Here is a 72,089-nt window from a genome sequence, read left to right on the forward strand (position 1 = left end):
TGACTGATAGTGATGGTAGATACAAAAAGCCGATAGCCAACAAGAACTCTCAATTGTTCCTTGGCTTTGTCATTCGTGGAGAGAGGGGGGCAGCTTTCGATGAAAATATAAGTTCCTTCTTTGCTTCAAAAATGATACGCTCCCCCTTCAACTCTTTCTCCAAGAGAAGTGGATCTGACACTTTAGCAAGGTCACCTAATGTAGCAAACACACACATTGCTCCACCATGGGTTTGGTTAAACAAGTAAAGAAGCTTTGACCTCTTGATGTAGCACCACCTTCTCCAAGCTAGATGTCACAGGTATCGCTCGAAAAGGTCCAAACTTGGTCAAAGCTCAAATTTTCATGATTATTTCTTGCCCTCCTGGTGAGAACTTCTTATGAAGACCACCTAATGTAGCAAGCACACACATTGCTCCACCATGGGTTTGGTCAAACAAGTAAAGAAGCTTTGACCGCTTGATTAGCACCACCTTCTCCAAGCTAGATGTCACAGGTATCACTCGAAAAGGTTCAAACGTGGTCAAAGCTTGATTTTTCATGATTATTTCTTGCCCTCCTGGTGAGTACTTCTTATGGAAGACTACCAAGTCTACAACAAGGTTGCCACTATGTACTCCTTCAGAGCTGAATCCTTCCATTGATTCGTATGTCGATCTCCTCCTTGCCTTGATGTAAACTTATCTATATACATATAGTAAGTACTGAATGACAAATTCAAATCAAACAATATATTTAGCAACTAACCTAGAGTTATCAGAAAGCAACGAAACTTGATGGTAGGGTGCATCGGGTCCCCCGGAGTCCACCAGTGAAATCTTGACAAAAAATGATGCCTGCAGGTTGCCTTGTCCAAAGTCTGGCATATAGGATGCTCTAAATGCCAGATGCCAGACTTTGGACAAGACAACTGCATGCATCATTTTTTACCAAGATTTCACTGGTGGACTCTGGGGGACCTAAGGCACCTTACCATCAAGTTTCTTTCCATAAAAATATATGGTACATAGAAATCTCACCTTCTCTAGATCATCTTGTATCTTCATTTCTTCATATGTCAGCGAGGCACCTCTTTGGGCAGAGGGATCTACAAACTCCTTGGTAGGAAGCTAGGGCCTTGTGGTCTGAACTGATCATGTTGTAGTGCTTCAAATTCAGCATCCGAAACAAGGTAATCTTCTTCAACTGAGGTAATATGCTCCTATGCTGCTATGATGGCACTCATTGTATCTAGCCTTGTGCCATCATATCTTCCAATCTCTACCATCATGGATGCATATCCATGTAATCATAATCGATCAACTCTTCCATCAAATCCTTGATTAGGATGGAAAACAACTCTTCTTCCTTCATTTCCAAGTATTGTAGCACATCTGACAGAAGCAAGTATTGTACACTATCTATTTCAATGGGCATCAAGGAGCCAAGGTTGGGTTTGTCAACTTATGGCTATTGTGAAGAAGATGGCACCATGAGAGCCAACCCTTGCTCTACCACCATCCCTGATGTTCCTCTTCAATACTTATGAGCTCTTCAATCGGTTCTTCTCCCATGTATGTGATAGCAACAACCTATGGAGTTGTATCTTCATCGCTCTCCTCCTCTAGGGGTGTATCCAATGCAAGGAGGTAAATTGCCAATGCGTAATCACACTCAATGAGATCCAAAGGTATTGTACTTGGTGCACTACCCATGGGAACAATGCATACTTTGTGCAAAGGATCCACATGCACCAAACAACTATTCATCACTTTTTAGTGATTCTTCCCTGCCTAAAAATACCATGAGCTATTCCAGACGCACCCAAGTCATGTTGGATCCCTCAATGGAGTATGTGCAGGTAGCAATGGTACTCATAAAGTCTTCCAAAACCTGAAGAGGGGGATCCAGCAATGAGAGTACACTTTCAAGGTTGAAGTTCTTAGAGAAAACTTGAAATATCTCATCACGCTGGTTGACAAACATAGTCTCATGGATCCACTCATCAAAGTGTGCACGATCATCCATTGTAGCAAGTAGGAGGAATGTGGTGGATATAAAGAGATGAAGAGAGAAAGTGTGAAATGAAACAATGAAACAAGAACTAAACTAGTTCTACCTTAAAAACCTTAAGGTTTAAACCATTAAGGATTGTTCGCATACGATATTTAGTTATGGCTTTACTTATGTCTTTGTAAAGTTTACATGCATGTGTAAATGTATTGATGTGGAAAGTCTACAAGTATATGATTTTACATAAATACCATAATTTTTAAATATTACAAGTTTACAAGCAAAAATATTATATTGGCAAAAAAAATCCAAAAATTTATAGGTGTTGGATATTACAACTTGTGGTATTGGGATTTTTAGGGAGACTCTACAATTTCCAAAATATGTGGAGCCACACACTTTCCGCTGGTAACAGTATCCTTAGCTCAGCTTCGAATTTTCCTACCATCTAGTTTAAAATAGAAGCTAATAGATGGATTCTACATTAACATTGTAATTTCCTAGCATATTATACTTAAGGACCAATCATCCTCCATTTGCAACACTTGGGGCTCGTGGTCCTCACAAATGATAGTAAAATCCATAGCTACACTTTGACGCATGTCTTGGTCAAGGCACAATCAGTTACCCTTGAGCATCCTCCATCTACGATCCTTGAACACTAGGCATAAAGTCTACCGTGTGACAAAGTACCTGCAATTGGAAAGGAAAGTTAGCCGATTCATCCCAAAGTAAGATATTCCTTGAACATGTGTGAAAAAATTACAATCGGTATAAGCCAGCTTAGATGCACATTCTTTGAGTTGGTGCTTGGCTTCATAGAATTCAATATGTCTGTTGAATTTTTTGTGCTATACATGTGCAAAATGTCGCTACTACACAATGTCCATTCTATGCTATTGAGATTCGATATGTGCATAGACTCAAGGGTTCCATATTCTCAACCCCCCTTGGGCAATATGTACTTGAAGTCATAGAAAAAAACAAGGACCTTTGTGAGTTGCTTAGCTGTATGCCCCTCAAAGAGCAATCTACTGATTTCGAGGTGGTAACACTTAAAAGAACTTGTGAAACTCTCAACATTTTACCACTCACAGCAATCCAAAGGATATACTTTTGTAAATACGAGACAAGTTCTTACATAATTATTATGAAATTTCTCATTCTCAATGAGTTGCAAATACTTACTGTTTGCAATGTTTCATTGAAAGGGAACAATGGGGGTAATATATATTTGTTTTTGCATGAATACATGTTGTACAAACACCTCTATTACAAGGTGAGAATCAACATTCCTTTGTCTAAGAGCTAAAATTTTACCCTTCCAGTGCTTTGATACATATGCAGTTGTAGATGCTTTCACCCCAAAAGCTCCCTTCATACTTGGACGCACATGTACCCAAGGCGAGCAATGATACATATCAGTTATCCAATTCCCTTTTTCATCTTTTCTGTTATGTACTTCTATTGAGAGAATGCTTGTTCTTCTCTCAAGCATTATAACCTATGCATTAGATGTAAATAAGTATGTATTAACCCCTAAATAATAAGCATTTTAAGTATGTCTAGTAATCAGCAATATGCCATATAAATCAACATGGCATTAAGAGATGTTTATGCTTTTGTAAATAGACATAAACATCAATATCGAAATGCATGTGGATATGTACATTGACACAAAGTATAGATTCAGTTTCAAGGCATCACTTTAATTGTACCATTTACATGAAATATAATAAAAAGAATAGCACAAGAATACTCATAGAATTTTGCCAAAATAAAATTTATTATAATGAATAGGAGTTTGATTTGACTCAATACATTGTATGAAATGTGGATATTATAGAGTAGTTGTTACAAGGATAGTAGCCACATGGCATGCAAATCTTAATAGGTACATTGAATTGACACTTGAGATATTCTAAGACTCAACACATTGTGTGTTATATGGATGATATGATACAAGAGTTTCATGGATCATTGCCAATTGGCATGGAGATCTGAATGGATACATATGACCAATAAAGCAAAGGATTTTTTAACCTTCGACTTCCAGCATATCCATATCATCTAGCACAAAGGAATACCATATCAAAATAGTCGATCAAGAATTATGTGCTTCATCTAAACCTTGTACAATACTTGCATGTATAAAAAAAATACATGCATGAATCCCTTTTAATAAAAATACTTGCATGAATCTCTTTTAGCAAAAAATATCTAGATAACTGCATGAATAGAAGCAATACAAAACACGGCCAATTTACATATAAGCTGATCTGTTGAAGATAGGATTGAATCATTCCTGTCAAAACCCATTGCAAATGATGGAAATAAGAAAACATTAATCCCATCAAACATAAAAGTCACTAATTAAATGAATAAATTTTGGCACCACAAAATATGGCATATTTACATGTAAATTGAGCTACAGAATCTTTGCTCTACCTTGTATTAAGTGCTGCAACAACAATTGATCCTTAAGTTAGAACTAGCATAAAACCCTATTGTAATTATAGTAGAAAAGGGAAAATGCAGAGAGGAAGAAAGAGAGTGTGTACGCGGGAGAGAGAAAGAAATGAGCACCTATCCAATCTTTCCCAAATTGATCTATGCAAAAGACAATAGCAAGAGTTAGTATTTACATGAAGGTATACTGAACAAACAATAGAAAAGAGGAAACATAGAGAGAGAGAGAGAGAGAGAGAGAGAGAGAGAGAGAGAGAGAGAGAGAGAGAGAGAGAGAGAGAGAGAGAGAGAGAGAGAGAGAGAGAGAGAGAGAGAGAGAGATGAGCACTTATTCAATGTTACCCAAAATGATCTCTGCAAATAAAACAACAACAAGGGTTAGAACTAAAATTATGTTGTATTGAAAAGATATCAACAAAAAAAAAAACAGAGAGAGAGAATAACACCTTTGCCTCTTGCTCCAAATAAACTCTGCAAGAAAACAACAATTAAAACCAACATCAAATTCTATTGAAAACACAACATAAAAGAGAAACACCACATAGAGAGAGAGAGAGAGAGAGAGAGAGAGAGAGAGAGAGAGAGAGAGAGAGAGATGAGCACCTCTGTCTCCTGTCCCAAACAACCTCTGCAATAAAACAACAGTAACAATAAGAAATGACATCAAACCCTATTGAAAAAATAGAAAACAAGAGAAAGTGCAAAGAGAGATGGCACCTGTGTTTTGCCCAAAATCTAGAGTTGCATGGAGAAGAAAGTACAGACGTAAGCACAATGCTTAAAACCCTAATTGCTCTCAGTAGGGAGCTTCGATGGAGATGAAAATTCACGAGTATAGAGAAGAGAGGGAAAGTGGTCTGTTGCTCAACTTTTGGGTCAAACTAATTTCATGAGAGTGGCAAAAACTGAAATTGAAAATTCTCCAAAAAAGGGGAGGTGGAAAATACGAGGTGAGAGAAACTCAAATTTTGTGTACTATTCATTCTCCCTTTTTTAAAAATCCCCCACTACCCTCCTTTTAAATAGAAAACCTAAGATGTGGAGAGAGAAGATTCACCCTCCATGGATGTCAACATCTAGCCTTCCTATTAGACAATCCAAAAGGCCCACATCTTAAACTATATTATTTTTAAGGGCCCATTTGTGAGCTCATTTTTTTCCTAATGATACATCATGAAGGGTAGGGCCAACACTTAACATATGCATAAAATTGTAACTTTAGAAGTAGTATTTTGTGTGATAGCTCTATGAAAATTTGACTACAATGGGACATCATATACACTTTTGTCAAAGTAAGCTTAAAGAATAGATGTCAGGAGATTTACTTTTGCAAAACCATTATATAGAATGAAGGGTAGGGCTAGCCCTAAATGAACTTGCAACATATCTATATTTATGCCAAAAATCATAACATTAAGAGCAATATTGTGTGTGATTGAAAATTGCAACTCTATAACAATAAGAAAATGACAGTCTGGCAATGTTGGAACATCATATATAGTTTAGGCAAAGTAAATACATGTAGAAAGGAGGCTGGAGCTCACAACATACTACTGATAGGAAATTATTAGAAATCTCAACAATTATGGACATTAAATATAGATCATCCATGGAGTGGATATAAGATCCCATGCAATTACCTAATGTTAGACACATGGGATTATACCTTGTATGGGCATCATTACATGGCTACAAATATGCATGGACCCAACCAACTTTAGATTCATAAGAGAGGGGATTTCAACTGATATAATAATAACCCTACCACAATAGTCCATCATTCAAGAGTAATTCATGATGGTATTGGAGATATTAAAAAAGGGGACATTCAAGATGATGGCTTATCAAACATACCTCTTTATGTTAGAGAAGCTATGGAGTAGAGTACTAGTAACTGTGTTGAAGGTGCCAACTAGTAGCGACCTACATACTTGTGGGTATTGCATAGAGACCAGTGGGTGTAGGGAAAAAAGGCCAAGGTAGGAGAGAGATATAAAAATAGTTACTTTTTTGCAGTTTCACAAATTCAGCCACAGTGGCATCCAAGTGTAGACTAGATGAACATGGGTCAAATGAGATGCAATTGGGCCACAAAAAGTACAAGGAGGGTAGCAAAAATCATCTAACCGTGGATTGCATGAAGAAGTACCATTCTAGGTGAGCAACATCATAGAATGAGTGGGCCTGGGAAGGTTACAACATCCGTCATAACGGTTTGCACAAGAAAACTAGCCCCAAAAGGGTTTCTAAGAGAGTAGGGGGGTTAGCATAAAAGGATAGATCAAGCTAGGGTTAGGGTGGTTTGGAATATTAGGGGTTAGAGGGTAAGGGTCAAAGGTTTCCAAGGGCTAAATCCATTTACTTGGGTCTAATTCTAAGTGAGAGAGGACATACAAATCATGTCGTAAGGAATTTATTGTGTTCTTTCCTTCATCATAAGCTCGAGTGTGTGAGTGAGGGTTTTATAATGTTTGTTTCTAAGGAGTCATATGAAGAAGGAAAACCATTTTAATACATAACTACTCTTGGGAAAGGAAGCTAATGGGCATACAGCAAGATGGTGTAGTGATAAATATCACCTGGCTTAACTAGAAGAGTAGTGTCGGCTATTATTTGTGACCCATACCATTTGGGCTATGAATGGGCACTGATGCACCAAGGGACCACTGCCCCTCATACGGTCGGTCCCAAAGTACACACCATGTTTTGTCTACAATAGTTCTCGTAACTATGATAGCTCCAATTTCAACAATGAAAGATTAGCATTCAAAAATCCAAAGACCAGGGGTGCCAGAGTTCTACCTTTTCAAAACCATTATAAGCAAATCTTTGTATAAGTTATCTGATTTGCATAAGAGCTTTGGAGGTAGAATTGTTGGAGTAGTTAATGGGGCCAACCTGGGAGATAGTTACCTTGTGTGACCAATCAAATGGTCAAGACTGCTCTTATGGATGTGTCATATATATTTGAAGGAAAGCTTGTCCTTTTTGTCATATGTTTCAATGGAAAGAACATTAGACAAGCAGCTAATTCTCATGTTCAAAAAGTGGGTAGAAAGTGAGATGAAGTGTCCACTTTCAAAGAAATAGAATGAGTTTTTTAAAATATCAAATTCTAGCAAACACTAGAATAAATAAAAAAGATGGATTTATTTATTTTTGTTTAAGAAAGATGTGGGATTTGGGATGTTACTCAAAAATACCTCATCATAGAATCTAATGGCATATCAAAAGTTCCTCAAAATATCAAATTTATTTCTTGTGGTGAACTTTTTGCAAAAATTCTATTAAAAAAAGCAAAGATAGAGATTGCACCACATTGGGGGGCAACTAAAGCCCATGGGTATTTTGTGACATCTTCTATTGGTAAACCCTAAAATTTGGATAAATGTATTATCAACAATCCAAGTATTCAGGTTGAGAGCTTCCTTTAAGGGAAAGAGAAGATGGCTTTTTCTTTCTACTTTATTGGTCCAACAACCATTTTTCCTAGCTATGTCAATAGGCAAAAAGTTGGCTTTTCTATGTTCAAAAGCTAAAGAAATTATTCTTTTCAAGGATTTCAGAGAGACCATATTCCCCATGATGCAAGATATTCTCATAGCATTTCATAATATATGTTGCACAACAATTGAATATTGAGTGCGCAAGATTGATAAAGGTTTCTTGTGCTAAGATAACAAGCCAAAATGGTTGTATGTGGTATCCAAAAACTAGATATACATGTTTATTAAGTAAGCCAACAAGTTCCACCATGACAGCTTTGCAAGCTTTCAAGATAATTATCAAATTAGTGCAATCTAAATAGATGGAGTTAATGGCATTTGTAAGCCATCAAATTTCATTCTTATGGGCTGTAAATGTGCCCATAAGGAAGGGTAGGTCAACTAAGGCATTTTTGGCATCTTCAATCTTAGCAACCAATTCTATGTCATGTAGAAAGGTACTCATATCCATTTCTACATGAGTGAAGTCTCCATCATTGACAACAAGAAGTAACACAAGTTTCTTGCAAAAAAATGGTGGGTTTTGTTTAAGTCATGCAAGTGATTGTGAATGTCATAGATACATTGCTCCATTATAAGTAGGTTATCAAGCTTCTTTTCAATGAAGCTATCAAACTTAGCCAAATAAATGTGTTCATCCAATCCAAGGAGCACATATGTGAGAGCATGTCTAAGGTACAACTTGGAGCTTCCTAGTATATGGGCCTTTGTGTATCTAAAGGAGAGAACTTCTACAAGGGTTTGTGAGAAAGATATACAATAAAGAATAAGTTAGTAGTAGCAAGAAATACATTCTCAACTTTGTAGCAGCAGCAAACAACATCAGTGTGGTAGCAGCAGTAGTAGTGTGTGAATGCATGCATATATATGTTTCTTAGGGAGAGACGGTGTGTGTGTATAGGAAAATAAAGCACTATCACAGTAGACCAATGTGTGCGTGTGTCCAAATCATATATACAAGAATATATAAGCCATTGCCTCATTCCTTGAGTGTAACGTGCCCGCCTATCGACTGTCCAAGCATGTTTTAGCAGTCCATCGAGAAAGGAATCTAAGCGTCACCGCACGGCACTCCCATGGAATGTTTCTGAGTTTGTTACCTAGGGTTTCCCAAGTCTGCCTCGCAATGAAATGTTTGTGGCCGAACCCACTAGGATCGACTTGAATTTTGGGTTCCTAAGGTCAAGGTCTCCTGACAGCATTCTAACGTTGGGTTTTGGAAATCCTAATTTACGCAAAGATACCCAATTCGAAGTAGATCCATACTACACTTGGTTCAAAGAGAATGGGAAATGAGAGGGATACACTACTCAACCTCTCTTCCTGTAGGGCATAGTCCCATTCCGGTCCCCTAAAACGGCATGAATAGGGTTCTAACATATCAATACTTAAAGGTCAAATGACGGTAAAACCTTGTGTGAAGCCTCCCAATTCTCTAGGACCACCCTACCGTAGGACGGACCCATCGGGGGTTCCACCCACCCGCTTCCCTTAATAGCTTTAGTTTTCTAATTAGGTCTTATTACATTTATATGTGACATTTAAAATCAGCTTCCTTAATTAGGCCTTTTAGGGAACAAGGTTCGTTTGCGTAACTTATGGCACTAACACAAAAACAGAGCAATCAATCCTTTGATAAACAAGTTCAAAAAAATTCCTTAACTTATCTTCACGTTAATCTTTGTCTCCTGCCCATGCAGGAGAAATTATGTATCCCTTTGTCCAATAGAAGTACAGGGTCCAAATCACATGGCACCATAATTTCCATCCTTTATCTAGAATAGGATCTTCCAATGCCCTAGACGTCAGGCTCACGGAAGTCTACAACTCTGTTTTGGACTAAGCAAGGGGTGTCTAGAGCTCCACCTGACCTCGAGCAACCTAGGAGTGGGACACAACTTCCCTGGTTGGCCTTTTCACCAATGGACCTTCCGCCTTTGAATCGAGCAGTGCCCTCTTGGGTTGAAGTGCGGTGTGACCTTGGAGATGATCCACCCATGCAAAATATCATTCATTAATCAATCCAATTAAGAATCAAGCACAATCAAGGCAATCAGCCTAATATCATCTTCCAAGAAAACATTCCTTTATTTCCCATAGCAATTTGCCATCACAGACACTCGCCATGAATTTACCATCAATCACAAGCACTTAGAGTAATCATCCAAACCACAATCCAACAATCAGTTGAATGTAAAGGCATTTACGGAGTTGTTCGATCAACCAACAAAAACCAATTGTATTTTTCCCAAACAATATAACAATAGATGTGATAACAATTCCATCGCATATTCGCTCTCCTCCTTGGGATCAAAGAGTGATTCTATGCAAAATTTACTTAACACTTGTATGCACAATTTTTAAAGTCATCATTTTTATGATTCTCCCATTCCTAACTTGTGACCGATTCTTCCTTGTAATTGCTCTATCAACGAATAAGCCATATGTATCTAAGTGCAATAAACTTCCCTTGATACATGCACTTCGCAAACTCCATCTTTTAACTATTTGCGATGAATTTATATTTTTTAATAACCCATTCTCGTGCAGCATAGTATGGGACCTAATGTATCTCATGTGGGAATCAAAGCAAGAATCTAACAATTTGGAAATGCGTTACTTATATTTGGTACCATAGTTATATTGGTGGTGATACCCTTGCCTGAAGCTTTATTGCTGGTTGTGGAATTGCCATCTGCACACGACATTTTTCGCTTGGGGACCATCGTCCACAAATAGATTCAAGAGATAAGAATGAGGAATGGGTTTTGAGATGGAAGAGCGTAAGAGAAGGTGGCTCAGTCGAAGACCAAGATAGGAGGAATTGAACTAACTCTCTCCCTTGCAGCCTCTCGAGGTCTCCTTGTGCTCTCTCTCTCTCTCTCTCTCTCTCTCTCTCTCTCTCTCTCTCTCTCTCTCTCTCTCTCTCTCTCTCTCTCTCTCTCTCTCTCTCTCTCTCTCTCTCTCTCTCTCTCTCTCTCTCTCTCTCTCGCTCCTTCTCGCAATCTCTTGGAGGGGTATTCTTCTACCTCTCTCTTGCATCCCCTTAGGGTCTCCTTGTGCTTCCTTGTGACTCCCCATGCCTCATATTTATAGTGGATTAAAGAAGAGAGACTGTGGCTGAGAAAAAGAGCTCTTTGTGGAGGGGATCTTGGAAAAATCAGTTATTTGATGCTCAAATCATAAATCTGATGGTTCCATTGGCTCTGAAAGGGGGTAAAACCCCAAGACACTCGTTTAGAAATCTTTTAGATCACTCCTTCTCCCTCTTCAAAGTGATGTTTATTGCTTGTAATCTTTTAGATTACTCCTTCTCCCTCTTCGAAGTGTTGTTTATTGCTTGTAAACTATGATCGGGACGTGCGCAATTTTGCCAATCTCTCTTTTTTTCTTTTTTTATATAAAATATGACATCTAGTTCTAGAAATCACCATATATTTTTAGGATAATATCTAAAATATCTAATATATGCTAGTTTTACCCAAAAATTAATATTTTTAGACCATCCATGCTATACATTAACACTGGTGATTAATATGGCTTATAATTCTCGTTCACGTTGTAACTTCTGTGAAGGGTAGCTACGGTCCTTTTCAATCCAAGAAAAATATCGAATTATGACTCTTTTTTTAAATATATATTTTTAATTAAATAAAAATTGTTAGTTATTAACATTAGTTAGTTTTTACTTTAGTTAGTAATCTTACTAACTTATTAATTGACTAACTAACTTTTAAACTAACCAACTAACTTTTAATTATGTGGAAATACTACATCCTCCTCCCCTTAGAGAAATTGAGATGTCCTCATCTTGAGAGAAACTGGGGGTTTCATTCTGGAACCTGTGGGGTAAGACCCATCATGCATTTGTTGTGACACTTTGACCACTCATAAGCATGTGGTATTCTAGAATAACAACTTATTGTATTTGATTTATTCGAGTCTAGATTACAAGAGAAGAGTTTATTGTAGTTACATCTCATGGATATCTTCTAGGTTGTTCCTAAGTATCGGATAATTTTTTGGTAGGTTCTAGATCACTAAATCTTGTACAACTTCATTTCTTGTAAGCTCAAGTTTCCTTTTGAGTCTTGTTGGGACAATTGACATGGATATGTCCAATGTTGTGGTACTCGAAGCATCGGTGTTTAGGGTGCTTTGGAAATTCCCTTTTGAAATGACCTAGCTCCTTGCAAAAGAAACAACGCAAAGCTTTATCACTTGGAGTCAAAATATTCTTGGTCGTCCTTGGTAGGATTTTCTTCTTTAGACCAAATTGTCCTAGGATCTTTTCAGTAGACTGAAGTGGTCATTTATCGCAGAAACTTTGTTTTCAAATTGTCCTCTTTTTAGATTTGGACTGAGGTCCATGGTCAATCGACTTTGCTTGTAATATTAAAGAATACTCCCAAACTTCGACGTTTTGGCAAGACCCAATCTATATTAGTCGAGAAGAACACTTAAGGAAAATTCATTGCAAGTTATAATTGTCATTTCTTGCTAGAGTATCTCTAATCATTTTCAAGTCCTAGGCCCAAAATTGATGTAACTTATATTACTCGTGTTAACTGTAGTTACAAGAGTAAAGTTTATACCAATACAAGTTGTATTTCATGTCGATAAATTTTCTAGGATTTCTAATCATCCTGAAGAGGTGTAGTGAGTTCTAAGTCTTCATCTTCATCAGATTCCTCTATGTATCCATAGACTACGCCTATGTAGCTTTGTTTCCTTGGAGGCTCGGATCTGCTTGGATATGCCCTAGCTCATTGTAGTGGAAGCATTGACGATAGTGATGCCATGAGGCATATTCCACGGTGGATTCCGTGAGGTTTTACGGTGGATTCCGTAAACTTAGATGACCGGGGCTCATACGCAAAGAGGATTCTTTGTGCGAGAAGTTGATGGGGACGCCTGTCCTTTTCGGGCGTTTCATTAATTTAGTGTGTACATGGGTGATTCCATAGCGGGTGATTCCGCAAAATGCATATTAAATTAATAAACGTTTATGAGTTTAGAGTGCGCACTCGTAATAAATTAAGGTTAGGATTTATTTCTAACCAGTTGATTTATTTATGTAGCTGAAGACTGCTAGGTATTCACTTTTGTCGGTTTAATTGTGTTATTTTACTAACGATTGTGAATGCTTCAGTTGATGTGTAGAGATAGCAGCAGTGCGGAGGAAAGCATTGGAGTCTAGCGGGTTTTCGACTCTTGGACTATATTTTGATAGGCGCCACGCCTATATTTTGTTATGTCTATAGAGACATCGATTATTTATTATTATTTTGTATGCGCTTATGCGCCTGGATATGTTATTTCTATTTGGACATTGAGATTGGGCGTGCCAGACACTATGGGCACCGTCCATTAGCTTTATTTTCCTATTTTTGGTAGAAAGCAAACTCAAAAGCTAAAAGCTTGTCATATTTTTGTAATTGGGCTATTTTTGAGCATAAAGATTGGAAATATACATTAAATACATGCTTTGTGAAGCGCTCACACAAGGCATGGGGGAGATTGAACCCAATTTGTCTCTTGTCTCATGTCGTGCTTGCTTTTACATGGGTTTTTGTGCTAAAAAGTAGAGTACTTTGTTCTTGGGGACCTTCCAGGATTCACCACGTGAGCTATCTGCGTCCGATCTGCGCACCAGATAGGGACATCTCCTACGGATATGCCCTATCTCTCTACATGTGTGGCATCTCTTGCCTTGATCTCGGGGATCCTCTTTGTCACAATTGCCCTGTTTAAGTTCTTGGACGATTGGCTTTGCTCGAATTAATGCATCTTGCAAGTCCGTTGGATGATTGCTTCAAGACGGTGGTTCAAAGGAGTGTTCAAGCCATGGCAAAACTTGGATACTTACTGCGCAATATCCATAAGTGGTGCGTATTTTAGTAGGGTTACAAACTTTGAGTAGTAAGCTTCCAAAGTTAATTCCAGTTGCTTGAGCTTGAAGAATTCATTCATCTTCAAAGTCTAGTAGGTTGGCGGAAGGTATCATCTGCGTACAGCATCTTTCAGCTGAGCCACAGCAGCTTGAGAAAGACCTTGATCTTTGCACCATTGCTTCCACCATATTCGAGCTTGGCCAACTAGCTTAAGCTTGGCTATCATTGCTTGATTGCCAGTAGTAGTCCCCAAAGTAGAGAAATAATCATTCATTGACTCAATCTATATCTCAGCCTTTGTTGCGACATCTATTCCTTCTCCATCAAACTCAGGTGCCTTAATTTGCTTGAGAATGAATTTTTTCTCTTGCATGTTAGCATTCATGGGTGCAGAAGATGCTTGACAGTCAAGCCATACCACTTAGGTTATTCTGTTTAGGATATGTCTATGAACCATACATAAATCAATCATGTATCATTATGAAGTTTGGCTCTGATACCAATTGTAACGTGCCCGTCTATCGGCTATCCAAGCACGTCTTAGCGATCCATCGAGAAACGAATCTAATTGTCACCGCCTAGCACTCCCATGGAATGTTCCAGGGTTTCTCGCCTAGGGTTTTTTGAGTCCGCCTCGAAACGGAAAGTTTGCGGCCAAACCCACTAGGATTGACCTGAAATCTAGGTTCCTAGGGTCAAGGTCTCCTGACAGTATTCTAGCATCAGTTTTGGACATTCTACTTTATGCACAAATACCCAATCTGAAGGAGATCCCGCATTTGGTTCAAAGAGAATGGGAAACGAGAGGGATGGATTGCTCAACCTCTCTACTCATAAGGCATAGTCCCATTCGGGTCCCCTAAAATGGCATGAATCAGGTTCTAACCTATCAATACTTAAAAGTCGAACGACGATAAAACCTTGTAAGAAGCCTCCCAGTTCTCTAGGATCACCTTGCCACCGTAGAACGAACCCATTAGGGCCCACCCGCTTCCCTTGATAGCTTTAGTTTTCTAATTAGGTCCTATCACATTTATGTGTGACATTTAAAATCAACTTCCTTAATTAGGCCTTTTAGGGAATAGGGTTCATTCGCGTAACTTATGGCACTGACACAAAACAGAGCAATCAATCCTTTGACAAACAAGTTCAAACAAATTTCTTAACTTATCTTCACGTTAATCTTTGTCTCCTACCCATACAGGAGGAATTATGTATCCCTTCCGTCCAACAGAATACCCAGTCTAAATCACATGGCACCATAATTTCCATTCTTTACCTAGAATAAGATCTTCCAACGCCCTAGACAATTGGGCTCATGGAAGTCTACAACTCTGTTTTGGACTAGGCAAGGGGTGTCCAGAGCTCCACCTGACTCCAAGCAACCCAAGAGTGAGACACAACTTCCGTGGTTAGCCTTTTCACCACTCGACCTTCGGCCCATGAATCAAGCAGTGCCCTCTCGGGTTGAAACGCGGTGTGACCTTGGAGATGATCCACCTACGCAAAATATCCCTACTTAATTAATCCAATTAAGAATAAAGCACAATCAATACAATCAACCTAATATCATCTTTCAAGAAAACATTACTTTATTCCCCATGGCAATTTGTCATCACGGATCCCACCATGAATTTACCATCAATCACAAGCACTTGGAGTAATCATCCAAACCACAATCCAACAATCAGTTGAACGTACAAGCATTTAGGGAGTTGTTCGATCAACCAACAAAAACCAAGTGTATTTTTCCCAAACAATACAAGAATAGACGCGATAACAATTCCATCGCATATTCACTCTTCCCCTTAGGATTAAAGAGTAATTCTATGCAAAATTTACTTAACACTTCTATGCACGATTTTTAATGTCATTCTTTTTACAATTATGCCATTCATAACCCCTGATCGATTCTTCCTTGGAATTGCTCTATCAACAAATAAGCCATATGCATCTAGGTGCAATTAACTTCCCTTGATACATGCACTTCGCAAACTCCATCTTTCGAGTATTTGCAATGAATTTATCTTTTTTAATAACCCATTCTCATGCAGCATAGTATGGGATCTAATATATCTCATGTGGGAATCAAAGCAAGCATCTAACAATTTGGAAATGTATTACTTATTTTCGGTACCATAGTTGTTTTGGCAGTGATACCCTCACCCGAAGCTTTGTTGCTGGTTGTGGGATTGCCATCCGCACGTGATATTATTTGCTTGGCAGCCATTGTCCACAAATAGATTCGAGAGATAAGAATTAGGAATGTGTTTTGAGATGGAAGAGCATAAGAGAAGGTGGCTCATATGAAGACCAAGATAGGGAGAATTAAGCTAACTCTCTCTCTTGCAGCCTCTCTAGGTAACCTCTCTCTCTCTCTCTCAAGCTCCTTCTCGCAATATCTTGGAGGGATATCCTTCTACCTCTCTCTCGCAGCCTCTCAGGGTCTCCTTGTGCTTCCTTGTGCCTTCCCATGCCTCATATTTATAGTGAATTAGAGAAGAGGGGATGTGGCTGAGAAAAAGAGCTCTTTGTGGAGGGGATCTTGGAAAAATCGGTGATTTGATGCTCAAATCATAAGTCTGATGGTTCCATTGGCTACGAAAAGGGGGTAAAACTCCAAGACACTTGTTTAGAAATCTTTCAGATCACTCATTCTTCTCCCTATTCGAAGTAGTTTACTACCTGTAAACTGCGATCGCAATGCGAGCGATTTCACCAATCTCTCTCTCTTTTTAAATATAACATCCATTTCTAGAGATCTCCATATCTTTTTAGGATAATATCTAAAATATCTAAAATATGATATTTTTACCCAAAATCTAATATTTTTGGACCTTCCACACTATACATTAACACTAGTGATTAATATGGCTCATAACTCTCGTTCACGTTGTAACTTCTGTAGGGTGGCTACGATTCTTGTCAATCTGATAAAAACATCGGATTATGACTCTCAATTTTTTTAAAATAATAATTAAATAAAATCGTTAGTTATTAATATTTGTTAGTTTTTACTTTAGTTAGTCTTTAGTTAGTAATATTACTAACTTATTACTTGACTAACTTTTAATTGCATGGAAATATTACATTGAGGGATTTTATATAAGCACACAATGGCATGTGTCTAAACTTATGCATAAAAAGTAGGACTATTGTTGTAAGACTACATTCAAACTAAGGGATACTTATCCACTTAGCTAAGGTATACTTCTTCCTAATGTTTGAAGGTAACATATAATTATAAGTTGAGATACATAAAGTCTTGTATTACCATAAGTTACCTTTCAAAGCTAATCAATTAAGGTAATTATAAGTGACTCATAGGGTAAAATATGCTTGACAAGGGACAGGAGGATGATGAGAGAAAAAGAGATCAAGAGGGCAAGAGGGACAAAGAATGTGTATGTGTGTTTTTATATCTATAGCAATGCTAACTAGTAAGTTGTCAAGGGCATGTTTGCACCTATAGAATAAGTGCAATGTGGAGATATTGTGTGAATTGATACAATGATGTGTGCGGATGTGCATGCATATATATATGTGCAAATAAAAGTGGAGATAGGTAGCTAAGTAAATCACTTAAGTGTTTACCTCATAAGGTCAAGGAGTAAAAAGGATGTGTGTGTGTGTGTGTGTGTGTGTGTGTGTGTGTGTGTGTGTGTGTGTGTGTGTGTGTGTGTGTGTGTGTGTGTGTGTGTGTGTGTGTGTGTGTGTGTGTGTGTGTGTGTGTGTGTGTGTGTGTGTGTGTGTGTGTGTGTGTGTGTGTGTGTGTGTGTGTGTGTGTGTGTGTGTGTGTGTGTGTGTGTGTGTGTGTGTGTGTGTGTGTGTGTGTGTGTGTGTGTGTGTGTGTGTGTGCGCGTGCGCGCGCACATGCTTGCGTATTCCATCCCATTCCCAAGAGTAGGGCCATAATGTGGGGAGTAGGGTCTACCAACAAGTGTCCCTACTTCCCACCAAACGTAAATGTACTATCATGTTTCAATTAATCTAAGAAAGAAAATCAATAGTATATCAAGAGGATCATAAGTAGACCAATATGTGTATCCTTGTGTTTGAAGTATCAATGTGTTTTATGATATAGAAACATATATCCAATATTAAGTTGAAAATTTCATAAGATTAAAAAAATTTACCTCCTTACCAAAGACTCTAACTATGAATACCTCTGTAATATACCTATAAATTATGAGATAGAGGTGAGCACTGCTAGATTAAATCAATTACCCAGAGAAAAATTTGATAAATAGTAATAAACCTTCAAAGATATTAGGATCCAGAGGACCCATAGCACCCACAAGAATCACTTGGTTATTGTGGAGCTAGAATTTAGGGGTATGGATGTAAATCTCACAGTAACACTCCCAGTACCACGATCCAAGGGTCATAGCTTTTATGAAATTGGTTGGTTAGTGTAAAGCTAGATTGAGAGATATTCATGTGCATAATTAAATTTTAATAATCCTATATGATACCACCCCAACCAAGGGTTAGCAAGGACAAAGGGACCTTGTGTGTTTAGTATAAAAATCCACTAAAAAATATGAATCCTAGAAGGTTATTGACAATGCAATAAAGAAATTCAAACACATATAATGTGATATAATGACTTTAGACATTAAAATCCAACAAAGTTCATTTAGATTTGGAAAATATATGATTTGTGGAAATATTTAAATGAATTTTTAATTGAGAAGAATATAGATAAAAAAATGTTGATTACTGTTGATAATAGCTTATGGGAGTAGTCTTTCCAAGCCTTAGTGGGGTGAAGGGTTTAGTTGTTAGCTACATTAATGCAGAAGCTGGAGATAAGAACCTTAGCATACCTAATGTGTATTGTAGGTGTCATCACACGACCTAGTTTTTATCCCGGTTGCACCCACAAGGAAACTAGACAAAACTAACCCTAAGGAATTGTGTCAAAATTTTTCATGACAAAACAATCCGCTACATAATCAAGACTACAAATAATCACAAAAGATTGTTAAATTCCTTTACATAAGGACTAAGATATGGAATACCCTTGGCACATATTGTATTTAAAACTTCATGACATCTAGATTCAAAAAGCATCATCCAATTATGAATTAATTGTAAGTTACTGCCATAAGTTACCACCACACCTTTCCATAATCTTTAAATCAAAGGTAGAAGGTATATGTAAGTAAATGTTAGTGTCATTACAAACCAAAAGTCCTACTTCAAGGCATGTGTTTAAACATGTACCAGTGCTAAGAAGCAATACCTAAAAAGTTATACAAAATCATCCTATAAAATCAATTTTCCTTTTAAAGGGAATGAGTATATATGTAGCCTAAACCATGGAAAATCTATGTACATCACAAAGTATTGATTTGATAAGTAACGATTTGATAAAATCAATTTTCCTTACAAAAGAAACCAATTTTATCAATAGCATGCACCTTAGAGCACCACAGGTAACCTATTACCTAATTTTAATTGATTACCATCTAGGTATTTAAGGCCTATCATCACACCCTTGTGATCAAGTACTAACTACTATCAATGAGATTTTGTTATTGATAAATCATGTTAAGAAACATGATCCAAAAGATATAGCGCCTCAACTAAAAATCAACGCTCTATATGTATACCAATATCCTACCTAAGGGTCTAGTTTATTCTATTGTATTACTTTGACATGTATTAGATCCCACCATTAAGTTTACCACATGTTAACCGTCAGATGAACAAGGTGGAAAATCTGGAAAAGCAGAGAAAAAAGGCCAAGGAAATGTGAAATGGAAGACAAAGGCACACAAGGAAAATCTAGAAACACAAGAAGTGTAGAAAAGTCCCAAATAAGGGAAAAAGGCGCACAAGGAAAAACACAAGTCAATACTTTTGTAAAAGAGTGCAAGTGCATCATGATTTTAAGGAGCGCTGAGCTCTCACCTGTGCAATTTGTAAATGTAGACGGGCGGTGGAAAGGAAGCTAGGAAGATAGAAGGACAATGGGAAAAAGGGCTTAGGCCATGGCCGGCCATGTAAAAAAGGGGATGACCGTCCAAAAGGGATTTAGGGTTTTGTATATAAAGTTGAAAAATGAATAAGAAGCTCATTCTTGTGTGTGGCCAAAGTTTCTTCTTCTTTTTCTCTTATTTCTTGCCTTCTTGCTTGTGCTTGAGTGAGGGATTGAGGGAGTGTGAGGGAGTGAGTGTGTGAGAGTGAGGGATCATGGAGAAGAAGCTCCCCATCTTCTCTCTTCATCTTCTCTTCTTCTCTTCTCTTATCTTTTCTCGTGCGGCTATGGAGGATGGAGCTTGGCGGAGAGGGCTTGAGCTTGCTGCAAGGATCGTGGAGCTACCGGAGTGCAAGAGAGAGGAGGGAACTTGATCGAGCATCAAGGTAAGCTCACTACACCCGTAAGGTAGGCATTGCGTGTCGGCTATGTGAGAGGTAGCCATGGCCACTCGGCTTTAAACGTTTGATCAATAAGCGGTCCGTAGGTCTCGAGGTAGAGCTCCGTAGCTCCCCTCCATTTTGGTTCCGTTGCCGCGACCGACGGAATCGAGCCTTGAGCGCCCCGCGCATCGAATCGAGCATAGAAGTAGGGTTTGTAGCCCAAACCGGTGCTCGAGATAGTTAGGAGATTTAGGAGGTTTTAATCCTTGGAGCAAGTAAGTATCTTGATTTGTTGTTGAATATTAGAGTAGGACCATCCATCTCCATCTCTGGTTTTGGTTTTTGTTGCATTAGGTTAAGATTAGGATAGGAAAAATAAGGAAAATAGAAGGGTTCTGTTGCTGCTAGAAACATGAAAATAGGGGCATAGATTCAGATTTCTGGCGGGAAGAGAGTGAGGGATTAACTTCTGAGGTTGCAACAGGTTGGGATGGGGCAATAAGAGGCCCAGGGAACCAGGAAAGACCACATTTAACATTCTACCTTGTGAGAAGAGAGTGAGCTAGAGAGCCAGGGAGAGAGAGAGAGAGAGAGAGAGAGAGAGAGAGAGAGAGAGAGAGAGAGAGAGAGAGAGAGAGAGAGAGAGAGAGAGAGAGAGAGAGAGCTACGGGGAGACCTCTGAAGTGCTGATCGATTAGAGCACCACAGTGATTCCAGGTATGCCTGGCAGTTCCTTGTATTGTTTTGCACCTATTTGGAAGGCACGGGATGATTCCAAGGAGTAGGCGTTGACCTTGAAGCATCGTGCACAACCCGCGGACTGTCGCCTGCGCCGTCAGACCAATTTATCTAAGTCCCATAATCGGACCACCCGATTTCAGGAGTTGGAACGTCCGACTGCTAGAATTGGACCCAGTGTCAAAATCAGACCCAATGCCAAAATCGGACCACGTGTCCTATCGTAGGAGTCAGACCACCCTGTCCAACTAGGGAAATCGAACCAAAGTAGAAATCAGACCCAATGCCAAAATCAGACCACCCTGTCTGATTATCACAATCGAACCAACCCGTCTAATTCTCACAATCAGACCAGCCCGAGAATCGGACCACCCTAGCCAAGTCCCAGAATCGGCCCTCGGCCCACTACCACTCGGACCACCTGACTCGGCCCTCGGACAACCAGACTCAGACTGGCTGAATTTGACATTCAGACTAGTTACATTCGGCCCTTTCTACTCGGCCCTCAGACGGGCCGAATCGGGGGTTCTCCTGCAACTCGGAATTGTTGGGCCGAATTTGGATTCTTTCAAATTTTAACGCGTAGACCTGAAATTGACCGAGAGACCATATAGAACCGAAACCATATCATAGATCGATCACTGGGTTGAGACTTAGAGCAAGTAGTTTAAATTTTGGCTATAAATAGTCCTCCAAATTGCACATGGTGTTTATCGTAACGACCCTGTGGGCCAAGGGGGACTGAGGGGGATCTACCCCCTTCGCACCTCCCCCATGTAGGTTGGAGAGAAAACGCGCGTCGTGACAGGTCCTCCAAATTGGATCCTAGTGTAGTAATGGCTCTACACAAGCATGGATTCTTACTTGCAAAAGAGCAACCAAAAGCCCATACCCGAACAAAGAGAAATAGAGACCCTAGAACATCAATGGGCCAATCTAGGCAACAAGGGCAAGAAGGCCACACTGCAAAAACACATATGTGTTGCATTCGGACTGCATCTAGTCAAAGCAGAGAGCAACAACATCAAGCTACAATAGCGAGGATGACAAGATATGACAGTACTGATGATAGATGCTCCTTGAATATCACTGCACTGATAATCCAAGACATCAGTGGATAATCCACATCTAGTCGTGTAGTTGGGGACTCAATGGCATTTTTCAGAAGGCTTAAATTTACAAGCCAAGACCCGGAAGACGAAGACATAGTACCACCTACTTATCTTAGGGTCAAACTCACCGCAAAAAGAGAGCATACTATCAATGCTCTGATTGATGAAGGAGCAGATTTTAATATCTTGACCTATGAATCATGGACCCTACTAGGCCAACCAGAGCTCACACCGACTAATGCAACTCTTAGCCCTTACGAGGACACCCACAAGCACTTATAGGGAAGTGCAAAATCCTTGCGACAATTGAAACTGAAAGCTTGCCTATCCTATTTCATGTTCCTCCAAATAGTGCTAATTATGGGAAGGAAACCCTCCTAGGAAGACCCTTCAAAAGGGCAACCAAGTGTGAGCTGAGGCTGACTATGTAGCACAGAGGATACACCTGACACTACCGGGTGTGAGGATAGTCACAACCTTTAGCAAGGGTGACCTCATCGAACCTCGAGAGAAAGGCAAAGAGGGTGCTGGCATAATAGTCAAGCCTGCTAACGAGAGCAAGGACTTGTTGGAAGAGTTGATACAAGCACAGATCGAACAACGAGAACCACTGAGAGGCCATGCCTGAAACAAAAAGGTTAAGAGACAATGCCAAGGACGGGCTTTGGACTTAAAAATATTGTAGAAGATCCCAAAAGAAGCCCAAGCCTTATAGACGAAGGCATCTATGGAGGGTCAGCACAACTCCACGATGGATATCCAAAGCATTGCTACGTGCTCAAGGGTATTACGCAGGTAATCGATGGATTTGGGTGCCAAAACCCCTTGCTAAGCCTCCCTTGTCGACTGAAGGTAAAATCGTAGCAAGAGCAAAGAAGCATAGGAGGAGATCTAAACGAAAAACCAAGTCTCAAGTCAGCAACAGTGGAGTGACCGAGCCCCTCATGATCGAAATCAAGAAACCAATCGGAGGGTAAATCCTCAACCTAGCGTGCTTAACAAGCAGATATCAAATGTAATCATTGAGGATACGCAAAGCCACTAGTGCCCAAGGAGCCTTTGATTCCCCAAGAGGATAGCAGGCATCATAGGCTCAACATTGCTCATGGCAAGGTTAAATGCTCAACAAAGCAAATAGCAAAATCATCTAACAGCCACGAGAAAATCTCCCAGCCAATGTAAAAGCCACTTAGGAGTCCCAAGTCTCCTACACCCTCTTCCCCTAAACGAACACAGGAAGCACAACAATCGTCAAGTGCGGCTACTCAATCCCAATCTCTATCTACATCAGAGTTTCCAAATGTCCAAGAGGCAGGACACGACACCACCCTTAGCTCTCAACCTAAGGATATGCCTGTGCAATCCACTATGGCTAGCTCAACTGATACTCGATCTATGCAAGTGAATGCTCTAAGGGCAACAAAAGACACAATCACTTCCAATCGACCTAAGGACTTGACACCGCAATCCACCAATAATAGCAAGTCCACTGAACTAGCTGCTACTACTTCCAATCAGGGATCACAGCAGTCACAACCCCCTTGGTCGTGACAATGCCCCTTGCGGAACGTGTCCTTAGTAGTTCACCTATGGAGGAGGTGTCGCAACCAACTTCATTGACAACTCTAGCACTTCCAAAGTGCCTGAAGTCTAGGCTGGAGGAGTTAAATAGAAGGGAAGAGCTAAACTCTCCGAAAAGGGAGGTAGTTGTACCCTCACAACTTAGCAAGGCTATTCAGTAAGCCACGGCTATGTCCCATAAGGACACACTAGAGAAAGAGAATGTTGAGGCCCAACCAAGCACATCAATGGTTGACCTAGTCCAGGGTCCTGAGTCGTTGAGAGATACACCTTCACTAACTAAGAAAAAGAGGAAAAAACTGTGAAAACAACAGCAGTTACAGGTGTTTGTGGACCCCAATAACATTGACACCAAGAGTGCTAGAGAGCTGAGGAATAAAGCATTGAGTCCATCCACCAATGACCCCATTAATGCCTCTCCTAATAGTGGTGAAACCTCAGACACATCCGTGTGCTCTGAAAAATCAAAGCAGTCGTTACCATCAACGATTGCTTGCAACACTCAATCCATTGACAATAGAACTCGCATTGACCAATCAAGAGTGGATACAACATTGTCACAACAGGGTGACAAATTTATACCAGTCACATCCAAGGAGAACCATGACATAATAATGAAGCATTGGGAGAAACATGGAAACCCCAAAAGCATAAGAAATCCTAGCATTGACCAATCTTGCTCGTCTAGGCGGCCTGAGCCCCCAGCTATGCTAAAGCCTAAGCAAACTCCTAGAACCTTGCATGAGATAGCAACCGAGCAATCCCTCGTTAAACATAGAAGTGTTGCAGAATGCTTAACCGAGTTGGATGCTAAGCTCAAAGTGTTCGCACGTGTCTATGTCTTGACAGATATGGGCGCATTCCCTAAAGAGCAGCTTGAAGAATACTTGCCATTTCCCTTATCCTAGGAAGAGCAAGAACGTCTTGACGAGCACTATAACAGGCTCCTACATGAACGCATGGGACTCATCTCTGATGAGGAAGCCGACGAACTACGCTTAACTGTAACATTCAATTATGTGCTCTGCCAACCAAATCTCTTAGAGATAGAGCAATTAAAGCGACAATCAAAGGGTCGAAGTCAATTTGAACAAGGTTGGTGTGAAAACCGCATTGCAATGGTTGAACTAGGAGCCCAGATCATGATAGTCTCAGAGGAGCGATTGGCCAAATGGCAGTCTCAAAGAGACCCAACCTATGTGGCACCAACTTCCTTTCAAGTGCTGACTGCTATTTGGGGTACGGACTTAGCTGAAACTAGCCAAGAGATCTCTCTGTCTGATAAGGTTCTCACTAAGGAGGAGTTACATATTGCCAGTAGACTCAGACAAGGTTCCATATGCTACTCGATGTTGCAAAATATATATCGGTATTGAGTAAGCTGCCACGAGTACTAGATGTGTCTGCCACACTCCAGTACAATCCGAAGTTCTACAATTGGCTTTTATCCTCATGAAGTGACATGGATTCGTAGATATGTTTATAAATAAACAATGACTTTTGTGACTCTGTATAGACAATATCAACACACACAAGCAATGATAGTCAAGCAGAGGGAGAAGAGTTGGGTTCAACAGGCTAAGCTCCTCAGGTCCTCCTCTCACCACACATTTAGAAGTTGTGTGACCATTCCGCATCCAGGTGGAGGGTATGCAACCCTCATTACCACCATAGGAAGCCCTAACCAACATCTCTGATGGTGTAGACAAGGTACCATCCACCTTTCCCCCTTTCCGGTCTATCCTTCTGAGGATGAGCCCTGCCTCACTCCATGACAACCAATCCACGCAACTTAGCATGAGCCAAGATCTGCTAATGGCTGGAGGCCAAATGAACATCATCATGGGGGCCATCCCTCTACAACAAACACTGTATGCCTCACCTCTCCCCTTTTCGTCATGTGCACTTGATAACCCACTGTATAATCCCTTCCATGTGAACAATTTTATTCTGCCTCAAGGCCTAATTCTTGGTTCGCATATTGTAGGTCCCCCTACGATAGCCGACATGGAGCACCTAGTGCAGCTGGCTTGCAAGGACGCTATTCGCCGTCGAAGGGAGCATATAGCACAAGCTCCTCCGTCGGAATGCTACGTACCTACCCTTAAAAGGTATGTAAAGAAACGATGCCCCAAGCAACACTGCCCCGGACGTAGGCCAAAAAATCCCAAGGCTAGGGAAATAGAAGCTCAAGGGAGCACATGGGGCATGGCAACACCGATCATGCAGGCTCCCACGAGATGCTCGGGCACCAGGTGCTCAAAAGAGGAGAGGGCAGCTCAAGACAAGCAGGAATTTGACACATTGTTTAAAAGCATTCTGGAAACAGTTGCGACCAGGGACTATACCATTCAGGTCCCAGCAGACATTTTCCCCACCCAACCTCACAGGAGCCCCTCACCAGCACAGCCTCAGTCGCCCGACCACCCAGACTCGCCCCGCCTCATACAAATAGAGTACCCCTATGTTGTATAAAAGGCTTATCAAATGCTACCTGGCCATGAATTTTTGTCTTTAAATGGTTAAGTGCTGACATGTTCCCCGATTGTATAAACTTTTCATATTTGTGATTAATATATTTCATGTCTTTAGCAAAAGGAAAAGCTAATCAAGCGCATGTGATAAGTATATAAGCCAACACCATAGAATTCAGATAAGTGATGTCTCCTTGCGTTGCACTCGTTTATTCTAGTTGTGGCATATGCTGTGTATGTACTCTCATGAAGTGACAAGTGGATGCAGGATGACACAGGTCTTTGTGTGAAAGTGTTCAATGCCCAAGTCACCGTAAGACCACTGACCCCACAAAGAGCCGCGACAATGCCTCGCTGCTGAAAGCAAAAATCACCCGTGCGAGTGCCCACATCGCATGGCCCAAAGCATGATCTTAACCACTTCCTCTTTCTAGGTTACACTCTACGCCGGGCACTCACGGCAGCTGTTACCCCAATTGTACCAACATTGTACATTCCAAAGAGGGTTGCAATATCTCAAGTGTATCTTCCCATCTCAACGACTACTTCTCTAACAACGAGGCTAGGGCACAATCATCACTATAATATCCATTTCCTGAGCCTTCGAAGCTTAACATTTCCCAACTCATTGAAAGACTGATAGTCTCAACATATAGCAATGGTTGTACTCAGGAAAGTTCCAAAAAAAAACAAAAACAAAAACAAAAACAAAAAAAGAGAAAAAAGAAAGAAAGAAAGAAGAAGAAGAAAAAAAGCACAAGAAAAAGAAAACGGAAAAGGAAAAAAAAGAAAAGAAAAGAAGAAAAATATACGAAGCACCCACGATCACAGTATAGCACCTAGGGATCCTCAAATTAGGCACGTCCAGTGACCTTGGTCGGCTGGCTCCGTCCCTAGTCCCCTAGCCCTTTACCGTCACCCACAATTGTTCAAGGCACATCAAGGGTAGGACATACCTAGGGAGCTTGTCTCACCTATGGATAGACCTGTCACCTTGACCCATTCGCATGATTCCCTCTTGCACTTTGCCTTAATACCATTGCAATCAATTGTGGTAAGCACCGCACGAATGGCCATGAAAAGTACACCGTCCTCATCAAGCAAGTCCAATAGCTCCCAGCCTACTGAAAGTGCGGTGTCCCTGTGTTCAATTATGCTATGTCGTGTAGTCACAATGCAAAGGATGTCTCATACACCTTCACATGACCTTCACGTGTACTTCAACATGGATAACTTTGCTTTGTCCACACATTGTTACGAGAAACCAGCCCGCGGTCTTCTAACTACGTAATATCTAACTATGCACGAGCACTCACATAATATCTACACCGAAATATATACATAGTTTGGGTCCTCAAGTGCAGGACAATACTCTTAGCTTACTTCGAGTTCGACCTGTCTCTCAAACTAAGTGAAATATGCCTTGTGCACGATAGAAAAGACTAGCACTACCCCTAGGACAAGACCAGCTATGAGAGGTTTTCAATTGCAGGTATTGAAGACTCCAATGAAAGTGTCGTTCGCTCTTCATCGACACCTAATTCTGAATTCTTATCCTTTATCATCCTGCAAGCCCGCCAAGAATCATCATGTGCAGAATCCCCAACAAACCAACACGTGTGCTGGCCATCAGTGCAATCCTCAACAAAGAACAGCCCCACCACCAACTCCAACAACCCTACCACCAGCCACCTAGGCCACCAACATGCCCCAACGATCTTCCTCCACACCACCACCAACACTCCTCCATGGCAACCATCGATGTCCCTTCCACCCACGTCTTCAGTGCAGGCCAAGGCCTGCTACCTACGACGATGAGTGCCATGGGACTAGCACTCGTCTAGGACGGAGGTAATGTTAACCGTCAGATGAACAAGGTGGAAAATCTAGAAAAGCTAAAGCAGAGGAAAAAGGCCAAGGAAAAGTGAAACGGAAGACAAAGGCGCACAAGAAAAATCTAGAAACACAAGAAGCGTAGAAAAGTCCCGAATAAGGGAAAAATGTGCACAAGGAAAAGTGCAAGTCAATACTTTTGTAAAAGAGTGCAAGTGCATCATGATTTAATTTAAGGAGCGTCGGGCTCTCACCCGTGCAATTTGTAAATGTAGACGGGCGGTGGAAAGGAACTTAGGAAGATAGAAGGACAATGGGAAAAAGGGCCTAGGCCACGGCCAGCCATGTAAAAAAGGGGATAAGGGGATGACTTCCCAAAAGGGATTTAGGGTTTTGTATATAAAGTTGAAAAGTGAATGAGAAGCTCATTCGTGTATGTGGCAAAAGCTTCTTCTTCTTCTTCTCGTGTATCTTGCCTTCTTGCTTGTGCTTGATTGAGGGATTGAGGGAGTGTAAGGAAGTGAGGGAGTGAGTGTGGGAGAGTGAGGGATCGTGGAGAAAAATCTCCCCATCTTCTCTCTTTATCTTCTCTTCTTCTCTTATCTTCTCTTTTCTCACGCAGCTATGGAGGATGGAGCTTGACAGAGAGGGCTTGAGGTTGCTTGAGCTTGGCGCAAGGATCATGGAGCTACCGTAGTGCAAGAGAGAGGAGGGAACTCGATCAAGCATCAAGGTAAGCTCACTACATCCGTAAGGTAGGCATTGCACACTGGCTATGTGAGAGGTAGCCATGGCTACTCGGCTTGAAACGCTTGATCAATAAGCGGTCCATAGGTCTCGGGGTAGAGCTCCATAGCTCCCCTCCACCACCATAGGTTGATTACCAAATAGCTAAAATACTTGTTGATAGATTAACCAATACCAACTTAGATGCATGCCCATGCGAAGTAACATATGTAATACATCAAGTGGGATATAAGAGGAGGCAACCATGTTGTGTCCATACATTGATCCTAGATAAAACTATATCTACTTATATATAGTGATTACCTAGATCATATAATCAAAATGCATGCACTAAGAATGCATACGTGCATATAGCAAAAAATTCATGTGGCCAACGTTATAGGATACTATAGTTGAGCATTTGTATTTTTCTAGTGTCATTTTTAAACAGAGCCACATGGTGTTCTTTGATACTATTATGTCAAGTTGCTGACTATTACTATTTGAAAATGTTGGGATATGAATACAATTGTGTGATAGCCCATCAAATCCAACCTTAATATGCAAGCCATCATTAGTAGGTTATACTTGTAAACTAGTTGATAGTGTAGAAGATAGAATGAACCCATGCGTAGCTAGGAATAGAAAATATAGCAGTATCATCCCCTTTCAAACAGATTGCTCAATCAAATATGAAGCAAGAATACACATAATAGGATGAACAAGTATGAATTAATTGAGAAATTGGTCAATGCAATATCATTTGCAAGTTATCTCCATCCCATCTAAAGCCATGTTGCTATGATAACAATTTGGCATTTGACTAGTGCCACCCACCAAGTGATAGCAATGCACTAGCTAAGGTGAACTTAACATTGTTGGGGAGACATGTATGGGAGCCTACCAACAAACTTGAGTATAAGATGATTATACTCGTGATTGCATTACCTCAAAGATAGCAAGTTGTCATACTATTATGCTTGTGTTCTAAGGGATGTTTATGAGAGATAGACAATCATCAGTGGATCACTTTGAAAGAGAAACCAAAATTGTGTTTTCTAAAAAAAAAACACTAGATTTCTTAGACTGACAAACTACTAAGCAGTTGATCATTGTTGAAGGAGAAGAAATTATCAACAAATTTGCTATCACATCAAATTCAAAGTTTGAGGTGATCTAGAGTAGTAGGGACTTTCTTTAATGTCAAGGAGCCTCATCAATGCTTGCTTGGGTAGCAAGCAACAACATATGTCTACTCATGTGATTATCAATAGATGATGTGATGGGTAGTATTGGTGATTATTTGAAAGTTGAATTATAGTGATAAGGTATACAATTTGAGAGGAAATGCATTCTTGAATACTGAATGTAGCCATAGTTAATGACTCCAAGGTGCCATGCAATATTAGCTAAAAATAGTGGATAGCTATTACCATGCGATACTAACTAGACTTACCACTCTAGTACCATGGAATATAGCCTTGCCAAAGAGTGGCATAAGAGAGTTCTAGGAGAATCTAATGTATATGAATGTGTGCACATGCATATGTGAGAGCATCTAGGGTAACAACTTGGAGATTCTTAGTACCCTTGTATAGGCCTATGTGTACCTAAAGGAGAGAACAACTACAAGAGTTTGTGAGAAACATATATAGTAAGAAATAAGTTAGTATTAGAAAGAAATGAGTTCTCAAATATCAACTTTTCTACTAGTAGTAGTAGTTGTAGTAGCAGCAGCAATAGTAGTAGTAGTAGTAGTTGTTGTTGTATGTGTCCTAAGGGGCACACTTTATAGAACATGTAAGAGGCCACCTCCATTCAAAAGAAACTATGTGTACCTCTAAAAGAGAGAAGAACTACAAGAGTTTGTGAGAAACATATATAGTAAGGAAATAAGTTAGCATTAGAAAGAAATGAGTTCTCGAATCTCAAGTTTTCTAATAGTAGTAGTAGTAGTAGTAGTAGTAGTAGGAGTAGCAGTAGCAGTAGCAGTAGCAGCAGCAGCAGCAGCAGCAGCAGCAGCAGTTGTTGTTGTAGCAGTAGCAGTAGCAGTAGCAGTAGCAGCAGCAGCAGCAGCAGCAACAGCAGCAACATCAGCAGTTGTTGTTGTTGTTGTATGTGTGTGTATGTGTCCCAAGGGGTGCACTTTATAGAGCATGTGAGATACACCTACATTCAAAAGAAACTATGTGTACCTAAAGGAGAAAACCAGCGGCAACACAGCAGCAACATCAACAGCAACAGTTGTTGTTGTTGTTGTTGTTGGGCATATGCGTCCCAAGGGATGCACCTTATAGAACATGTAAGATATCACCTCCATTCAAAAGAAACTATGTGTATCTAAGGAGAGAACTACAAGAGTTTGTGAGAAACATATATAGTAAGAAATAAGTTAATATTAGAGAGAAATGAGTTCTCGAATCTCAACTTTTTTAGTAGTAGCAGTGGCAGTGGCAGTGGCAAAGTAGGAGTAGGAGTAGGAGTAGGAGTAGGAGTAGGAGTAGGAGTAGCAGTAGCAGTAGTAGGAAATAAATTAGCATTAGAAAGAAATGAGTTCTCGAATCTCGAAAAATAAGTTAGTATTAGAAAGAAATGAGTTCTCGAATCTCGAAAAATAAGTTAGTATTAGAAAGAAATGAGTTCTCGAATCTCAACTTTTCTAGTAGCAGCAATAGCAACAACAGTAGCAGCAACAGTAGCAATATCAATAGTAACAATAGTAGTAGTAGCAACAACAATGGCAGTAGTAGGAGGCAATAGCAATAGTAGCAGCACCAACAATAGTTGTTATTGTTGTTGTGTGCCGCAAGGGGGATGCACTTTATAGAACATGTAAGATATCACCTCCATTCAAAAGAAACTATGTGTACCTACAAGAGTTTGTGAGAAACATGTATAGTAAGAAATAAGTTAATATTAGAGAGAAATGAGTTCTCGAATCTCAAATTTTCTAGTAGTAGTAGTAGCACTAGCAGCAGTAGTAGAGCAGGAAATAAGTTAGCATTAGAAAGAAATGAGTTCTCGAATCTCAAAAAATAAATTAGTATTAAAAAGAAATGAGTTCTCGAGTCTGACATTTTCTAATAGCAGTAGCAGTAGCAGTAGCAGTAGCAGTAGCAGGAGCAGCAGGAGCAGTAGCAGTTGTTGTTGTTGTTGTTGTATGTGTGCATATGTGTCCTAGGGGGTGCACTTTATAGAACATGTAAGATACTACCTCCGTTCAAAAGAGATGGTATTTTATTATATATGATTTATAGGATTATATTTACAAAATGGGTTTTTTAATTACAAATTTGAAAAATCCGTAATTTTATTAAAGTAAAAGGTTTCATTTTATGGGCTTATAGCATGTAAAGAAAGGGTATTTTTAAATACCATTTGAACTCACTGTGTGTATATGTATTTTAGAGAGAGAGAGAGAGAGAGAGAGAGAGAGAGAGAGAGAGAGAGAGAGAGAGAGAGAGAGAGAGAGAGAGAGAGAGAGAGAGAGAGAGAGAGAGAGAGAGAGAGAGTGTGTGTGTGTGTGTGTGTGTGTGTCTCAACATTATATACAAGTATATGCAAGCCAATGCACATTGCTTGAAGAATTTTATATAAGCACATAATGGCATGTGTCTTAACTTATACACAAAAAGTAGGACTATTTTTGTATGACTACATCGAAACTGATACTTATCCACTTAGCCAAGGTATACTTCTTCCTAATTCTTGAAGGTAACATAGAATTATAGGTTACTCAGTAGCAAACATAGAGTCTTGTATTACTGCAACTTACCTTTCAAAGCTAATCAATTAGTGTTAACTATAAGTGTCTAAAAGGTCTTAAGCAAAATGTGGTTGATAAGAGGCAAGGAGGATAATGAGAGAAAAAGAGATCAAGAGGGCAAGAAGGAGAGAGAGAGAGAGAGAGAGAGAGAGAGAGAGAGAGAGAGAGAGAGAGAGAGAGAGAGAGAGAGAGAGAGTGTGTGTGTGTGTGTGTGTAGCAATGCTAAGTAGTAAGTTGTTAAGGGTGTGTTTGCACATATAGTATCAAGGGTGTGTTTGTACATGTAGAATAAGCACAATGTAGTTATATTGAATGAAATGATACAATTATGGATATTGTGAGTGAGTGAGTGAGTGAGTGCATGCGTGTGTGTGTGTGTGTGTGTGTGTGTGTGTGTGTGTGTGTGGGAAAACCATGTAGGTTGGTTTGTTAAAGCTGGTGTTTCTATTAGGTATCAACCATTAATTGTCCCTTACAAATCATTAGGGGAGTTTTGAGGTCTCGAAAATGCCTTTTAGGATGTGGAGAGAGAGTGCTCTAGACCAATAGGAGCAAAGCCTCCGTAATGGAACTTCTATTTTTAAAAAAATAAAAAATCATTTTACAAAAACATATAAATATAATAATATTATGAATTTTTATTTTTATTATCTATTTTTAGTCTCTTATATTCGTGATTATGACATCTTTTGCATTAATGGCATAGAGTCTCGGTTACTTTTATTTAATGATATATCTAGATTAATGATAATGATTGATGTAATCTAAATTCAAATTAGTGAAAAGCATGGCACTCAGTTTTTTCCCTCCTTTCTTTTATTCCTCTATTGTTTTTCCCTCCGTTGTGGTAGCCTAGTCCTCTCTCTCTCTCTTTCTGTGTGTGTGTGTGTGTATGTGTGTGTGTGTGTCTCTCTCTCTCTCTCTCTCTCTCTCTCTCTCTCTCTCTCTCTCTCTCTCTCTCTCTCTCTCTCTCTCTCTCTCTCTCTCTCCTCCTACCATGGATACAGAAATTCGACCTTCAACAAGGCGTCCAAGCTCCCAAATCACATCCATATCAGTGTTTAACTCATTCCAAACTGATGGAAGATGGATTCCTACTATCATTAGCAAAGGTACTTGGATCACCATGCAACAAGCAAAACGTGGAAAAAGGCAAAGACATGAGAGCTCGTTTATCTCTGCTTGGAAGGGCAGAATTCGAGATTTTAAGCTTGGAGCAAATAAGGCATCAAAGAGGTACTAGTGCAACATGTGTTCATGCATAGAGAGCTGTGTTTGGAACCTGGATCTTCAAAACTTCCAATGCATAGACCAAATTGTAAGAATTTGATTCTTAAAGTTTTTCATTTCTTAAACATGGTTTAGGTTTTTCCATTATAATATTTGTTTGTCTTGTAGATGTCTATCCCTCTAATCTTGAGGAATGGCAACCAGTGGAGTCTATTGTTGATATTATTGATGTTATACATGGTTCAATTGGAGAAGAAATGTATAGAGGCAGAAAGAAGACAGAGCTTGCAGAGAATGGAATATTCTTTTATGACCATTCTTATGTTATTCCTATGTGGCGTTGCCGATGGGGATCAATAAACCTCCTTCCTTTGCCAGATTTTTCAAGCTTTGAGTGGCCTTTGCCAAGTCTAGCTACTAGTGAGGGCTATAAATGTAAGATATTTTATGAGATCTAAAAAGCATTAAAATCTAATATCTCAAGTAGGCTAAGCAAAGTTACTTTGTTTATGCCTATTAATATATTTATTGATTTCATCTCTAATATGGAGATAAGAATAACAAAAACCATGCATTCAGTGAAGAGACTAACATATGATCATGTCATACAATTTGTTGATGAAGGTTGGGATACAAGGACAAAAGGAAAAATTATATGTAAGATAGATCAAGACTCTATAGCTTGTAAATATATGATTGCTACTCAAAATTTTATCCTTAGCTTTTACTATAGTCGATGGCATTTTGTTGGTAGTAGTCTAGTTGCTTTAGACCAGAATCTTGATGATTTTAGCAAAGATCTTATAGTGGATCTTGATATTTGGTTCAACAAGGATATTATTGCAATCTTAAAGATCAAAAAATCATGTATGCTACATCAAGTGAGGATGGATTTACAAAATAAAGATATTGAACTACCATGCTCCTTTGTATTCCAACTTGATAAGAAACGAGTAAGTTTTCACATCATATTATATCTACTTAGATATATATCAAGATCTCACTTCCTAACTAACAAACATTTGTAATTTGTTTTTTGCAGATATCGAAAAGGAGAGAAAAGAATATACACTGCAAGGACATTCAAGAAAAGATATATTTACTGTCAATATAAAATATATGTACAAATTTTATAGCAGATGTCTATCTGCCATCTCTATGAGATATATAAGGGCTGAAGGGCAAATTTCTATATATGGATGCTTACAAGGTGATATGGCAAAGCTATTTCTTTTTTCGAGAACTATCCTTTCTAGGAGTCCTTTTGCCTTTCTTTGATGCCTTGGGTATAAAAGGTGTGGGTAAAGGTGTTGAAGTTGTGGCTTCACCTTCCGTGGTTATAGGCACCACATCTCCTTCATTGTGTAAATCCCCACCAATCTCTGTTGTTGGTTGTATACAATTGACCATTATATACTTCAAGAGCTTTGCTCTGATGTACCAAACATGCTAAGATGCATAGCAATCCTTCGAAAACTGTCACACATTTATAGGAAAAAGAGTTTTAGTTCATTATTGTTCTTACAATAGACTATATTTTTATCATCAATGGACTATTTGCAATGAATATCTATCTTAAAGTTTAGCATCTTTCATATTACCTTTACATGTATATCATCATTAAGATAAACAAAGTTAACCATTCTTCTAGCATTTACAATCACCCTCCAACCACAAGAATGGCTATCATCCTGATTAGGACACTGCAACCGCCAACACAAAGTAAAACTATGAAATTTATAGATGGTAGTTCATAGAATAAACTTATGTTTCAATTATTTCAATCAATAACTTACCGCAACTTGTCTATATTGCATTGTTGCAAGCAAATCAGACGGCATAGGGAGCCTTTTCTCTAGCTCTTAAATTAATCTTTTTGCACCTCTATATATAAAATATATTGAAATTTAGAGTACTTACAAAAAAAAAAGAATTAAAATATCAAGGAGCCCTTGGATAATATAACTTGCAATTTAGCATTTCCATGGCTTCCTTTCATAGAGTTGATTAAAAAACATTGCTTATCCACACAGTCTATTGCAATCAAGCTCCAATGAGAACTAAAATCAATCATATCTCAACAAATTAGTAGGATAAAATCTCAAAAACTCTGATAGAATATTGAATCACTTACTTTTCATTATATGGAATTATAAGGAGCTCCAAAGTATCGAAGTCAATCAGATTGAACCACTGCTCAACAAAACTTGTATCAAGCTCGTTCCTCATAAAGTATGAGATAGATGGATCAAGAACCTCAATTTTTTTTTGCATATTCAAAGGAAACTCATGCATTACACACCTAGAAAAGGCATAGAAATAGTGAGTATAAACAAGAAAAATCTTATTGTTAAAAAAATATCAAAAAGTAGATGTAATTATGGGTGGATATACCTTAGGCTAGCAAGAATAATACTGTCATTTATTTCTCTTATTTTATCCTCAAGAATATGAACACAGGCAGCATTAAAGAAGATAATCTCAACTCTTTTGCCTAAGTCACCAAGTAAGAAACAAAACACATTGAATCCTTTTGGATTAGCTACTTCAAGAAGGGTGGCTAGCTCATTTTCAAAGGGCTCTAGTTGATCTGCTTCCCTTTCTTCAGCCCTTTGCCTCCTATACTCTCTCCATTTATCTGCCAATTCCTCTTTAGCTTTCTCCTCTTTTTCATGTTGCCTTGTATCCCTCTCATGGGTGACATCCTCAACCTTGGGACCAAAATCATCTTTCTTTCTCCTAGCTGGGGGCACATTAAGGATATTAAATGTCTTCTCATCAGTGAGGGGAACTGGCTCAAGGACCTTTGAAAATCTATATCTTAGCCTCCTAAGAATTACCATGTCCTTGTCCATGAGTGTGAGCCTATGAGCATGAGCAGCACAAATATAGGCATCTTGAAAAAACTCAACTAAAAAATCCTCTGTGGCTTCCTGTATACAATTAAGGGCCGTTCTTGTCCATCTAAAACTATCCAAACTATATTTGTCACAAATCTCCCTGACAAGCCTTTGAAAAGACAGCTTTGGAATTGCATTGTTAAGAGCCTTTATTTCCTTCCTAATCTCCCTTAGGCACCTAACATTTTGAGAAAACTTTCTCTTTGGCTTTGACTTTCTAGAGAGCTTCTGAGGCTTTGAAGATTGATGAATCTTTTATGTTAAACCCCTAGGATCAATCTTCTCCTTCCTTGCTGTTGCTTTAGTCCTAGCCATCTGCCAAAAAAAGACATGTTCCTTCTTGTCTAGTGAAATGCGAATTTCAGAAGAGAGACCTCCTTGCAGCATGTTATTTTCATGTTTCACCAGACAACACATAAATAGCAAAACAATCAACAAAACTAAGAAAAACAAAACATTAACCTAAGGAATGCCATAACAATTACCTACAATCTCTACACCATTAAAGCCATAGGAGCAACATTATAAAACATTAGGGAAAAATAATTCTTTATAGTACCACCAGATTATATCATAGACATGAACTTTTTAAACGTGAGTCAAAGGAAAAGTGCAAAAAACCATACCTTGTCTCACGCTTTGCTGGAAAAAGTCCATTTAAAACCAATTTTGTGAATAACTCTGGTGAAACGCGAATACGTTCTTCACAACCACAGCTTGAAGACCCTACTGCATGACCACGAAAATGTGCTACATGACCACGAAAATGTGAAACAAATTTGGCCATTGTTTCCCTTTATTGGGGGACTTTTCTAAAAATTGATGGTACATGTATTACTTGGCGGTGTGTTAAGTGGAACACGTGCGACGTACTCTGAGACTGTTATTCCCGAAAAAAGGAAGTGTGCACGTCTTTTGAGATATTTCATGCAGTGTGTTAAGGTGAACACGTGCGCACGTATTCTAAGATATTTCATGCGTATGGAAATATTGGAAATTTCGTCAAAATTTGCGGTTGCCTTTATTTTGTCATCATTACGTTAACTTTTTCGTTGGAACTATCAACACACGTTTGACAATCAATATAAAAGCTTTTCAAAATCATCTTCTCTGATATTGTCTTTCTTCTCCCGTGCTACAATTTGCCTTCAAGGTCCTTGCTTCCTGTTTGAAGAGTAGTTCAACAATTTCTGATAGGTAACAAAATTTTGTTATTACAAGTATCTGAACAAAATTTCATTGATTAGTATAGAAAGAATTTTTTATAACACTTGAAAAATCACAGATGTCATGTGCTTTGTGTCTTTCAAAAGGAGCATGGCACTTTCAGAAAGAATTTTATCATAAATTTCTATGTTTAATAGAATTAATCCATAGTTCATGTTTCTCTTCTTGTTCTGCATATATTGACCGATGAAACGCGAAATAATGTCTCTGGTTAGTGACGTCTTGCTAACTGTCGCGTTTCACTGGTCAAATGTTGAAATAATGCTTGTTTTCAAGTAGTGTCCGATGAAATGTGAGTTTTTAATTGGCTTTTGCCTCTGGACACTTGTTTTCGCGTTTCACCGGTCACATAAAAATTTTTCTCCTTTTTCGATCTTTTTGTGAAACACGATTTTGGGGCCTCTTTCCATGGTTCTATCGTGTTTGATTGGACATTGTTGCCATTCTGCTTTGTTTGCAGAGATAAATCTTTTGTTGGTCAAGATGACAAAGAGAAAGCTATCTTTGGAAGGAATGGATGAGGAGGAGCTAATGGAGACTTCTGATGATAGGCTCTTTGATTTCTTATACACAATTGGAAATTCTTCCAAGTTTAGCTATATTAGGGAAATTTTCAATGTTCCTTTTGATTTGAAAGAGTTATTGGAGGATCTTGAAGATAAACTTAAGGAGTACATATATTTTTATGATAGACATGTGCAAGGTTTAGAAGTAAATGGATTTGTTCATTATAGTGATGTCATGGGAGCCACCAGTACAACCAGATCAACTTTGCTAGGCAGGTTCAACCTCATTGATGAGGAATTCAGGAAGAGAGAAACATGTTGCCCTTTCCACAGGTATCAACACCAATGCCTTCTGATCCACAAGGACGTTGGATTTATTGTGTATTTTCAGTACATGAAAAATTCTTCTCCAGATGTAGCCCAATAGAGAAAGCTAGATGATATTGCAAGTATGGATAAGGAGGTCGAAGAGAAGGAGGAGATGTTCCAAGAAGATATTGAGAATCAACTTGTCCAAGGTTTTGATGTAGGTTTGTTTAAGAGTGACAATATCAAAATGGTGGAAGAAAAGGAGATCGAGCCAAGTGCACAGATTGATGAAGAAGGTCCTCTTGCATGTGTTCCAACATTGCCCACTTATCTTATCAACAAGAAGATATATGTGTTGCTAAATGATATTCAACATCTTTTTGATCTTAGAGAAGATTATTGCTTAGCAATCCTTGCAGGTTGGGGCCAAAATGACATGAATTTTATAGGTTATGAACAAGAACCACTAGCAAGTCTTGATGTTGAGGGAGAGAATTTCCAAGACAGCTCTATAGCCTTACATACATGTATTAATCAGATCGTAGAATACGAAAAGGGGGGGCTACCTACAAAAGAAGAGTTCTTGCAGGTTCAGAAGAGACTTCATATTGATGATGTAGGGTATGAAGTGAGATTGAGGTCTCCATCAGATGAGAAACCCAAGATTTCAATAAATCATTATGATGTTCATTCGAAGTTACCCATTGAGTTTATGTTAGACTTTATTATGCATTATAGATAAATATCTTATATCTTTATATTGTTGTGGTTTGTTGTGTAGATTGAGATTGAATATCTGGAAAACTTTCTTGGAAGGGCCAAGGGCTCTAGGCCAATGAAGCTTGGGTAAAAGCATGATGACAAAAGACTACTGCATAACTATAACTTTCTCCACACAATTTGGAGGCCACAAAGTAACTAATCATTTTTCTTAATACTTGATGTATAGATAATATACCTATATGCATTGAAGAATCGATATGGGCTCTCACAGAGGAATTGTTAACATGATTAACATGATTCTATAATAAGATTACACAATATAATAAAGTCTTCAAAGTTGATGTGAGGTAGATAATATATATTATTTGAACACTACACATCCAAGCCTTATTTGGGGAATGTTAAATATACTCCTTAAATCAATATTTAAAAGGAACCTTTCATTAAAACTTAGGGAAAAAGCCCATGAATATGTGTAGAGAAAAGGGACTATTTTTGGCAAGGTAAATTTGTGCATAGTTTTTTAACACACTATGAATGAATGTGATATAAAACATTTAATGTGGGAGGACCTTAAGGCACTTACCACATGGGTTCTTCTTTACCTTGTTTCCCATATTTTAAGAACATGTATACTATATTTGCTCAACTATTATATTTCTTAACCTTTAATTTATATTTGTATATATGTCTGTAAACGCCCCGAACAACGTAGTATGCTTAACAATTATGATATTTGCTTGTTTTCGAGATTTAATAGAAAAGAGAATGAACACTTAAAGCTGAAAATGAAAATTACTCACAAAATTACAGCCATAAAAATGTAAAAGTAATGGAGACAAGATTGAGGGTTGAAGATGGGCAACCCCCCTCCCCCCCCCCCCCGAAGGAATGTATTTCTGCTCAACCCAAGTCCCTTAGGGAAGAGCTCAGTTACAATCAACCTTAGAGTGAGAAGAAGTAACTCTCACTCTCACAAGATCATGCAAAGATGTACAAACACACATGCATTATCTATTATGCAATGATAAGAACTGATTTCTTTACAGTATGAGAGAAGAAAAAGGGGAATTCAGCCTTTCTCCATCGTTGATCAGCAGTACAGGGATAGATCTTGCTTCTTGTAGCTAAAATGGAAGAAAGAGCTCAAGAAGGAGGTGCTGTAATGAATTTACAGGCTTGCTGTCTTGTAAAACAGCAGTGATAGAAGAGGGAATATGGAAGAATTTGATAATGGAGAAGTGGGGGATGATGATGGGGATGGATAGGGCCAGTTTCTGGCTATTTGTGGGTGCTGTACATGAGTTTACAGCAAAGAAAAATGATGCTGAATGAAGAAAAACGAGCTCTTATTTATAGGAGAGGGGAGAGCTAGTACAAAAGGGGAAAGTGGAGTAGCACAAGACAAGTGTCCAGCCACATGTCATGAGATGTGACAAGTGGTGGGACACTTGGAAACTTGTGTGACAAGTGTCTTGACACTTGTCTCTTCTCTATGGCCTTCCTTTTTGGGTTGAATACTGTCAAGAATAGAAACAACCAAATTTAGTAAGCACAGTCAGAGTACAGAACTTACTATTTTTAGAATGATATCCCTATTTTTTAGGACTAGCATTTTTAGGCTAATTCGAGGCTCCTAAAATTTAGGGATCTCCTAAAATTTAGGGACCCCCCATATGGGTGTCATATGAAATCTTTTTCCGTGTAATGTAAAGCTGCAAACTTAATATTTTCTTTTTCTTTATACTTGTCACGACCATACAAAATTTGAAATTGACGAATAAACTTCAGAAGAAGATCAGGATTTCGGGAACCATCATACATACTGAACTTGATCTTCTTTTCAATTTGAGATAGTGACTTAGTCTTCTTCTTCTTCTTATGCCTTCGTCCATGCTCGGATCTTGAGGTTGAAGATGATGAAGTGCTTGATGGGGATAAAGATGGAGACGAGGGTGAAGAAGGTCCACGCCTTTGACGATGATGAGGTCTTCCACGAGAAGGGTGAGACTCTTCATTACTAGAAGAGGATCCATCAGAATAGGCGCCAGATGACTTTGAAGAAGAGGATGAGCTTCGACGCGATCTCTTTCTTTGTCTTGAAGTAGAATGGGACTGCCTCTTAGAAGTAGTTGGACTTCTTGATCGGCTCCTTTCATTGGTATGGCTTTGTCTCCTTGAAGTAGATGGGCTTCTTTCCTTGAATTCTTTGGGATTCTCAACTTTTTCTAGTTTGAGAAGTTGCTCACGAATTTGCTGATTCTCCTCTCTAAGACTTTGAATGGCTTGAAGGATAGCACTCGATTGATCCATTGAGACTAAAGAAAAAAAATATGCTCAAGCACTCAATGCAAGGGCTGAAAACAAACAAACTTATAGTTGTAAGCACTACCAGTGTTGGGGGTGAGGACCGAGCCAAAGCTCTGATACCACTGTAAACGCCCCGAACAACGTAGTATGCTTAACAATTATGATATTTGCTTGTTTTCGAGATTTAATAGAAAAGAGAATGAACACTTAAAGCTGAAAATGAAAATTACTCACAAAATTACAGCCATGAAAATGTAAAAGTAATGGAGACAAGATTGAGGGTTGAAGGTGGGCAACCCCCCCCAAAGGAATGTATTTCTGCTCAACCCAAGTCCCTTAGGGAAGAGCTCAGTTACAATCAACCTGAGAGTGAGAAGAAGTAATTCTCACTCTCACAAGATCATGCAAAGATGTACAAACACACATGCATTATCTATTATGCAATGATAAGAACTGATTTCTTTACAGTATGAGAGAAGAAAAAGGGGAATTCAGCCTTTCTCCATCGTTGATCAGCAGTACAGGGATAGAGCTTGCTTCTTGTAGCTAAAATGGAAGAAAGAGCTCAAGAAGGAGGTGCTGTAATGAATTTACAGGCTTGCTGTATTGTAAAACAGCAGTGATAGAAGAGGGAATATGGAGGAATTTGATAATGGAGAAGTGGGGGATAATGATGGGGATGGATGGGGCCAATTTCTGGCTATCTGTGGGTGTTGTACATGAGTTTACAGCAAAGGAAAATGATGTTGAATGAAGAAAAACGAGCTCTTATTTATAGGAGAGGGGAGAGCTAGTACAAAAGGGGAAAGTGGAGTAGCACAAGACAAGTGTCCAGCCACATGTCATGAGATGTGACAAGTGGTGGGACACTTGGAAACTTGTGTGACAAGTGTCTTGACACTTGTCTCTTCTCTATGGCCTTCCTTTTTGGGTTGAATACTGTCAAGAATAGAAACAACCAAATTTAGTAAGCACAGTCAGAGTACAGAACTTACTATTTTTAGAATGATATCCCTATTTTTTAGGACTAGCATTTTTAGGCTAATTCGAGGCTCCTAAAATTTAGGGATCTCCTAAAATTTAGGGACCCCCCCATATGGGTGTCATATGAAATCTTTTTCCGTGTAATGTAAAGCTGCAAACTTAATATTTTCTTTTTCTTTATACTTGTCACGACCATACAAAATTTGAAATTGACGAATAAACTTCAGAAGAAGATCAGGATTTCGGGAACCATCATACATACTGAACTTGATCTTCTTTTCAATTTGAGATAGTGACTTAGTCTTCTTCTTCTTCTTATGCCTTCGTCCATGCTCGGATCTTGAGGTTGAAGATGATGAAGTGCTTGATGGGGATAAAGATGGAGACGAGGGTGAAGAAGGTCCACGCCTTTGACGATGATGAGGTCTTCCACGAGAAGGGTGAGACTCTTCATTACTAGAAGAGGATCCATCAGAATAGGCGCCAGATGACTTTGAAGAAGAGGATGAGCTTCGACGCGATCTCTTTCTTTGTCTTGAAGTAGAATGGGACTGCCTCTTAGAAGTAGTTGGACTTCTTGATCGGCTCCTTTCATTGGTATGGCTTTGTCTCCTTGAAGTAGATGGGCTTCTTTCCTTGAATTCTTTGGGATTCTCAACTTTTTCTAGTTTGAGAAGTTGCTCACGAATTTGCTGATTCTCCTCTCTAAGACTTTGAATGGCTTGAAGGATAGCACTCGATTGATCCATTGAGACTAAAGAAAAAAAATATGCTCAAGCACTCAATGCAAGGGCTGAAAACAAACAAACTTATAGTTGTAAGCACTACCAGTGTTGGGGGTGAGGACCGAGCCAAAGCTCTGATACCACTGTAAACGCCCCGAACAACGTAGTATGCTTAACAATTATGATATTTGCTTGTTTTCGAGATTTAATAGAAAAGAGAATGAACACTTAAAGCTGAAAATGAAAATTACTCACAAAATTACAGCCATGAAAATGTAAAAGTAATGGAGACAAGATTGAGGGTTGAAGGTGGGCAACCCCCCCCAAAGGAATGTATTTCTGCTCAACCCAAGTCCCTTAGGGAAGAGCTCAGTTACAATCAACCTGAGAGTGAGAAGAAGTAATTCTCACTCTCACAAGATCATGCAAAGATGTACAAACACACATGCATTATCTATTATGCAATGATAAGAACTGATTTCTTTACAGTATGAGAGAAGAAAAAGGGGAATTCAGCCTTTCTCCATCGTTGATCAGCAGTACAGGGATAGAGCTTGCTTCTTGTAGCTAAAATGGAAGAAAGAGCTCAAGAAGGAGGTGCTGTAATGAATTTACAGGCTTGCTGTATTGTAAAACAGCAGTGATAGAAGAGGGAATATGGAGGAATTTGATAATGGAGAAGTGGGGGATGATGATGGGGATGGATGGGGCCAATTTCTAGCTATCTGTGGGTGTTGTACATGAGTTTACAGCAAAGAAAAATGATGTTGAATGAAGAAAAACGAGCTCTTATTTATAGGAGAGGGGAGAGCTAGTACAAAAGGGGAAAGTGGAGTAGCACAAGACAAGTGTCCAGCCACATGTCATGAGATGTGACAAGTGGTGGGACACTTGGAAACTTGTGTGACAAGTGTCTTGACACTTGTCTCTTCTCTATGGCCTTCCTTCTTGGGTTGAATACTGTCAAGAATAGAAACAACCAAATTTAGTAAGCATAGTCAGAGTACAGAACTTACTATTTTTAGAATGATATCCCTATTTTTTAGGACTAGCATTTTTAGGCTAATTCGAGGCTCCTAAAATTTAGGGATCTCCTAAAATTTAGGGACCCCCCCATATGGGTGTCATATGAAATCTTTTTCCGTGTAATGTAAAGCTGCAAACTTAATATTTTCTTTTTCTTTATACTTGTCACGACCATACAAAATTTGAAATTGACGAATAAACTTCAGAAGAAGATCAGGATTTCGGGAACCATCATACATACTGAACTTGATCTTCTTTTCAATTTGAGATAGTGACTTAGTCTTCTTCTTCTTCTTATGCCTTCGTCCATGCTCGGATCTTGAGGTTGAAGATGATGAAGTGCTTGATGGGGATAAAGATGGAGACGAGGGTGAAGAAGGTCCACGCCTTTGACGATGATGAGGTCTTCCACGAGAAGGGTGAGACTCTTCATTACTAGAAGAGGATCCATCAGAATAGGCGCCAGATGACTTTGAAGAAGAGGATGAGCTTCGACGCGATCTCTTTCTTTGTCTTGAAGTAGAATGGGACTGCCTCTTAGAAGTAGTTGGACTTCTTGATCGGCTCCTTTCATTGGTATGGCTTTGTCTCCTTGAAGTAGATGGGCTTCTTTCCTTGAATTCTTTGGGATTCTCAACTTTTTCTAGTTTGAGAAGTTGCTCACGAATTTGCTGATTCTCCTCTCTAAGACTTTGAATGGCTTGAAGGATAGCACTCGATTGATCCATTGAGACTAAAGAAAAAAAATATGCTCAAGCACTCAATGCAAGGGCTGAAAACAAACAAACTTATAGTTGTAAGCACTACCAGTGTTGGGGGTGAGGACCGAGCCAAAGCTCTGATACCACTGTAAACGCCCCGAACAACGTAGTATGCTTAACAATTATGATATTTGCTTGTTTTCGAGATTTAATAGAAAAGAGAATGAACACTTAAAGCTGAAAATGAAAATTACTCACAAAATTACAGCCATGAAAATGTAAAAGTAATGGAGACAAGATTGAGGGTTGAAGGTGAGCAACCCCCCCCAAAGGAATGTATTTCTGCTCAACCCAAGTCCCTTAGGGAAGAGCTCAGTTACAATCAACCTGAGAGTGAGAAGAAGTAATTCTCACTCTCACAAGATCATGCAAAGATGTACAAACACACATGCATTATCTATTATGCAATGATAAGAACTGATTTCTTTACAGTATGAGAGAAGAAAAAGGGGAATTCAGCCTTTCTCCATCGTTGATCAGCAGTACAGGGATAGAGCTTGCTTCTTGTAGCTAAAATGGAAGAAAGAGCTCAAGAAGGAGGTGCTGTAATGAATTTACAGGCTTGCTGTATTGTAAAACAGCAGTGATAGAAGAGGGAATATGGAGGAATTTGATAATGGAGAAGTGGGGGATGATGATGGGGATGGATGGGGCCAATTTCTGGCTATCTGTGGGTGTTGTACATGAGTTTACAGCAAAGAAAAATGATGTTGAATGAAGAAAAACGAGCTCTTATTTATAGGAGAGGGGAGAGCTAGTACAAAAGGGGAAAGTGGAGTAGCACAAGACAAGTGTCCAGCCACATGTCATGAGATGTGACAAGTGGTGGGACACTTGGAAACTTGTGTGACAAGTGTTTTGACACTTGTCTCTTCTCTATGGCCTTCCTTTTTGGGTTGAATACTGTCAAGAATAGAAACAACCAAATTTAGTAAGCATAGTCAGAGTACAGAACTTACTATTTTTAAAATGACATCCCTATTTTTTAGGACTAGCATTTTTAGGCTAATTCGAGGCTCCTAAAATTTAGGGACCTCCTAAAATTTAGGGATCTCCTAGAATTTAGGGACCCCCCCCCCCAATATGGGTATCATATGAAAGCTTTTTCCGTGTACATCGCAAAAATGGTATCCGAATCTTCATGTGACTTTCCTATGCAAAGAAATGTGCATTTCAAGCTTTTAGCCCACGTAGTATGCTTAACAATTATGATATTTGCTTGTTTTCGAGATTTAATAGAAAAGAGAATGAACACTTAAAGCTGAAAATGAAAATTACTCACAAAATTACAGCCATAAAAATGTAAAAGTAATGGAGACAAGATTGAGGGTTGAAGATGGGCAACCCCCCCCCCCCCCCCCCCCCCCGAAGGAATGTATTTCTGTTCAACCCAAGTCCCTTAGGGAAGAGCTCAGTTACAATCAACCTGAGAGTGAGAATAAGTAATTCTCACTCTCACAAGATCATGCAAAGATGTACAAACATACATGCATTATCTATTATGCAATGATAAGAACTGATTTCTTTACAGTATGAGAGAAGAAAAAGGGGAATTCAGCCTTTCTCCATCGTTGATCAGCAGTACAGGGATAGAGCTTGCTTCTTGTAGCTAAAATGGAAGAAAGAGCTCAAGAAGGAGGTGCTGTAATGAATTTACAGGCTTGCTGTCTTGTAAAACAGCAGTGATAGAAGAGGGAATATGGAGGAATTTGATAATGGAGAAGTGGGGGATGATGATGGGGATGGATGGGGCCAGTTTCTGGCTATCTGTGGGTGCTGTACATGAGTTTACAGCAAAGAAAAATGATGCTGAATGAAGAAAAACGAGCTCTTATTTATAGGAGAGGGGAGAGCTAGTACAAAAGGGGAAAGTGGAGTAGCAAAAGACAAGTGTCCAGCCACATGTCATGAGATGTGACAAGTGGTGGGACACTTGGAAACTTGTGTGACAAGTGTCTTGACACTTGTCTCTTCTTTATGGCCTTCCTTTTTGGGTTGAATACTGTCAAGAATAGAAACAACCAAATTTAGTAAGCACAGTTAGAGTACAAAACTTACTATTTTTAGAATGACATCCCTATTTTTTAGGACTAGCATTTTTAGGCTAATTCGAGGCTCCTAAAATTTAGGGACCTCCTAAAATTTAGGGATCTCCTAGAATTTAGGGACCCCCCCAATATGGGTATCATATGAAAGCTTTTTCCGTGTACATCGCAAAAATGGTATCCGAATCTTCATGTGACTTTCCTATGCAAAGAAATGTGCATTTCAAGCTTTTAGCCCACACATGCACATTATACAAGCATTTCATGATCATGCCATCTTGTTGATTGTAACTGTCTGTTCTGGTGGATCTAGCCCACACTTCAAGGCATCAATCCTTTCTGTGTGCGAGTCTAACCCTGATATGCGTGAGTTCTAGTCACAGGCGCCCAATCAGGCCATATAGGTGGAAGTGTGAACTATCTTTTCTCTAACCCACCGCGTGGGTCCATCATAACCTGTGACCACTCATCAGTGGCCAGCTCCAATGCACTTTTCTTTATATCTAATTAGTGCAAAGGAAATAAATTTACTAAATCATTATATAGACAAATTAATGAAAAATGATACAAATTCTGTTTCTATAGAGTTGTGACAGCCCTCTGGCTTTTATTCAGCTGTCCTCAGCTGAAAAGCTTCTTGATATTGCTGTAGAATATTTGGGTAATCCTTCATGAATTTTTCATCTACCCACTGTGCATCTGTTGTGGGTAGATGATTGAATTTTAGTAAGAATTTTTGTGTCACAAGGCCACTTCTCGTGGTTTTTCTTCATTGAGCATCATTTTTCTTTGCTGTAAACTCATGTACAGCACCCACAGATAGCCAGAAACTGGCCCCATCCATCCCCATCATCATCCCCCACTTCTCCATTATCAAATTCCACCATATTCCCTCTTCTATCACTGCTGTTTTACAAGACAGCAAGCCTATAAATTCATTAGAGCACCTCCTTCTTGAGCTCTTTCTTCCATTTTTTCTACAAGAAGCAAGCTCTATCCATGTACTGCTGATCAACGATGGAGAAAGGCTGAATTCCCCTTTTTCTTCTCTCATACTGTAAAGAAATCAGTTCTTATCATTGCATAATAGATAATGCATGTGTGTTTGTACATCTTTGCATGATCTTGTGAAAGTGAGAATTACTTCCTCTCACTCTCAGGTTGATTGTAACTGAGCTCTTCCCTAAGGGACTTGGGTTGAGCAGAAATACATTCCTTCGGGGGGGGGTTGCCCATCTTCAACCCTCAATCTTGTATCCATTACTTTTACATTTTCATGGCTGTAATTTTGTGAGTAATTTTCATTTTCAGCTTTAAGTGTTCATTCTCTTTTATATTAAATCTCGAAAACAAGTGAATATCATAATTGTTAAGCATACTACGTTGTTCGGGGCGTTTACAGTGGTATCAGACTGTAATGTGTCCACTAGAATCATCTAGGACACGTCTTAGCAGTCCATCGGGAAGAATGTCTAGAAAAACTCCGCCCGGCACTCCCATGGAATGATACGGGTTTTGCAATCTAGGTCTTCCCGCGTCTGCCACGTAGCGGAAGTATCCTGGCCGTTTCCCACTTAGGATCGACCGGAATTAAGGTTTTCCTGTTTGGTCATTAGCTAACAACAGCTAGCGTCAGACCCGAGCGAACTACTTTACGCAGAAACGCCAGGTCCGAAGCGGATTCACGCTGCACTTGGTTCAAGGAGAATGGGAAACGAGAGGGATGCAAGGCTCAACCTCTCTGCCATAAGGCATAGTCCCATTCCGTTCCCCTAAAACAGCGTAAATCGGGTAAGACGTAACTCTAGATTATCGCTCTCATTATTCACTTTGATGATGATGATCATCCCGCTGTTCTCGAGATTTTTGAGAAAAGTTCCCGGCTAACCGGGACCACCCATCCGTGGGACGGACCCATGGTCCATCCTCCGCACTTTCCTCGGTTTGTTTTAGTTATGTAATTATCTAACACATTAATTTGACATATAACAATCAGCTTCTTTAATTAACCCTGTTAGGCATTGGTTCCTTCACGTAATTTTATCACGTGACATAGAAAAACAATATCAAACAACTTCTTTATTATCATTTCATCATTTTATCTTTGAAATACAAGGAGTTCCGCCCGTAGGCTTGTCCATAATCCGCCTGAAGGCTATCCAGTAATCCGCTAGGGATCACTATTCCAAGCTTCTGCCCGTAGACTAGTATGCGGGCCTCGAGATCCAATCCCGAGTCACGTTAGCCTCTTGTGCAGGACCCGGAAGGCGAGGGATTTACGGCCAGAGCCCCCCTGGCACCCAAGCGTCCTCCTGCTCCAAGTAGAGCTCAACGGAAAGACCTCTCGCGGCGGGTTCGGTCCACGTTCCCGGCGCGGTCAACAACCCCCTTGGTTAGGGTCAGGCAGGCAGTCGGGGGTAACTGAAGCTGCCTCTCCCTTCAGGCCTTCAACCTGAAGCATTTATATATCTTTTCATCCTTTAGTTCCTTGAGCAAACAATGCAAACAGTGCTTTCTAAACTGTTACAAGCACAATCAATTCCAGTGGTCGTTTATTTGGCAAACTGTTAAGGAGTGAATCCTTCTCTCCGAATGCATCCAGCATTCGATCCGGAATCAATTGCAACTTGGCAAGATTCCTATTGTCCTTGGGTTAGGGTCATACCCTGTTAACCCAACTTAACCAATACCTTAGGTTTTATTAATAGTAAATCCCGGCGGCCATGTCGCTTTAATTTATTGATTAATCATTTGCGTCCAAGCAAATACCTAACTTTCCTTAACTTGGCAAATTTCCCCTAATGAGGGCGATGTAACAGGATGACTACCCATCCCCTTGCAAGTTAAACTTGCGCAAGAACCTGCCAACCTCATTCCAAGGAATGGCAAAACTTTCTTGTGATCAAACCACAAGGCTATGCGACGTTGCAACTTGTTGCACAAGTGTCGCTTCCATTCCAAGAGATCATTTCACCCATTGAATGGTGTTTTCTGGTCAAAGAATTATGATTAGACTCGAAGTAGGGTTTAGGGTGTCTTCTTACTCACCCCAATCCGAATTGCACTAGACCGACAACGTTCGGTCCTAGGGATTCCAACTCAATCCAAGTTCTAGCACTAGGTCAAATGATCCTTAGGGTAGAAACCCTAGATCATTATTTGCGTGTGCGTCCCATTGGCTCAACTTTCCGGGAAGGTAGGTAGGACCTTTGGGTTTGAGGACTTCGGCTTGGTGTCCAAGTACGATACTTGGCTACATCTCTAACGTGCCAAGCCCTAGCTAGTACTTGAGGTTTTTATTGAATCGGCTAGCTATGCCTATACGAAACCCTAGCAGTCATGATACCACAAATGACTTGGGTAAATTGACATACTTGTCTTTGACAAGGACAATTCTTTCCTAGAGATGATATATTTGATCTAAAGTAGGAAAATAGTTGCAAAATGTTACAATACATGTAAACATGTAATTCATTACTTCCACGCACCATAAGATCCGCAATAGCCCTATCCCTTTTTTGTTAAAGTCAAAAGGCAAGATAATTTGAAGAATAACCTACATAGGGCTTACTAGGATTTAAATCAAGGGATAACACCTACAACCTTGTGTCTAAGTATTTGCATTTCATGTTTTTATAAGCCATGCAATCATTCCTAAATACTACATGATGAAATGAAATTTGCGAAAGTATAAGTGCGACCCTTAGATACAACAACATCGTGAATGAAGTTCATGCAATACTAAGGCAAGTGTCGATTTAATCTATTTGCAAGCATCGTTTCCCATGCAACTTATATAAGATCGGGGTTCTTTTTCATGCCGTGCAACAGAAATTAACACTTTCCTCATGCGAATCCTAACGAAGGGAGTTATTGCAAAAATACTCCTTTCCTTCATGACCAATGCACTTAACAATTTCCTCTTTAACCCTAGGCAATATGTGGCTTTCCTTTGAAAATGCACGACAAAACAATTTACTATTAAGGTCGTAAGATGGATGGACAAATAGCGTTTATATTGAAAATACCAATTTTTTTCCCAATTGCATTTAACTAGGCTAGGTGAATTTGAACATGCATGGGTGCTTCTTAATCCGTGGAATCGTCATGCTTAATGCATTACTTTAGTATGAAATCACAATAGAAAAAAAAAACCTGGGTCTGTGGGCTTGGGGAGATGTCCACTTGAATGCTAGGAGAAGAACCTCCCGTAGGCGCGCCTTGCGACTTCTTGGGAGCCATCGTTAGCGTGCTTACGGACTTCCGGTTTGCCTTTACCCTTACGCGATCGATGAGTCTTCTCCAACCGTTGCGCGCAGCTTCAAGATCTTTCCCCTTTTCCCTCATACGCCGGAGATCCTTCCAAAGTGTGGATCCTTGAGAGTACCGGGCTCGCGGGTTTTTGGGCTTATGGAAGACCCGATTTTAAAACCAAGTGAGGCATGTAGAAACAAGACTTATGGTCCTTATCCTTTAAAGAAGCTTCTAATTTTTGTTTGAACGGAGTCGACGTGGAAAGGTCCTAATGATTGGGAAGAGGAAAAGATTGGTGATGGGGATGGGTGATTATGACGATGGCAGGGGGTGATTATGGCGGTAGCAGCAAGCGGCGCTGTAGGTGGCGGCATCCCTCAGCCCGGTGGATCTCCCTCTCTGATCGTTCCTCTCCCTTCGATCCTTCAACATGGCATCCTCCTTTCCTTTTAGTCCCTACTCCCCCTCTTCTATCCTCAGCACGGCGCAGGTGGACAGGCAACGGCAGCAGCAGAGTCGTTCCCTTCTTCCCTCTCCCCAACTCGGGCCACAGGGGGGTCACGTGTGAGATGAGGACAGCAGCGGAAGATTCGTCTGATCCTCTGAGAAGCCCCCTGATAAGCTCCGCTAGGCAGCGACGCCCAACGAAGGCATTGAGCTTCTTTGTGAGAAGCACCAAGCTTCACGACAGTATACCAATTGCCCTACGATAAGGTGATGTTGCCTCCTTCGTCCTCAATATGGCAGCATCCATCTGTCCTTCCCCCCCCCCCCCCCCCTTCTCCAACACCTTAGTGGGTGTTTATATAGGCATGGGGGGAAGAGAAGGGCTCCACCACGTGGCCCCCTGCATGGGTTCCCCCCTCCCCATGCAGCCCACGACTCCTCCAAGTCCCATCCCCCCACACTCCCTCTCCTCCAGCCGTGCATCGGCTGGGGAAAAGGGATAAAATAAAAAAATTTGCCTTGATAATAATCAATTTGCCCCTCCCAAGAGGGTGTTTACGTGTGATTTGCGGGTTTGAACTCTCGGGTTTGCTTTGCCAATGCGGAGGTCCCGATTTCTCGCGTGCAGGTCACAGGTTACACTGCCGGCAATTTCAACAAGAAAAAAAACCTTTGCACGAGGTTTACGCAGTGTGCGGGAAGTCAATATTCACGGGTGGGGAATATTACATCCTCTCCCCCTTAGAAGAATCGAGATGTCCTCATCTCGAGATAAACTGGGGATATTGAAGATAGAGAGAGCTTTCATCCATCCAGGTAGCATCCTCTTCGGGATAATCTTTCCACTGGATGAGGCATTCTTTCAAGGTTCTAGATCTTAGCTGTCTCTCCCTAACATCTAAAATCTTTTCCGGTCTTAGTTCAAGGACTCCTTGGCTAGGCATTACAATTTGTTGGTCATCAAGTACATGATTAGGGTTGGGTACATATTTTTTTAAGAGACTAATATGGAATACATTGTGAACTTTTAGGTTATCCGGAAGTTGCAATTTATAAGCATTGGGTCCCAGGCATTTGAGGATTTTATGCGGCCCACAATACCTTGGACTTAGCTTCTTGCATTCTCCTAGAGATAGAGAACTCCTTTTTGGGCGTACACGAATGAAGACCATGTCTCCTTCTCTGAAGACCCTCTCTTGGCGTTTCAAATCCGCATATGCCTTTTGTCTATCTTTGGCTGCTTGTATGTCTTGTCTTATTGACCTTATTTGGTCATCCATGTCCTCCAACATTTGTCTTGAAGCTTCCACTCTTAGGGTTGGATCAGAAAAGTTTAGGGGACTTCGACAATCATGACCATACAATGCCTAGAAAGGGGTCATTTGAATGCTCTACTGGTAAGAAGTATTGTAGGCAAATTCTACTAACGGCAAGTATTGAATCCACCTCTTCGGCTCTTGACAGCAGTAAGCCCTAAGCATATCCTCAATAATTTGATTCACTCGCTCTGTTTGTCCATCCGTTTGGGGATGGTAGGTGGTGCTAAAACAGAGTTGAGTTCCAATAGCTTCAAAGATAGCTCTCCAGAAGTGTGTAGTGAAGAGAGAATCTCGATCGCTAATGATCCTTCTAGGTAACCCATGTAGCTTGAATATCTCCTTGATAAACAATCTTGCAATGTCGGAGGCTTTATAGTTTGTCTTTACTGGAATTAGGTGTGCAACCTTAGTAAGCATATCAACTACAACCATAATGGAATTATATCCTCCTTGGACTTGGGGTAAGCCCACCACAAAATCCATACTGACGAATTCCCATTTCATTTGGGGAATGTCAAGTGGTTGCAATTTTCCTGGCATCATGACATGTTCAGCCTTGATACGTTGGCAAGACAAACATTCAGTGACATATTTGAGAACGTCACCTTTGAGCCTCTCCCAATGGTAGCTCTTCCTAACTGCATTAAGAGTTTTTGCATAGCCAGGATGTCCTGCGAAAGGGGAATCATGAGCTTCCCATAATATCTTCTGCTTAAGTGACTGGCTTGTTGGTATACATAGCCTTGTTCTATAGTAGACAAGTCCATTATCAATGGAAAATTCCCGATACTTAGCTTGTGACTTCAGATTCTGCTCCTTGGTAGATATTTCTTTTATCATTGTTTGGTAGGCCAAATCATGGCTTGCTTCCTCTCTAGCTAGTTCCAATATAGGGTTGCTTGGCATAGATACCTTTGTAGCCAGAGATCTGGCCGTTGATGGATTCTGCAAGATTAGGGAATTTAGGAATGCTTTGCGACTGAGTGTATCGGCAACTACATTCTCTTTCCCTGGTCGATACTTGATTTCAAAATCATACTCCTCCAATACTTCAATCCATCGACGTTGCCTCATGTTGAGCTCGTTCTGGGTAAAAATCCATTTGAGACTCTTATGATCGGTTACTAGAGTAAATTTGTTACCCAACAGGTAGTGTCTCCAAAGCTTTAGAGCATGGATGACAGCTAATAACTCTAGATCATGCGTGGCATAATTCTTTTCATGACTCTTTAATTTCCTTGAAGAATATGCTACTGGATGACCTTCCTGCATAAGTACACACCCCAAGGCAAGAATGCTGGCATCAGTTACTACCTCGAACTCCTTATTGAGGTCAGGAAGTTTTAGAATAGGTGCTGATACCAAACATTGCTTCAATTGGTCGAAGCTATTTCGTTCGGGAGTTGACCATGTAATAGAAGTCTGCTTCTTTAGTAAGTCGGTAAGAGGTGCTGCAATCAAAGCATAGTTTTTGATAAAGACCCTATACCATCCCGTCAAGCCAAGAAAACTACGTATTTCTTTGACGGATACTGGTATTGGCCATTCAAGCACATCTCTGACTTTGGCTGGGTCTACTGATATTCCTTCTGATGATACTATGAATCCTAGATATTCAATCTGACGTTTGAAGAATGCACACTTCTTCATTTTTGCATACAGCTTATGAGACCTCATTGTTTCAAGGACAATCCGAAGTTGAGGTTCATGATCTTCTTCCTGTTTAGAATAAACTAAAGTGTCATCGAAGAAGACAAGCACGAAATCATCAAGATATGGTCTAAAAATATCCTGCATTAATCTATTGAAGGTGGCAGGTGCATTTGTAAGCCCGAATGACATAACCAAGAATTCAAAGTGCCCATATCTTGTATTGAAGGCCGTTTTTGGAATATCTTCATCCTTGATCCTGATTTGATAGTAACCTGACCTGAGATCAATTTTGGAGAAGATCTTTGCACCTTGAAGGCGATCAAGAAGCTCATCTATTCTAGGAATAGGATACTTATTCTTGACTGTTGATTGATTCAACCCACGGTAATCAATACATAGTCGAAGTGTCCCATCTTTCTTTTTCTGGAATAGTACCGAAGCTCCCCATGGTGAGTTGCTAGGCCGGATGTAACCCTGATCTAACAGTTGCTTGAGTTGTTCCTTCAACTCAATAGCTTCTGGTATGGACATTGTATAAGGTCTCTTTGCAATTGGCGCAGCTCCAGGCATTAGCCTTATTTCATGATCAACTTCTCTTGGAGGTGGAAGTTCAGTTAATTCCTCAGGGAATACGTCAGCGTATTCCTTTAGCCAAGAGGGTCCCTCATGAGACTCTTGCCTTTGATCTAATTTGTTGAGTTTGATCAGGTAAACAGGTAATCCTTTCCTAACCCCTTTTATGATCCGCGATACTTTGGCTAACTGGATTCTTGGCACTCCCGCTTCACCTTGAGTCGTAACAAACTCTCTTTCAGAGTTTCGAAAGGAAACTTGACCCTTTCCACAGTGGATGTGAGCGTCATTAGGCTTAAGCCAATCCATCCCGAGTAGACACTCATGGATACCTAAATTCATGACTCTGAATTTGACTGAGGTTTTCTTTCCTCCCAGAAGGAACTCTTCCATAGCAGTTTGCCTGGTACAAGTTACCTCACGGCCGTTTGCCAATTCCACAAGTAGGGTAGGTGCTTCTACTGTGGCTATTCCTAATCTTTTAGCACACGCTGGTGAGATAAAGGAATGTGTACTGCCACAATCAATCAAGGTTTTGAAGCCTTTACCTTGATAGTCCGACGGTGTTTGAATCACCGAGAACTGGCGATTCGGCCCCTTCTTGTGTAAAGCGGCATGGACTGTCGCTCTTTCGAATTCTGCTTCCATAGTCGGATCTTCCTCTTCTTCTGCTTCACATCTTTGCCTATTGGCAATGCAAGCAGTTCTTCCTCTTCCACGGGTGGCGACTCCTTGACCGCGGCCTGCACCTTGACGATGTCCCTCGCTGAGCTTGGGACATTGCCTTTTGAAGTGACCGAGTTCGTTGCAGTGGAAACATCGGAGGTTTCGGCCATTACTGTGAGTAGGAACAAAGTTATTGACGTTATTTGTCCTTGCTTTCTTCCTTTGTCCCTGATTGAGACCTTGAACTCTCTTCACTTGGGGTCTGAATGCTCCTCTGTTTGGGTCGCTATAAGACCAATTCTTAATACCCCTTGGTCTAGCTTGCACTTCCTGAATTATAGGTGCCGCTCGAATGAGTGCATCCTGAAGATCCGATGGTCGCATAGATTCGAGACGAGTATTTACAGGTGGATTTAAGCCCGCGCAAAATTTGGACACCTGCTGCGTCGTGTCCATTTGTGGCACATACTTTAAGAGTGAGACAAATTTAGAGTAGTATGCGTCAAGGGTGAGTCCTAACTGTTTTAGCTCATAGAACTCATTCATTTTCTGTGTACGATATGCAGGTGGCAAATATCTCCCCTGCACGGCTTGCTTTAACTTCTCCCAGGTAACAGACCCCTCTGAAGTCCCTTGATCCCTGCACCATTGTTTCCACCATAGTCTAGCTTCACCGGTGAGTTTTAATTTGGCGAGCATGGCCTGATTGGTAGGTGCAGTACCAGCTGCTTCAAAGTAATCCTCCATAGATTCAATCCAAATTTCAGCATCAGACTGGACGAATCTGCCTCTCCCGTCAAACTCGGGTGGCTTTATCTGTTTGAGGAGGAACTTCTTCTCCTGGATCACAGCAGTACTTGATGTAGGGGGTGAATTTGGAACCTGTACCTGGGGTTGTGCCTGGGTAAAAGTTTTCTTAACATTATTGTATGATAATTGACATTAGCTTATCTTTAGTTCAGCTATCTCGTAAATCATGAAGCTACTTAACTTTTTGTAACAACCCTGATGCACAATCGGATATTGATAAAAGAAGTCTTTATTTATATTTACATGGGCGTAGCCTTATACAGCATCTTGTGTGATGATAATCCAATCATTACATTTAGTTTGGGGAGAACAACGTTGTATTGCATTTGTCTACAGAAACTGTGTAATAGTAGGGTTTTGGGTCATGGATCTTTAGGAATCGATAATTCATTGGAAGTTCAGGATATCCTTTCCGCTGGAATCCATACTTCCCATGGCGGCCCAACACCTTAATCCTGTCGGCTGGGATTACACGGGTTACTTCCTCATATACATATGAGTTTAATTCAACCCTCCGACCTTGAATATGCAAAGTCGAATTTACATGAGCTTCCACAAAAATGAACAGCTTCACGACTTTCAAGTCTTCCAACCACTTAATCCTCTTTAGGTTGGTTTGTAGATAAGCGAACCGGTGGGCAGCTATGTAGTAGATTCCTGAAGACCCAGTCCATCTTCGTTCTATATATAAAGGTGATGGATTATAAATCTGCTCCAGGATGTTCATCATTTCAACTCTCCGCCTATAATGCGGAGAATGCATTGCAGTCATAAACATGATCCGGAACACCAAAAACTTGTTCCACGCTTCATAGTTCTGCAAGATAGTATTGAAGATGAGTAACAATTTCTTTACTTCATTTTATTGAGATCTCATAAAAACAATTCCGTTGTTGGTCGGCTCTGATACCATGAGTGTCTACTCGGGATGGATTGGCTTAAGCCTAATGACGCTCACATCCACTGTGGAAAGGGTCAAGTTTCCTTTCGAAACTCTGAAAGAGAGTTTGTTACGACTCAAGGTGAAGCGGGAGTGCCAAGAATCTAGTTAGCCAAAGTATCGCGGATCATAAAAGGGGTTAGGAAAGGATTACCTGTTGACCTGATCAAACTCAACAAATTAGATCAAAGGCAAGAGTCTCATGAGGGACCCTCTTGGCTAAAGGAATACGCTGACGTATTCCCTGAGGAATTAACTGAACTTCCACCTCCAAGAGAAGTTGATCATGAAATAAGGCTAATGCCTGGAGCTGCGCCAATTGCAAAGAGACCTTATACAATGTCCATACCAGAAGCTATTGAGTTGAAGGAACAACTCAAGCAACTGTTAGATCAGGGTTACATCCGGCCTAGCAACTCACCATGGGGAGCTCCGGTACTATTCCAGAAAAAGAAAGATGGGACACTTCGACTATGTATTGATTACCGTGGGTTGAATCAATCAACAGTCAAGAATAAGTATCCTATTCCTAGAATAGATGAGCTTCTTGATCGCCTTCAAGGTGCAAAGATCTTCTCCAAAATTGATCTCAGGTCAGGTTACTATCAAATCAGGATCAAGGATGAAGATATTCCAAAAACGGCCTTCAATACAAGATATGGGCACTTTGAATTCTTGGTTATGTCATTCGGGCTTACAAATGCACCTGCCACCTTCAATAGATTAATGCAGGATATTTTTAGACCATATCTTGATGATTTTGTGCTTGTCTTCTCCGATGACACTTTAGTTTATTCTAAACAGGAAGAATATCATGAACCTCAACTTCGGATTGTCCTTGAAACAATGAGGTCTCATAAGCTGTATGCAAAAATGAAGAAGTGTGCATTCTTCAAGCGTCAGATTGAATATCTAGGATTCATAGTATCATCAGAAGGAATATCAGTAGACCAGCCAAAGTCAGAGATGTGCTTGAATGGCCAATACCAGTATCCGTCAAAGAAATACGTAGTTTTCTTGGCTTGACGGGATGGTATAGGGTCTTTATCAAAAACTATGCTTTGATTGCAGCACCTCTTACCGACTTACTAAAGAAGCAGACTTCTATTACATGGTCAACTCCCGAACGAAATAGCTTCGACCAATTGAAGCAATGTTTGGTATCAGCACCTATTCTAAAACTTCCTGACCTCAATAAGGAGTTCGAGGTAGTAACTGATGCCAGCATTCTTGCCTTGGGGTGTGTACTTACGCAGGAAGGTCATCCAGTAGCATATTCTTCAAGGAAATTAAAGAGTCATGAAAAGAATTATGCCACGCATGATCTGGAGTTATTAGCTGTCATCCATGCTCTAAAGCTTTGGAGACACTACCTGTTGGGTAACAAGTTTACTCTAGTAACCGATCATAAGAGTCTCAAATGGATTTTTACCCAGAACGAGCTCAACATGAGGCAACGTCGATGGATTGAAGTATTGGAGGAGTATGATTTTGAAATCAAGTATCGACCAGGGAAAGAGAATGTAGTTGCCGATGCACTTAGTCGCAAAGCATTCCTAAATTCCCTAATCTTGCAGAATCCATCAACGGCCAGATCTCTGGCTACAAAGGTATCTATGCCAAGCAACCCTATACTGGAACTAGCTAGAGAGGATGCAAGCCATGATTTGGCCTACCAAACAATGATAAAAGAAATATCTACCAAGGAGCAGAATCTGAAGTCACAAGCTAAGTATCGGGAATTTTCCATTGATAATGGACTTGTCTACTACAGAACAAGGCTATGTATACCAACAAGCCAGTCACTTAAGCAGAAGATATTATGGGAAGCTCATGATTCCCCTTTCGCAGGACATCCTGGCTATGCAAAAACTCTTAATGCAGTTAGGAAGAGCTACCATTGGGAGAGGCTCAAAGGTGACGTTCTCAAATATGTCACTGAATGTTTGTCTTGCCAACGTATCAAGGCTGAACACGTCATGATGCCAGGAAAATTGCAACCACTTGACATTCCCCAAATGAAATGGGAATTCGTCAGTATGGATTTTGTGGTGGGCTTACCCCAAGTCCAAGGAGGATATAATTCCATTATGGTTGTAGTTGACATGCTTACTAAGGTTGCACACCTGATTCCAGTAAAGACAAACTATAAAGCCTCCGACATTGCAAGATTGTTTATCAAGGAGATATTCAAGCTACATGGGTTACCTAGAAGGATCATTAGCGATCGAGATTCTCTCTTCACTGCACACTTCTGGAGAGCTATCTTTGAAGCTATTGGGACTCAACTCTGTTTTAGCACCGCCTACCATCCCCAAACGGATGGACAAACAGAGCGAGTGAATCAAATTATTGAGGATATGCTTAGGGCTTACTGCTGTCGAGAGCCGAAGAGTTGGATTCAATACTTGCCATTAGTAGAATTTGCCTACAATGCTTCTTACCAGCAGAGCATTCAAATGACCCCTTTCCAGGCATTGTATGGTCATGATTGTCGAAGTTCCCTAAACTTTTCTGATCCAACCCTAAGAGTGGAAGCTTCAAGACAAATGTTGGAGGACATGGATGACCAAATAAGGTCAATAAGACAAGACATACAAGCAGCCAAAGATAGACAAAAGGCATATGCGGATTTGAAACGCTAAGAGAGGGTCTTCGGAGAAGGAGACATGGTCTTCATTCGTGTACGCCCTAAAAGGAGTTCTCTATCTCTAGGAGAATGCAAGAAGCTAAGTCCAAGGTATTGTGGGCCGTATAAAATCCTCAAATGCCTGGGACCCAATGCTTATAAATTGCAACTTCCGGATAACCTAAAAGTTCACAATGTATTCCATATTAGTCTCTTAAAAAAATATGTACCCAACCCTAATCATGTACTTGATGACCAACAAATTGTAATGCCTAGCCAAGGAGTCCTTGAACTAAGACCGGAAAAGATTTTAGATGTTAGGGAGAGACAGCTAAGATCTAGAACCTTGAAAGAATGCCTCGTCCAGTGGAAAGATTATCTGGAAGAGGATGCTACCTGGATAGATGAAAGCTCTCTCAATCTTCAATATCCCCAGTTTATCTCGAGATGAGGACATCTCGATTCTTCTAAGGGGGAGAGGATGTAATATTCCCCACCCGTGAATATTGACTTCCCGCACACTGCGTAAACCTCGTGCAAAGGTTATTTTTCATGTTGAAATTGCCGGCAGTGTAACCTGTGACCTGCACACAAGAAATCGGGACCTCTGCATTGGCAAGGCAAACCCGAGGATTCAAACCCACAAATAGCACGTAAACGCCCTCTTGGGAGGGGTAAAGTGAATATTATCAAGGCAATTTTTTTTTATTTTTACCCCTTTTCCCCAGCCGATGCACGGCTGGAGGAGAGGGAGTGTGGGGGGATGGAACTTGGAGGAGTCGTGGGCTGCATGGGGAGGGGGGAACCCATGCAGGGGGCCACGTGGTGGAGCCCTTCTCTTCCTCCCATGCCTATATAAACACCCACTAAGGTGTTGGAGAGGGGGGGGGAAGGACAGACGAATGCTGCCATATTGAGGACGAAGGAGGCAACATCACCTTATCGTAGGGCAATTGGCATACTGTCGTGAAGCTTGGTGCTTCTCACAAAGAAGCTCAATGCCTTCGTTGGGCGTCGCTGTCTAGCGGAGCTTATCAGGGGGCTTCTCAGAGGATCAGACGAATCTTCTGCTGCCGTCCTCATCTCACACGTGACCCCCCTGTGGCCCGAGTTGGGGAGAGGGAAGAAGGGAACGACTCTGTTGCTGCCGTTGCCTGTCCACCTGCGCCGTGCTGAGGATAGAAGAGGGGGAGTAGGGACTAAAAGGAAAGGAGGATGCCATGTTGAAGGATCGAAGGGAGAGGAACGATCAGAGAGGGAGATCCATCGGGCTGAGGGACGCCACCACCTACAGTGCCGCCTGCTACTATCGCCATAATCACCCCCTGCCATCGTCATAATCACCCATCCCCATCACCAATCTTTTCCTCTTTCCAATCATTGGAACCTTTCCACGTCAACTCCGTTCAAACAAAAATTAGAAGCTTCTTAGAAGCTTCTTTAAAGGATAAGGACCATAAGTCTTGTTTCTACATGCCTCACTTGGTTTTAAAATCGGGTCTTCCATAAGCCCAAAAACCCGCGAGCCCGGTACTCTCAAGGATCCACACTTTGGAAGGATCTCCGGCGTACGAGGGAAAAGGGGAAAGATCTTGAAGCTGCTCGCAACGGTTGGAGAAGACTCATCGATCGCGTAAGGGTAAAGGCAAACCGGAAGTCCGTAAGCACGCTAACGATGGCTCCCAAGAAGTCGCAAGGCACGCCTGCGGGAGGTTCTTCTCCTAGCATTCAAGTGGACATCTCCCCGAGCCCACAGACCCAGGTTTTTTTTTTCTATTGTGATTTCATACTAAAGTAATGCATTAAGCATGACGATTCCACGGATTAAGAAGCACCCGTGCATGTTCAAATTCACCTAGCCTAGTTAAATGCAACTGGGAAAAAAATTGGTATTTTCAATATAAACGCTATTTGTCCATCCATCTTACGACCTTAATAGTAAATTGTTTTGTCGTGCATTTTCAAAGGAAAGCCACATATTGCCTAGGGTTAAAGAGGAAATTGTTAAGTGCATTGGTCATGAAGGAAAGGAGTATTTTTGCAATAACTCCCTTCGTTAGGATTCGCATGAGGAAAGTGTTAATTTCTGTTGCACGGCATGAAAAAGAACCCCGATCTTATATAAGTTGCATGGGAAATGATGCTTGCAAATAGATTAAATCGACACTTGCCTTAGTATTGCATGAACTTCATTCACGATGTTGTTGTATCTAAGGGTCGCACTTATACTTTCGCAAATTTCATTTCATCATGTAGTATTTAGGAATGATTGCATGGCTTATAAAAACATGAAATGCAAATACTTAGACACAAGGTTGTAGGTGTTATCCCTTGATTTAAATCCTAGTAAGCCCTATGTAGGTTATTCTTCAAATTATCTTGCCTTTTGACTTTAACAAAAAAGGGATAGGGCTATTGCGGATCTTATGGTGCGTGGAAGTAATGAATTACATGTTTACATGTATTGTAACATTTTGCAACTATTTTCCTACTTTAGATCAAGTATATCATCTCTAGGAAAGAATTGTCCTTGTCAAAGACAAGTATGTCAATTTACCCCAAGTCATTTGTGGTATCATGACTGCTAGGGTTTCGTATAGGCATAGCTAGCCGATTCAATAAAAACCTCAAGTACTAGCTAGGGCTTGGCACGTTAGAGATGTAGCCAAGTATCGTACTTGGACACCAAGCCGAAGTCCTCAAACCCAAAGGTCCTACCCACCTTCCCGGAAAGTTGAGCCAATGGGACGCGCACGCAAATAATGATCTAGGGTTTCTACCCTAAGGATCATTCGACCTAGTGCTAGAACTTGGATTGAGTTGGAATCCCTAGGACCGAACGTTGTTGGTCTAGTGCAATTAGGATTGGGGTGAGTAAGAAGACACCCTAAACCCTACTTCGAGTCTAATCATAATTCTTTGACCAGAAAACACCATTCAATGGGTGAAATGATCTCTTGGAATGGAAGCGACACTTGTGCAACAAGTTGCAACGTCGCATAGCCTTGTGGTTTGATCACAAGAAAGTTTGCCATTCCTTGGAATGAGGTTGGCAGGTTCTTGCGCAAGTTTAACTTGCAAGGGGATGGGTAGTCATCCTGTTACATCGCCCTCATTAGGGGAAATTTGCCAAGTTAAGGGAAGTTAGGTATTTGCTTGGACGCAAATGATTAATCAATAAATTAAAGCGACATGGCCGCCGGGATTTACTATTAATAAAACCTAAGGTATTGGTTAAGTTGGGTTAACAGGGTATGACCCTAACCCAAGGACAATAGGAATCTTGCCAAGTTGCAATTGATTCCGGATCGAATGCTGGATGCATTCGGAGAGAAGGATTCACTCCTTAACAGTTTGCCAAATAAACGACCACTGGAATTGATTGTGCTTGTAACAGTTTAGAAAGCACTGTTTGCATTGTTTGCTCAAGGAACTAAAGGATGAAAAGATATATAAATGCTTCAGGTTGAAGGCCTGAAGGGAGAGGCAGCTTCAGTTACCCCCGACTGCCTGCCTGACCCTAACCAAGGGGGTTGTTGACCGCGTCGGGAACGTGGACCGAACCCGCCGCGAGAGGTCTTTCCGTTGAGCTCTACTTGGAGCAGGAGGACGCTTGGGTGCCAGGGGGGCTCTGGCCGTAAATCCCTCGCCTTCCGGGTCCTGCACAAGAGGCTAACGTGACTCGGGATTGGATCTCAAGGCCCGCATACTAGTCTACGGGCAGAAGCTTAGAATAGTGATCCCTAGCGGATTACTGGATAGCCTTCAGGCGGATTATGGACAAGCCTACGGGCGGAACTCCTTGTATTTCAAAGATAAAATGATGAAATGATAATAAAGAAGTTGTTTGATATTGTTTTTCTATGTCACGTGATAAAATTACGTGAAGGAACCAGTGCCTAACAGGGTTAATTAAAGAAGCTGATTGTTATATGTCAAATTAATGTGTTAGATAATTACATAACTAAAACAAACCGAGGAAAGTGCGGAGGATGGACCATGGGTCCGTCCCACGGATGGGTGGTCCCGGTTAGCTGGGAACTTTTCTCAAAAATCTCGAGAACAGCGGGATGATCATCATTATCAAAGCGAATAATGAGAGCGATAATCTAGAGTTACGTCTTACCCGATTTACGCTGTTTTAGGGGAACGGAATGGGACTATGCCTTATGGCAGAGAGGTTGAGCCTTGCATCCCTCTCGTTTCCCATTCTCCTTGAACCAAGTGCAGCGTGAATCCGCTTCGGACCTAGCGTTTCTGCGTAAAGTAGTTCGCTCGGGTCTGACGCTAGCTGCTGTTAGCTAATGACCAAACATGAAAACCTTAATTCCGGTCGATCCTAAGTGGGAAACGGCCAGGATACTGCCGCTACGTGGCAGACGCGGGAAGACCTAGATTGCAAAACCCGTATCATTCCATGGGAGTGCCGGGCGGAGTTTTTCTAGACATTCTTCCCGATGGACTGCTAAGACGTGTCCTAGATGATTCTAGTGGACAAGAGGCTAACGTGACTCGGGATTGGATCTCGAGGCCCGCATACTAGTCTACGGGCAGAAGCTTGGAATAGTGATCCCTGGCGGATTACTGGATAGCCTTTGGGCGGATTATGGACAAGCCTACAGGCGGAACTCCTTGTATTTCAAAGATAAAATGATGAAATGATAATAAAGAATTTGTCTGATATTGTTTTTCTATGTCACGTGATAAGATTACGTGAAGGAACCAGTGATTAACAGGATTAATTAAAGAAGCTGATTGCTATATGTCAAATTAAATGTGTTAGATAATTACATAACTAAAACAAACTGAGGAAAGTGCGGAGGATGGGCCATGGGTCCGTCCTACGGTTGGGTGGTCCCGGTTAGCCGGGAACTTTTCTCAAAAATCTCGAAGAACAGCGGGATGATCATCATTATCAAAGCGAATAATGAGAGCGATAACCTAGAGTTACGTCTTACCCGATTTACGCTGTTTTAGGGGAACGGAATGGGACTATGCCTTATGGCAGAGAGGTTGAGCCTTGCATCCCTCTCGTTTCCCATTCTCTTTGAACCAAGTGCAGTGTGAATCCGCTTCGGACCTGGCGTTTCTGCGTAAAGTAGTTCGCTCGGGTCTGACGCTAGTTGCTGCTAGCTAATGACCAAACAGGAAAACCCAAATTCAGGTCGATCCTAAGTGGGAACGGCCAGGATACTTCCGCTACGTGGCAGACACGGGAAGACCTAGATTGCAAAACCCGTAACATTCTGTGGGAGTGCCGGGCGGAGTTTTCTAGACATCCTTTCCGATGGACTGCTAAGACGTGTCCTGGATGATTCTAGTGGACACGTTACAGTTGGTATCAGAGCCGACCAACAACGGAATTGTTTTTATGAGATCTCAATAAAATGAAGTAAAGAAATTGTTACTCATCTTCAATACTGTCTTGCAGAACTATGAAGCGTGGAACAAGTTTTTGGTGTTCCGGATCATGTTTATGACTGCAATGCATTCTCCGCATTATAGGCAGAGAGTTGAAATGATGAACATCCTGAAGCAGATTTATAATCCATCACCTTTATATATAGAACGAAGATGGACTGGGTCTTCAGGAATCTACTACATAACTGCCCACCGGTTCGCTTATCTACAAACCAACCTAAAGAGGATTAAGTGGTTGGAAGACTTGAAAGTCGTGAAGCTGTTCATTTTTGTGGAAGCTCACGTAAATTCGAGTTTGCATATTCAAGGACGGAGGGTTGAATTAAACTCATATGTATATGAGGAAGTAACCCGTGTAATCCCAGCCGACAGGATTAAGGTGTTGGGCCGCCATGGGAAGTATGGATTCCAGCGGAAAGGATATCCTGAACTTCCAATGAATTATCGATTCCTAAAGATCCATGACCCAAAACCCTACTATTACACAGTTCCTGTAGACAAATGCAATACAACGTTGTTCTCCCCAAACTAAATGTAATGATTGGATTATCATCACACAAGATGCTGTATAAGGCTACGCCCATGTAAATATAAATAAAGACTTCTTTTATCAATATCCGATTGTGCATCAGGGTTGTTACAAAAAGTTAAGTAGCTTCATGATTTACGAGATAGCTGAACTAAAGATAAGCTAATGTCAATTATCATACAATAATGTTAAGAAAACTTTTACCCAGGCACAACCCCAGGTACAGGTTCCAAATTCGCCCCCTACATCAAGTACTGCTGTGATCCAGGAGAAGAAGTTCCTCCGCAAACAGATAAAGCCACCCGAGTTTGACGGGAGAGGCAGATTCGTCCAGTCTGATGCTGAAATTTGGATTGAATCTATGGAGGATTACTTTGAAGCAGCTGGTACTGCACCTACCAATCAGGCCATGCTCGCCAAATTAAAACTCACCGGTGAAGCTAGACTATGGTGGAAACAATGTATCGTACACAGAAAATGAATGAGTTCTATGAGCTAAAACAGTTAGGACTCACCCTTGACGCATACTACTCTAAATTTGTCTCACTCTTAAAGTATGCGCCACAAATGGACACGACGCAGCAGGTGTCCAAATTTTGCGCGGGCTTAAATCCACCTGTAAATACTCGTCTCGAATCTATGCGACCATCAGATCTTCAGGATGCACTCATTCGAGCGGCACCTATAATTCAGGAAGTGCAAGCTAGACCAAGGGGTATTAAGAATTGGTCTTATAGCGACCCAAACAGAGGAGCATTCAGATCCCAAGTGAAGAGAGTTCAAGGTCTCAATCAGGGACAAAGGAAAAAAGCAAGGACAAATAACGTCAATAACTTTGTTCCTACTCACAGTAATGGCCGAAACCTCCGATGTTTCCACTGCAACGAACTCGGTCACTTCAAAAGGCAATGTCCCAAGCTCAGCGAGGGACATCGTCAAGGTGCAGGACGCGGTCAAGGAGCCGCCACCCGTGGAAGAGGAAGAACTGCTTGCATTACCAATAGGCAAAGATGTGAAGCAGAAGAAGAGGAAGATCCGACTATGGAAGCAGAATTCGAAAGAGCGACAGTCCATGCCGCTTTACACAAGAAGGGGCCGAATCGCCAGTTCTCGGTGATTCAAACACCGTCGGACTATCAAGGTAAAGGCTTCAAAACCTTGATTGATTGTGGCAGTACACATTCCTTTATCTCACCAGCGTGTGCTAAAAGATTAGGAATAGCCACAGTAGAAGCACCTACCCTACTTGTGGAATTGGCAAACGGCCGTGAGGTAACTTGTACCAGGCAAATTGCTATGGAAGAGTTCCTTCTGGGAGGAAAGAAAACCTCAGTCAAATTCAGAGTCATGAATTTAGGTATCCATGAGTGTCTACTCGGGATGGATTGGCTTAAGCCTAATGACGCTCACATCCACTGTGGAAAGGGTCAAGTTTCCTTTCGAAACTCTGAAAGAGAGTTTGTTACGACTCAAGGTGAAGCGGGAGTGCCAAGAATCCAGTTAGCCAAAGTATCGCGGATCATAAAAGGGGTTAGGAAAGGATTACCTGTTTACCTGATCAAACTCAACAAATTAGATCAAAGGCAAGAGTCTCATGAGGGACCCTCTTGGCTAAAGGAATACGCTGACGTATTCCCTGAGGAATTAACTGAACTTCCACCTCCAAGAGAAGTTGATCATGAAATAAGGCTAATGCCTAGAGCTGCGCCAATTGCAAAGAGACCTTATACAATGTCCATACCAGAAGCTATTGAGTTGAAGGAACAACTCAAGCAACTGTTAGATCAGGGTTACATCCGGCCTAGCAACTCACCATGGGGAGCTCCGGTACTATTCCAGAAAAAGAAAGATGGGACACTTCGACTATGTATTGATTACCGTGGGTTGAATCAATCAACAGTCAAGAATAAGTATCCTATTCCTAGAATAGATGAGCTTCTTGATCGCCTTCAAGGTGCAAAGATCTTCTCCAAAATTGATCTCAGGTCAGGTTACTGTCAAATCAGGATCAAGGATGAAGATATTCCAAAAACGGCCTTCAATACAAGATATGGGCACTTTGAATTCTTGGTTATGTCATTCGGGCTTACAAATGCACCTGCCACCTTCAATAGATTAATGCAGGATATTTTTAGACCATATCTTGATGATTTCGTGCTTGTCTTCTTCGATGACACTTTAGTTTATTCTAAACAGGAAGAAGATCATGAACCTCAACTTCGGATTGTCCTTGAAACAATGAGGTCTCATAAGCTGTATGCAAAAATGAAGAAGTGTGCATTCTTCGAACGTCAGATTGAATATCTAGGATTCATAGTATCATCAGAAGGAATATCAGTAGACCCAGCCAAAGTCAGAGATGTGCTTGAATGGCCAATACCAGTATCCGTCAAAGAAATACGTAGTTTTCTTGGCTTGACGGGATGGTATAGGGTCTTTATCAAAAACTATGCTTTGATTGCAGCACCTCTTACCGACTTACTAAAGAAGCAGACTTCTATTACATGGTCAACTCCCGAACGAAATAGCTTCGACCAATTGAAGCAATGTTTGGTATTAGCACCTATTCTAAAACTTCCTGACCTCAATAAGGAGTTCGAGGTAGTAACTGATGCCAGCATTCTTGCCTTGGGGTGTGTACTTATGCAGGAAGGTCATCCAGTAGCATATTCTTCAAGGAAATTAAAGAGTCATGAAAAGAATTATGCCACGCATGATCTGGAGTTATTAGCTGTCATCCATGCTCTAAAGCTTTGGAGACACTACCTGTTGGGTAACAAATTTACTCTAGTAACCGATCATAAGAGTCTCAAATGGATTTTTACCCAGAACGAGCTCAACATGAGGCAACGTCGATGGATTGAAGTATTGGAGGAGTATGATTTTGAAATCAAGTATCGACCAGGGAAAGAGAATGTAGTTGCCGATGCACTCAGTCGCAAAGCATTCCTAAATTCCCTAATCTTGCAGAATCCATCAACGGCCAGATCTCTGGCTACAAAGGTATCTATGCCAAGCAACCCTATACTGGAACTAGCTAGAGAGGATGCAAGCCATGATTTGGCCTACCAAACAATGATAAAAGAAATATCTACCAAGGAGCAGAATCTGAAGTCACAAGCTAAGTATCGGGAATTTTCCATTGATAATGGACTTGTCTACTACAGAACAAGGCTATGTATACCAACAAGCCAGTCACTTAAGCAGAAGATATTATGGGAAGCTCATGATTCCCCTTTCGCAGGACATCCTGGCTATGCAAAAACTCTTAATGCAGTTAGGAAGAGCTACCATTGGGAGAGGCTCAAAGGTGACGTTCTCAAATATGTCACTGAATGTTTGTCTTGCCAACGTATCAAGGCTGAACACGTCATGATGCCAGGAAAATTGCAACCACTTGACATTCCCCAAATGAAATGGGAATTCGTCAGTATGGATTTTGTGGTGGGCTTACCCCAAGTCCAAGGAGGATACAACTCCATTATGGTTGTAGTTGACATGCTTACTAAGGTTGCACACCTGATTCCAGTAAAGACAAACTATAAAGCCTCCGACATTGCAAGATTGTTTATCAAGGAGATATTCAAGCTACATGGGTTACCTAGAAGGATCATTAGCGATCGAGACTCTCTCTTCACTTCACACTTCTGGAGAGCTATCTTTGAAGCTATTGGAACTCAACTCTGTTTTAGCACCACCTACCATCCCCAAACGGATGGACAAACAGAGCGAGTGAATCAAATTATTGAGGATATGCTTAGGGCTTACTGCTGTCGAGAGCCGAAGAGGTGGATTCAATACTTGCCGTTAGTAGAATTTGCCTACAATGCTTCTTACTAGCAGAGCATTCAAATGACCCCTTTCCAGGCATTGTATGGTCATGATTGTCGAAGTCCGCTAAACTTTTCTGATCCAACCCTAAGAGTGGAAGCTTCAAGACAAATGTTGGAGGACATGGATGACCAAATAAGGTCAATAAGACAAGACATACAAGCAGCCAAAGATAGACAAAAGGCATATGCAGATTTGAAACGCCAAGAGAGGGTCTTCGGAGAAGGAGACATGGTCTTCATTCGTGTACGCCCAAAAAGGAGTTCTCTATCTCTAGGAGAATGCAAGAAGCTAAGTCCAAGGTATTGTGGGCCGTATAAAATCCTCAAATGCCTGGGACCCAATGCTTATAAATTGCAACTTCCGGATAACCTAAAAGTTCACAATGTATTCCATATTAGTCTCTTAAAAAAATATGTACCCAACCCTAATCATGTACTTGATGACCAACAAATTGTAATGCCTAGACAAGGAGTCCTTGAACTAAGACCGGAAAAGATTTTAGATGTTAGGGAGAGACAGCTAAGATCTAGAACCTTGAAAGAATGCCTCGTCCAGTGGAAAGATTATCCGGAAGAGGATGCTACCTGGATGGATGAAAGCTCTCTCTATCTTCAATATCCCCAGTTTATCTCGAGATGAGGACATCTCGATTCTTCTAAGGGGGAGAGGATGTAATATTCCCCACCCGTGAATATTGACTTCCCGCACACTGCGTAAACCTCGTGCAAAGGTTTTTTTTCTTGTTGAAATTGCCGACAGTGTAACCTGTGACCTGCACGCGAGAAATCGGGACCTCCGCATTGGCAAAGCATACCCAAGAGTTCAAACCCACAAATCACACGTAAACACCCTCTTGGGAGGGGCAAATTGATTATTATCAAGTCAAATTTTTTTATTTTATCCCTTTTCCCCAGCCGATGCACGGCTGGAGGAGAGGGAGTGTGGGGGGATGGGACTTGGTAGAATCGTGGGCTGCATGGGGAGGGGGAAACCCATGTAAGGGGCCACGTGGTGGAGCCCTTCTCTCCCCCCCCCATGCCTATATATACACCCTCTAAGGTGTGAATGAAAGGGGGAGGGAGAATGATGCTGCTGCCCACGCCGTTGCTGAGGAAGGGAGAAAGGACGACTGGCTGCTACCTTCGCCGAGCTGGGGAGAGCATAGGCTGCTAATGCTCGACGCTGTCATGCTGGGAAGCCACCGTGAGGACGCCAGATCTGTCGCCGCTGCTGACAAGAACCGCCGCCACCACGACCAGTCGTCAATCCGCCGCCATCACGTGACAAATCCTCCCTGTCTCGACGCCAATTTCCCCCTCCTCAACCTTTACCTTTAATCCACGTGGATTCGTGGGGGAGCAACAGCTACCCAGAAGCTTTTGGAAGCTTCTAAAGTACAAGTCTTAAGGCCTTGTGCACACGGGTTCCACCTCGGGGGTTAAAAACCTCCCCTTAAAGCCCATTTCCACAGCTTCTAAGGGATAAGGCTTTGGCCTTGTTCCTGCGGTCTTCTCGGGTTTAAGTCCGAGCTCATTAAGCTCTATTTTCGTAGGCCCTCGAAAAACTCTAATTCTCATCCGATTTCCGGTGAAGGAATCTCCTGCGTATAAGGGAGAAGGCACATCTCAAGGCTATTCGGAGAAAGCGTAGAAGCGAGGATAATCCGCAAAGTTTGTGATCACGCCTACAATGGCTCCCAAGAAGTCGCAAGGCGCGCCTGCGGGAGGTTCTTCTCCTAGCATTCAAGTGGACATCTCCCCGAGCCCACAAACCCAGGTTTTTTTTTCTATTGTGATTTCATACTAAAG

Source organism: Lygodium microphyllum, chromosome 24 (genome assembly GCF_053477565.2).
Source record: "Lygodium microphyllum isolate KBCC chromosome 24, Lygodium_microphyllum_v1.1.10, whole genome shotgun sequence".
NCBI lineage: Eukaryota > Viridiplantae > Streptophyta > Polypodiopsida > Schizaeales > Lygodiaceae > Lygodium > Lygodium microphyllum.